This window comes from Panthera pardus, unplaced genomic scaffold, assembly GCF_024362965.1.
Source record: "Panthera pardus isolate Hobbes unplaced genomic scaffold, ASM2436296v1 HiC_scaffold_5, whole genome shotgun sequence".
In the NCBI taxonomy this organism is placed as follows: domain Eukaryota; kingdom Metazoa; phylum Chordata; class Mammalia; order Carnivora; family Felidae; genus Panthera; species Panthera pardus.
Window position 1 is genome coordinate 3,182,424 of NW_026526980.1, and position 68,681 is coordinate 3,251,104.

Consider the following 68,681-nt stretch of genomic DNA (forward strand, 5'->3'; position numbering starts at 1 on the left):
GGAATGTAAGCAAGGCCTCTGTTTTCTGTATCCTCCTTCCCTTCCCTCCCGTCCCCTTCTCTTCCATCCCCCCCACCCCCACACTTCTTCGAGGACTTGACTTTTAAGCTGTGCTTTGAAGCTAGGCAGAGAAGGAGCAGGAGAGCCCAAGAAGGGCTAGGGGGCGCAAGACCTGGACGGGGGCAGTGGGAAGAACAAGACGGGTTCTCAGAGGGTTGGTGGGATCAGACTGGGCCTCAGAGTATTGACTGGATTAGGTTTCTAACCTCAGGTCTGCTCCCACACCCAGCTCGACCCTGGGCCATCTTTCCTCCAAGAAGGAAACGTGTCCTTCTCTTCCTTACCAAGGTGATCCTCAGAAGCCTTCTGGGGATGCTCCCAGTCATATCTGGGATGTTCCCTTGTCTCTGCAGCCCAGGGTCCAAGTGCCATTGTCCCCCTCAGACCCCACTCTACTCCAATAGATCCCACAGACACACTTGTTCCCTCCTGTCTGCAGGGTGACATTAGGACTTCATCCAACAACTGGGAGTCTGTTTACTGAACCCCTACCAAATGCCGGGCCCTGTTTTGTGTGCTGGGGACACTGTGAACAGCAATGTCCTTGGCTTTGAGGAGCTTTCATTCTGGTAGGTGGAGAGAGAGAAGCAGAGAGGTGAGATACGTGGGGTCCCGGGGGGTGGTCTCTGGAGAGGAATACAGTTGAGGGGGACGCAGGCATAGAGGGCTGCGTGCAGGTCAGGTGGGCTGTGTGGTGGGGAATGAGGGTGTCGGGAGCCAGCAGACCGCCGGGACTCCTCATCGCTGCCGGCAGGGTGTCCAGGCTGGGGAGAGGTGGTCTTTCCCGGGGTGAATTAGGTCATGGTGTTCCCTGGCTTCAAACCCTCAAAGGCTTCTGTTACCCTTGGAACAAAGGCAAAACTTCCCAAGGGGCAGCCTGCGTGTGTGACCTGGCCTCTGTGGTCCTCCCGCCCCTGGCTCCTTCCATCTCCTCCATCCCGTCCTTGCCACAGAGGCCACAGGGCCTTTACACGAGCGGCTGCTTCCTCCACCCCAGAATATTCTTCCCTTCCCACCTCTGCTCAGGGACTCCTATTCCTGTCTCAGGTCCTGACTGTCACTTCCTCCAGGATGCTGTCCCCAGACTCCCGTGACCAGGGGGAGTCAGTTATCCCCCCGTCTCCAGGTACTTTCCTTCTCAGCACTTGTCTAGGTTGGAAATGTACATGCATGTACGTGAGTGTCTCATATCCGTCTCTTGCTGTCTGCTGAACACCAGCATCAGGGACAGGACCTGGCAACAGCAGGGGGACGGCTCATGGTTCTTGAAGGAAAGAACAGAAGGATGAATGGATTGGATGAGGGGGCCGCCGCGGGAGGGCCCAGTGGGTCTTTGCGCTCCCGACAGGGTCAAGCATGCTGGGGTACGAGGCAGACTGAGTTGTTCCCAGCTCCGTGAGCCTGGGCAAGCACAGGTGTCTCCGAGCCTCAGTTTCTCTCACTGGTAATGTGGGTGTGATCACAAATGCCCAGGGAAATGAGCAGGCATGTCTAGTTTCCCTGGCCCGCCTTATGCCCAGTGTGTGTGCGTATGTGGCAAAGTAGACATAACATTGTATTTATCATTTTAATCATTTCAAGAGCACAAGTCACTATTTGGTGGCGATGAGAACATTCACAGTGTTGTGCACCCATCATCGCTTTGGGTATTTCCAGAATTTATTGTTACTTTTTTTTTTTTTTAAGTGTTTATTTTTGAGAGAGAGACAGAGACAGAGAGACCGAGCACAAGTGAGGAAGGGGCAGAGAGAGGGAGACACAGAATCTGAAGCAGACTCCAGGCTCTGAGCTGTCAGAACAGAGCCCGACTCAGGGCCCAAACCCACAAACTGCGGGATCACCACCTGAGCCAAAGTCAGATGCTTAACCAACTATGCCATCCAGGCGCCCCAGGTTCAAGCCTCATTGGCTCAGAGCCCATTGGCTCAGGGCTTGAACCCACCAACTGCAAGATCGTGACCTGAGCTGAAATCAAGAGTCAGATGCTTAACCTTCTGAGCCACCCAGACGCCTGTGTGTGTGTGCGTGCGTGCGTGCGTGTGTGTGTAAGTAATCTCTATGCTCAAATTCACAACCTCTGAGATCAAGAGTCACATGCTCTATGGACTGACCCAGCTGGGTGCCCCCAGAAGCTATTAGGTATTTATGAAGGTTGTGTCATGTACGTAAAGTTTCCAGCACAGGCTCAGGGGTTCGAGAAGTGCTCTTTAAACACGCTTACTTTCTTCCAGTCCCTCTCCCCCGCTCGTGTGCGTGGTCTCTCCCTCTCAAAACAAACAAACAAACACCCTGAAAAAACAAAACAAAACAAAACAAAAACACATGCTTACTTATTATTAGCAGCACTGACAATGGTACTCAGAAACTAACCTCTCACTTGCTGAACCTCCGGCAGCAAGTGCTCTGGGCCCCTGACATATGTTCACGCTCATTTTTTTTTAAAAATTTTTTTTTTCAACATTTATTTATTTTTGGGACAGAAAGAGACAGAGCATGAACGGGGGAGGGGCAGAGAGAGAGGGAGACACAGAATCGGAAACAGGCTCCAGGCTCTGAGCCATCAGCCCAGAGCCCGACGCGGGGCTCGAACTCACGGACTGCGAGATCGTGACCTGGCTGAAGTCGGACGCCCAACCGACTGCGCCACCCAGGCGCCCCTGTTCACGCTCATTAACTCATTCAGTCCTCACCCCAACCCAGGGGGGTAGGGTCTATGATCCCCATTTTACAGAGGAAGAAAGCGAGGAAACAGAGCGGTTTGTTAACTTGCCCAACGTCACACAGCAGGGCCAGGGTTGATCCTGGCCCCGATATCCCCACTCTTGACCTCCATGCAATGCCAAGCTCAGGTGAAGCCAGGGCCACAGGTGTTTTCCCAGATGCAGGGAAGGGCAAGGAATTAAAGTTTCCTAAGTGAGAATGGGCGGTGGAGGGGGGGAGGGCAGTGTTTTCTGCTCACCCCAGGTGTCACCTCCAGGTGGCTCGAGGGAGAGCCAGGTAGATGCACAGAAAGCGTCCTCCTCCCTCCTTCTGCCCGCCTTCCCTTTGATGCCTGGCCTCTCATACCGCAGCTGTCACCTTGTTAGGCTGGTGACAGGTCCCAGGGCCTTTTCATCAGGGCCCCGAGGGGCCGGCTGTGACCCTGACAGGCTGACTGCCCGAGAGCGCAAGCTGGGAAGCACCCGGTTAGTCGTGCCGTGGGCAGGCGGGGAGCTCAGCGTCCTCCCTGCACGCCTGCCACCAGGGGGGCGCCAGGGAGCAGAGTCCCGAGGAAGGAAAAGGAGCAGGCGTGTCCAGCTTCCCCAGCCTACTTACGCCCAGCTGCTCATAACATCCCCAACAATGGGCTGTGACTTTCTTCCACCCACTGAGGTTCTCTATGAAGAGAGAGCAGTTTTTCTATTTACTAAGCATAAGAAAGTCTGGGCAATTTTGGGGTTTTCTGAAGAGGCTTTTAAGACCAGCCTAGTTTTTTTGTTTTTGTTTTTAGTTTATTTCTTTATTTGGAGAGAGAGAGAGAAAGCAGAGGAGGGGCAGAGAGAGAAGGAGAGAGAGAATCCCAAGCAGGCTCTGCCCTGTCAGCACAGAGCCCGACGTGGGGCTCGATCCCACGAACCATGGGATCATGAGCCAAAACAAGAGTCGGCTGCCCAACTGACTGAGCCACCCAGGCGGCCCTGGGAACTTTTTTTTCTTAATGCAGATTCCGAGGTCCCATGTTTGATCGGCCTGGGCTGAAGCCGGGACACCTCCAGTTTCTACCCGTCCCCACCACAGCCAGACACACACACACAGACTCTGATAGATGTGGTTTTTGGACCACTCCTAGGGAAACGTAGGAATACAACAGGGATTTTTATTTTATTATTATTATTTTTGGCATTTTTATTTTGAATAGGGATAACTAAACTAGCTATACATTTCCTCTCTCTTTATTCACGTTTATACCAGCTGATGGGATCACCTCGGTCTAGAAAATGCATGGGCTCTTACTGAGATAATAGTAAAAGCAAGAGCAAACATTTATTTAGGATCTACTAGGCAAATTTGCATGGTATTTGCATCCACATTTGCATTTTTACCCTCGCAACACTCCCGGGAGACGGTGCTATAATTATCATCTCCCTTTTTTGAGAGGAGGAAATAAAATAACCTAAGCAAAATCACCCCAGCGAGTAAGAGGCAGAGCACGGATTTGAACTCTGGGCTGTCTGAATGCCTAGTGGCCACGCCATGCTTCCTTCCCCCCTGAACAGGTGACAGGTTCCAGTGTGCACCACAGACAGGAAGTGTGGGCATCCCCAGGGAGATGTTTCTCAGGGCCCAGGGTTGGTGCCGAGAACCGTTTGTCTTATCCTCCAGTGGTGACAGAGACATCTCTCAGATGTCCCTCTAATCCCAGGGACACTGTCCACAGTAGGAAGGGAATTGGCTGCAAAGTCTCTGTGTGAGGCTGGGGTAGCCGGGGCCACAGTTTGGATCCAAAAAGCACTAGGTTTGTTTTCAGCACGGTGCTACCCAGAACAAGGTGGATTTTATTGCTGTAAATGTTCAGACACACAGATCTCGTTGCCTGAGTGGGAAGAGAGTGCAGATCCCAGGACGGCTGCCTGCTGGCCCCTGTCACCTCTGCAGAGGTCAAAGATGTCTCAGAGAGACGATGTCTCAGAGATGTCTCAGAGAGATGCTTGTTTTCATGACTTCCAGTTTGGGAAGGCCACATGCATTCTGTGTGCAGGGCAGCTCATGGCCACCAAAAGAGTCCGGTCTCTCTGACACTGACAGAAACGAGGACATCTGATGTGCTCCCAGCTAGTGACTTCCTCACAAGGGTGCTGTGGTGAGCAGGATCATGAACCCTCAAAGGGGTCCACATCCTTATCCACAGGACGGAACATGCAAATATGCTGCTTTACACGGGACGGGGAATTGAGGCTCCTAATCTGATGACTTTAAAATAGGGATGGGGGGCGGTGCCTGGGTGGCTCAGTTGGCTGAGCGTCCGACTCTGGCTCAGGTCATGATCTCACAGTCTGTGGGTTCGAGCCCCACGTCAGGCTCTGTGCTGACAGTCGGAGCCTGGAGCCTGCTTCCGATTCTGTGTCTCCCTCTCTATTTGCCCCTCCCCGGCTCACACTCTGTTTCTGTCTCTGTCTCTCTCTCAAAAATAAACAAACACTAAAAAAAAAATTTTTTAATTAGGGATTAGGGAGCACCTGGCTGACTCAGTCACCAAGCATGCTACTCTTGATCTCAAGGTCATGAGTTCCAGCCTCACTTTGGGTGTGGAGCCTAAGTGTAAAAAATAATGATAATAAAACAAAATAGGGATTAGAGACCCGAATGACCTGGGTGAGACCAATGCAGTCTCAGTTCTTAGAAGGAAGGTGAAGGCAGAGGACCAGACCCAAGATGGACGTGGTGGGAGCCACTTGGGAGCTGTGGCTGCCTTTGCCGAAGGGGGGGGGGCCGGGGGCCAAGGAATGTGGTAGCATCTCAGAGCAGCTGAAAAGGGCAAGAAAAGAGATTCTCCTCTGGAGCCTCTGCAAAGGCACACAGCCCTGCTGACGACTTCATTTTACCTTACGAGACCCACAGCAGACTTGTGACCTGCAGAGCTGTTCAATAATGATTTTGTTGTTTAAGCCATGACATTTTTGGTAATTTGTTACCGCAGCCACAGAAAACAGAAAGCATGGGGCGCCGGGTGGCTCAGCTGGTTAAGCATCTGACTCTTAGTCAGCTCAGGTCATGATCTCTAAGCTGTTGAGATCGAGTCTCATGTCTGGCTCTGCCCTGATAGCACGAAACCTGCTTGGGAATCTCTTTCTATCTGACGGTCTCCTGCTTGTGCCTGTGCTCTCTCTCTCTCTCAAAATAAATAAACTTTAAAAAATTATATATGTGTGTGTGTGTGTGTGTGTGTTTTGACTCCTTGAACTATATCAGTCAGGATAGGCTGAATTCCACTGCAGTAACAAATGACCTCCGGAGCCCAGTGACCCAGCAGCCCCAAATTATGTGTGTGTGTGTGTATGTGTGTGTGTGTGTGTTTTGACTCCTTGAACTATATCAGTCAGGATAGGCTGAGTTCCACTGCAGTAACAAATGACCTCCGGAGCCCAGTGACCCAGCAGCCCCAAATTGTGTGTGTGTGTGTGTGTGTGTGTGTGTGTGTGTGTGTGCGTGCACGTGTGTGTGTGTGTGTTTTGACTCCTTGAACTATATCAGTCAGGATAGGCTGAGTTCCACTGCAGTAACAAATGACCTCCGAAGCCCAGTGACCCAGCAGCCCCAAATTATGTGTGTGTGTGTGTGTGTGTGTGTGTGTGTGTTTTGACTCCTTGAACTATATCAGTCAGGATAGGCTGAGTTCCACTGCAGTAACAAATGACCTCCGGAGCCCAGTGACCCAGCAGCCCCAAATTATGTGTGTGTGTGTGTGTGTGTGTGTGTGTGTGTGTGTTTTGACTCCTTGAACTATATCAGTCAGGATAGGCTGAGTTCCACTGCAGTAACAAATGACCTCCGGAGCCCAGTGACCCAGCAGCCCCAAATTGTGTGTGTGTGTGTGTGTGTGTGTGTGTGTGCGTGCACGTGTGTGTGTGTGTGTTTTGACTCCTTGAACTATATCAGTCAGGATAGGCTGAGTTCCACTGCAGTAACAAATGACCTCCGAAGCCCAGTGACCCAGCAGCCCCAAATTATGTGTGTGTGTGTGTGTGTGTGTGTGTGTGTGTGTGTTTTGACTCCTTGAACTATATCAGTCAGGATAGGCTGAGTTCCACTGCAGTAACAAATGACCTCCGAAGCCCAGTAACCCAGCAGCCCCAAATTATGTGTGTGTGTGTGTGTGTGTGTGTGTGTGTGTGTGTGTGTGTTTTGACTCCTTGAACTATATCAGTCAGGATAGGCTGAGTTCCACTGCAGTAACAAATGACCTCCGGAGCCCAGTGACCCAGCAGCCCCAAATTATGTGTGTGTGTGTGTGTGTGTGTGTGTGTGTGTGTGTGTGCGTGCGTGCACGTGTGTGTGTGTGTGTTTTGACTCCTTGAACTATATCAGTCAGGATAGGCTGAGTTCCACTGCAGTAACAAATGACCTCCGAAGCCCAGTGACCCAGCAGCCCCAAATTATGTGTGTGTGTGTGTGTGTGTGTGTGTGTTTTGACTCCTTGAACTATATCAGTCAGGATAGGCTGAGTTCCACTGCAGTAACAAATGACCTCCGGAGCCCAGTGACCCAGCAGCCCCAAATTATGTGTGTGTGTGTGTGTGTGTGTGTGTGTGTGTGTGTGCGTGCACGTGTGTGTGTGTGTGTTTTGACTCCTTGAACTATATCAGTCAGGATAGGCTGAGTTCCACTGCAGTAACAAATGACCTCCGAAGCCCAGTGACCCAGCAGCCCCAAATTATGTGTGTGTGTGTGTGTGTGTGTGTGTGTGTGTGTTTTGACTCCTTGAACTATATCAGTCAGGATAGGCTGAGTTCCACTGCAGTAACAAATGACCTCCGGAGCCCAGTGACCCAGCAGCCCCAAATTGTGTGTGTGTGTGTGTGTGTGTGTGTGTGTGTGTGTGTGCGTGCACGTGTGTGTGTGTGTGTGTTTTGACTCCTTGAACTATATCAGTCAGGATAGGCTGAGTTCCACTGCAGTAACAAATGACCTCCGAAGCCCAGTGACCCAGCAGCCCCAAATTATGTGTGTGTGTGTGTGTGTGTGTGTGTGTTTTGACTCCTTGAACTATATCAGTCAGGATAGGCTGAGTTCCACTGCAGTAACAAATGACCTCCGGAGCCCAGTGACCCAGCAGCCCCAAATTATGTGTGTGTGTGTGTGTGTGTGTGTGTGTGTGTGTGTGTGTGCGTGCACGTGTGTGTGTGTGTGTTTTGACTCCTTGAACTATATCAGTCAGGATAGGCTGAGTTCCACTGCAGTAACAAATGACCTCCGAAGCCCAGTGACCCAGCAGCCCCAAATTATGTGTGTGTGTGTGTGTGTGTGTGTGTGTGTGTGTGTGTTTTGACTCCTTGAACTATATCAGTCAGGATAGGCTGAGTTCCACTGCAGTAACAAATGACCTCCGGAGCCCAGTGACCCAGCAGCCCCAAATTGTGTGTGTGTGTGTGTGTGTGTGTGTGTGTGTGTGTGTGCGTGCACGTGTGTGTGTGTGTGTGTTTTGACTCCTTGAACTATATCAGTCAGGATAGGCTGAGTTCCACTGCAGTAACAAATGACCTCCGAAGCCCAGTGACCCAGCAGCCCCAAATTATGTGTGTGTGTGTGTGTGTGTGTGTGTGTTTTGACTCCTTGAACTATATCAGTCAGGATAGGCTGAGTTCCACTGCAGTAACAAATGACCTCCGGAGCCCAGTGACCCAGCAGCCCCAAATTATGTGTGTGTGTGTGTGTGTGTGTGTGTGTGTGTGCGTGCACGTGTGTGTGTGTGTGTTTTGACTCCTTGAACTATATCAGTCAGGATAGGCTGAGTTCCACTGCAGTAACAAATGACCTCCGAAGCCCAGTGACCCAGCAGCCCCAAATTATGTGTGTGTGTGTGTGTGTGTGTGTGTGTGTGTGTGTGTTTTGACTCCTTGAACTATATCAGTCAGGATAGGCTGAGTTCTACTGCAGTAACAAATGACCTCCGGAGCCCAGTGACCCAGCAGCCCCAAATTATGTGTGTGTGTGTGTGTGTGTGTGTGTGTGTGTGTGCGTGCACATGTGTGTGTGTGTGTTTTGACTCCTTGAACTATATCAGTCAGGATAGGCTGAGTTCCACTGCAGTAACAAATGACCTCCGAAGCCCAGTGACCCAGCAGCCCCAAATTATGTGTGTGTGTGTGTGTGTGTGTGTGTGTGTGTGTGTTTTGACTCCTTGAACTATATCAGTCAGGATAGGCTGAGTTCCACTGCAGTAACAAATGACCTCCGGAGCCCAGTGACCCAGCAGCCCCAAACGACAAAGGTTTACTTCTCGTTCCTGCTACACATCCATTGTCCAGATGTCTGAGACTCTGTCCCGTGTGGTGACTCAGGACCCAGGCTAACGTGATGGGATGAGGTGCCAAAGAGAACGGGAGCCGCTAAATGTCTTCCATGGTCACTTGCACACATGGCTCGCTGGCCGGACTAATCACAGAGCCTCACGTACAGTGCAGCAAGGGCCCGGGAGTGCCGTCCCACCGTGCACTCAGGAAGAGGGAACTGGGCACGTCACTAGCAACTCATCACACAGCCCTCGTCACCCTCAGCCAGGAGTCTCTGGCAGCCACGTATGGATGGCATGCCTCCTGTACCACTTACTGGACTAGGGTTGTACAAAATGACAATAGTACCTACCTCACAGGGCTGTTGTAAAGAGTCTACACAAAGAGGCTTTGAACAGTGCCTGGCACATAGAAAGTGCTCAAATCTGTCTGTTGTTGTTGCTGGTATAAATTGTGGTTCTTTGGTTATAAGCAGGATACGACTTGACTGTGATTATCTTAAGCAAAAAAATAGGCATTTGTTGGAAGGAGAGAGGATAGATCAGACAATCAAAGAGAAAGATGAACAGCCCAGACCTCAGCCAGGGATAAGGGCAGCCGCGGGGATCCAGGAGGTAGGATCAGACAGCCTCTCCAGCCACCCCTGCTGGGCAAGGCTCCAAGATTCAGATTCCAAGACAGATCTAGCTCTGCACATCCTTACCCTTCGACACCTCGATCGACAATCCTAACCAAGCCGCAAGGAGCTGGGAGAGAGCAGCTCTTTGAAGGGGTCAAGGGCTGTGGCTGAAAGATGAGTCCACAGTTCACTCTGGGTGCCACTAACGCATCCAACAACTTCACTGAGCTAGAGGAAGACCTTCCCTGTGGGTGGATGTGCCCCTGAACCTGTGCACATGGCTTGACAAGCAGAGGAGGGTCTCCTAGCTCAGGGGACCTTGTACAGTGCAGAACCCGCTTAACCATCCATGGCCACCCTATATCTTTTACCAGTCCACAGAGAAAGAGAGATAGAGAAAGACACAATGTGGCCAGGACTGAGCTCTGGAGCTGCCACAGTCCTTGGAGTGGTCTAGGAGCAGAGAAACTCAGACTGGAGAGAGAAAGAAAAATAAATCCAACCTGCAGAAAGAAACAGAGCCAAGAGGCTCCCTGAAATGCAAATCCAGTCTGCATTTCTGATGGGTTTCCATTTCTGGACCCTCCTGGGGCCTTTACGTTCTGCAAGATGCTCCATATCTTTATAGTAAGCCCCCCCCTTTTGCTTCAGCTAGCTGCATTCCAGCCCCAGCAGACTTCTAACAAAGGAGGAAGCATTTGGTTACAGCTATCATTCTCCTGGGTTGACAGGGAGACTCTTTTGCCAAACACCCCCGGGAGGTGAGACTCAGACCATACCTGGGGTACAAAGGGGAGATGTATGGTGGAGCCAGTGTCCCTGGAGGTAGCGATAAAAAATGACGTCTGATTCTCTGCAGATGATGGATGAGAATTTAGCCACCTCCACCCCCTGAACTGTAGTTATTCTAGGAAAGCAGCTCTGGCAGCAGGGAGGGTAGCTTCCACAAGGAGAAGCCTCCATGGGTGTATTAAACAAAATGCTTTTGAGGAGCCCCCCAAGAGTCCCACTAGACAGTCTGACACCAGGCCCTTCCCATTTACTCTGGGTCACAAAGCCCAGGATGATGAGTCCCCATCAAGCATCAAGGGGAACATGGCACTTTCTCCCTCCCCCTGTAAAACATCCGAGTATGTGGGGGTGGGCTTATCTTATATCGGGTCCATGATTTCATAATACTGATTGATCAACTGTGCAAATACAGGGTTACCTTGGGTAAATCTAAATTTCCCTTCCTCCAAACTCCTCTCAGAGGACTTCATGTGATCCTGGGCTGTCCTCTCTTCTCTCCACGTGGCTCAGGCTGGCCAGAGTAGCCCTGGCCACTGGATTGGCTCACAGTGTAGGCATGTGACCCTTGCTGGGCCAATCAGAAACTTCTCTGGGATATTTTTTCCAGATTTTATTTATTTGTTTATATTTATATTTTTTAATGTTTCTTTATCTCTGAGAGAGAGACAGAGTACAAGCAGGGGAGGGGCAGAGAGAGAGGGAGACACAGAATCCCAAGGGGCTCCAGGCTCTGAGCTGTCAGCACAGAGTCTGACAGGCGGCTCAAACTCATGAACTGCGAGATCATGACCTGAGCGGAAGTTGGACGCTCAACCGACTGAGCCACCCAATCGCCCAATGTTTATCTATTCATTTTTAAAGTAAATGCTACATTCAGTGTGGAGCTCGAACTCATGACCCCGAGATCAAGAGTCACATGCTCCTCCAACTGAGCCAGCCAGGCGCCCCTATCCGTAGATACCGGGAAGCAAAAGTTCTCCTTCTGATTGGCTGCTAACCTGGGAGTCTGAAGCCACCACAGGTCATTGTTTCTGCTACGTGGAGAGAATATCCTCGCAATGAAGCCAGGCAGCAACTCACAGAACAGAGAGAGAAAGATAGAAAAAGCACGTAGCCATTGCTAAAATTCCCGGTGACTTTCACCCATCAGTTTACCATCTGGCTAAGCTCTTTGGGTTTGGGTTCACGCTCAAAGAAGAAAGTTACATTTTGTGGGGACTCCAGTTGATATGATTTTGGGGAGGTCCTGCTAAGAGAAAAACAGTTTAGGGACACCTGGATGGCTCAGTCAGTAGAATACTCGACTCTTGATCCCAGGTTGTGAGTTCAAGCCCCATGCTGAGTGTAGAAGTTATGAAAGAACAAAGAAGGAAGGAAGGAAGGAAGGAAGGAAGGAAGGAAGGAAGGAAGGAAGAAAAGAAAGGAGGAAGGAAGGAAGGAAGGAAGGAAGGAAGGAAGGAAGGAAGGAAAGAAGGAAGGAAGGAAGGAAGGGAGGAAAGAAGGAAGGAAGGAAGGAAGGAAGGAAGGAAGGAAGGAAGGAAGGAAGGAAAAGAAAAGAGGAGGGAAGGAAGGAAGGTAGGAAAGAAGGAAGGAAGGGGGAAGGGAGGGAGGAAAGAAGGAAGGAAGGAAGGAAAGAAGGAAGGAAGGAAGGAAGGAAGGAAGGAAGGAAGGAAGGAAAGGAGGAAAAGTAAAGAGGAGGGAAGGAAGGAAGGTAGGAAAGAAGGAAGGAAGGGGGAAGGGAGGGAGGAAAGAAGGAGGGAAGGAAGGAAGGAAGGAAGGAGGAAAAGAAAGGAGGAAGGAAGGAAGGAAGGAAAGAAAGAAGGAAGGAAGGAAGTGGGAAGGGAGGGAAGAAGGAAGGAAGGAAGGAAGGAAGGAAGGAAGGAAGGAAGGAAGGAAAGGAGGAAAAGAAAAGAGGAGGGAAGGAAGGAAGGTAGGAAAGAAGGAAGGAAGGGGGAAGGGAGGAAAGAAGGAGGGAAGGAAGGAAGGAAGGAGGAAAAGAAAGGAGGAAGGAAGGAAGGAAAGAAAGAAGGAAGGAAGGAAGTGGGAAGGGAGGGAAGAAAGAAGGAAGGAAGGAAGGAAGGAAGGAAGGAAGGAAGGAAGGAAGGAAGGAAGGGGGAAGGGAGGGAAGAAGGAAGGAAGGAAGGAAGGAAAGGAGGAAAAGAAAAGAGGAGGGAAGGAAGGTAGGAAAGAAGGAAGGAAGGGGGAAGGGAGGGAGGAAAGAAGGAAAACAACAGTTTAATTATGACTATAAAACGGCTAGCGGGGCGCCTGGGTGGCTCAGTCAGTTGAGCGAACAACTTCGGCTCAGGTCATGATCTCGCGGTTTGTGGGTTCGAGCCCCGCGTCGGGCTCTGTGCTGACAGCTCAGAGCCTGGAGCCTGCTTCGGATTCTGTGTCTCCCTCTCTCTCTGCCTCCCCCCACCCCCCACTCACACTCTGTCTCTCTCTCCTTCAAAAATAAACATTAAAAAAAAATTAAAAAAAAAAAAAACTGCTAGGAAATGAACAGCAGCCCAGACTTTCCCCAAGAGCTAGTTTGTTGACCCTTGATCTAATATATGACTTAGGAGCAAAACTTCTAAAATAAAATAATTACTAGGGCCCCTCCCAGGGCTTAGGAGGACATAAGCAAATACCCCAAAACTCACGTTTCATGACCCTCACATTAACTCACCTCTGTTTGTATCCACTTAGGATCAGTCCCTTAATTTGTTTGTACCTATCACTTCTTTCCCCGGTGTTATACCAGACTGCATGCGAGAGCTGCCTCATCACTGTGTTAGCCTCTGTCTGTCTACACCACACCTGAGAGCTGGCAAATAGCTAAGGATATTTATGCTCGTTCTCTTTCAACTATATATATGTAGTTATACACAGATTTAGATAAATTGATTGACTGATATACAGAGAGATTGATATATAAATATAGCAATCAATCCTGCCTGTACTCTCTCTTTTGGAAAACAATTTAGCAGTTCTGTGCACTCAACTCAGCTCCCACTGACAACATAGATAAGCTTAATAGTAAGTGTGAGGCACTGTGCTTAGTGCTTTAAAGACATTTTCTTATTTAATCTTCTTGATAAAGGGGGGAGGGGGGTCCGTTCCCTGCCTGTGATTGGTTCAGGAATCCAGGCCTAAGCCACTCAGCTTCAGGCACTTCCCAATGAATGGATTCTCAGTCCATGGGTAGGTATGAGACCAATTACACTGAAAAGAAGGAATTGTATTCCATCATCAGGAGGGAGGGGAGGGCTCTCCATTGCTCATTAGATATGAACAACAAGGCACATGCCCTCAACTCCCACAAGAAGCCAGAAGCCACCTAGTGACCACAAAAGAAACTCAACCTTAGTCTGAAGGCAAAGCCTGGATAGAGAAGGAAAGCTTGAGGGTTGGGTCAGATTCAGTTGCTGGATTAGCCACACCTCGAGGACACCCCACCACTGGGCTCTTTGCTATGTGAAATGATGCGCTTTCTTGTGGTCGACATAAATTTGTGTTCCTTCCAGCCACAAACATCTGGTTGATCTACGTTCATTGTACACATGAGAAAGCTGAACTCAAAGATACTATGTAACGCAAGTGAGTCAGTCAACGAGTAAGTAGCAGACCTGGGTCTGACTGCCATACTAACGCCTTTCGTCATACCAGTTTGAGGCTTAGCCTGAACATCCTGCCCCACTGCCCCCGTTTCTGCAGTGCAACCAATGACACATCAACAACAACTGTAATAATGGTAGCTAACACTTGATGAATGTCTGTGTCAGATACTGTTCGAAGTGATTCACTGTTACCAGTATCCCCATTTAACAGATGAGGAAACCGAAGCAGAGGATTTAAGCAACCTGTCCAAGTTCATAGGAGATTCCAATCATCCATGCTCTTACCCACTACGTTAAATAAAGTGACGCATTTTAGTACTGACTTCAGTTGGAGAAACTCGTTGCCACAGACCCCACCAACACCCTGTTGTTACACGCGGGCTGCTTCACTTATTTGCAAAACCAGCCTAGCTCCTGTAGGCATAGAATTTCCAAACCTTGGGGCACAGCAGGGCAGCAAAGACTAACGGCCATTACTTTGCTATATCCATTTATTTCCCGGTTTATTTTGCTTGTTGGCTAACTTTCTCCAGTTTGCTTTTCTATCTGCACTGCCACCCACTTCCTTATGTTACGACTTTAAATGAATTACATTCTTGGCACATTCACCTCCCTTCCTCCCTCTCCCGTCTGAAGCTCAGTAAACCCAGCTGGCGATAGGTTCGCCTCCAACTTGTTTCTTCTTGCACGTTATCGACTTAGGAGCTGAAAACAATTCCAAGTCTATAGCCAGTGTCCAAAGGATGCTTACCAAAGGCCCAGCACGTTCTGAGTGCTTAACATTAATGCTCCTTGAAACAACCTCTGAATTGTTCTATTGTTATCATCCACCCTTTGGGAACGGAAAAAAACCTGAGACACAGAGAAATTAAGTGATCTGCCAAGGTCACACAGCAATACAAACCAGAGCAAAAAGACTTGAATGTCGAAAGTCTGATTACGGCGGTCCTTGGCATTGTACTTACTAGGGGGGAAATGGCTACTTGTATGGTATCAGAGAACTTTTGAAATATTAAAGCGTGCCACCCCACCCCCCGCCAGGCCAATCCTGTGTTTGTTGAAGATTCCGTCAAGCAGAGAATTATATCAACTCAGACCCAATCTTTTCAACCTGACCCTTTGTCCTCAGCCTGATTTCCTCAGCTTAAAATGAACGCTCTTTGCAGGCTTTCTCATTGGCTCTCTCATCCTTCCGGAGCTGGGCGGTCCCACATGAAAGCTGTCAGCCACCTGTGGCTGCTAGAGAACCTTTAGAGGGGCTAGTCCAAATTGAGAGGTGCTGTGAACATTCAGTGCATGCTAGATTTCAAAAACTTCGTATCAGGAAGAAATACAATTTTGATAATTTTCGTATTGATTACAAGTTGAAAGGACAATATTTTGCACGTATGGAGTGAAGCAAAATGTATTGCTAAAATTATTTTCAACTGCTTCTTCTTACTCTGTTGCCTTTTTATTTTTTAAAATTTTTTAATGTTTATTATTTAGAGGGAGGGAGACAGAGCATAAGTGGGGGAGACACAGAGAGAGAGAGAGGGAGACGCAGAATCTGAAGCAGGCTCCAGGCTCCGAGCTGTCAGCACAGAGCCCGACGTGGGGCTTGAACCCACGAACCATGAGATCATCACCGGATCCAAAGCTGGATGCTTAACTGACTGAATTACCAAAATTCATCCTTTTTTACCTGCTCTGTGAAAGCAGGTAAAGTGCCCCATTTTTAACTTTTTTTTGTAAATTTTTGCTTCTTCTGCCTCTTCTTCTTTTTTTCTTTATGTTACCTTACAAATGTGGCTACTAGAAAATTATAAATTATATGGGGCGCCTGGGTGGCCCAAGCCCCATATCGGGCTCTGTCCTGACAGCTCAGAGCTTGGAGCCTGCTTCTGATTCTGTGTCTCCCTCTCACTCTGTGCCCCTCCCCCGCTTGTGCATGCTCTCTCTCTCTCTCTCTCTCTCTCTCTCTCAAAAATAAATAGAAACGTTAAAAAAATAAAATAAAATAATAAAAAAATGCAATCATGATAATAGTGTTTGAATTACAAGTAAAAAAACCACCTCTCTCATGACACTTGAGGCATAAGTCCGGACCCAGCCAGGACAGCAAAGCCATATGGCAATTAGCATAGCAAAAGTTTAATTTAAAGAATTATTAACTCCCATGGGCGATTGGTGTAGTGACGGATCGGATGCTAGGGATGAGACACAATGCCCAAAGAAGAGACTCTCTCTACTGCTCTTGGCAGCAGCCAGACCTTGTTAGTGAGGTGTTGCCTCTGGAACTTGCTGGAGATTTGCTACCTGGGATGCCGGGGAGTCTCCCCGGAGGCTCTCACCACAAAACCATCTGACGGGGCGGGGGGGTGGGAGGGATGTCAAGGGGAAGTTGGGTGCTGCTGACCACCGTGCACGGCAGGTGCCTGGAAAACTGCCCACACCAAAGGAGCTGGACTCTGGCTAAAGCTACATGCGTGGCTGGAGGCAAGCCGTGGAGGAGCCGGGGCCCTGGAGAGATGTCCAGACACACTCTAAGCGCCTGCCTGGTAAGCACAGGGCACCAGGAAGTAAAACCCTTTGCTCCTGAAACGTCTCTCTCTCTCTCTCTCTCTCTCTCTCTCTCTCTCTCTGGCGCCCTCTACTGACAAAGCTTCAGGGCCAGCTGGCGCAGGAAAAAAAGTTGTTTTTTTTTAATTTGTTTTAAATGTTTGTTTATTTTTGAGAGAGAGAGCTGGGCGGGGGCAGAGAGAGAGAGAGGGGGACAGAGGATCAGAAGCGGGCTCTGCACTGACAGCAGAGAGCCTGACGTGGGGCTCGAACTCATAAACTGCCAGATCATGACCTGAGCCGAAGTCGGATGTCGGACACTTAAGAGACTGACCCCCCCAGGCGCCACAGGAAGAAAAGTTTTAAAGGGCCCAGATCCATTTTCACAGAGCAGGTAAAAAAGGATGAATTTTGGTAGCGGGCATACACTATAATGATGAGGATTCTTCTGGATGCAAGGGACAGATATCCCATTCAAACCTGCTTTTTCAAAAGTTATGTGTATGTGTGTGTAGGAGTGGAGGTATATACAGTCTTAAAAGCATCGCCCCACAGATTACCTATCAAGTACAAATGACAGAAGGGGCCTCTATGGTGGATAAATCTAGAAGATGCTACGTTAAAACAATGATCAAATTTAACGCCACCAATGATAAGAAAAACCAACACCAAGTGTCCTGTGTTGGTGAGGAACTGAGGGACACAACATCACTTAGGAAGGACTCTCACCAAAAACATTTCATCAGGGGGTGCCTGGGTGGCTCGTTCCAATTTCAGCTTCGGTCATGATCTCACGGTTCGTGAGTTCAGGCCCCACGTTGGGCTCTGCGCTGACAGCTCAGAGCCTGGAGCCTACTTCAGAGTCTGTGTCTCTCTCTCTCTGATCCTCCCCTGCTCACACTCTGTCTATTTCTCTCAAAAATAAAAAACGTGATTAAAAAAAATATTTCATCAGAATGTAAACAGTGGAGGGGCACCTAGCCAGCTCAGTCTTGGTGGAGTGTGTGAGTGTTGATCTCAAGGTCACGAGTTCGAGTCTCGTGTTGGGGGTAGAGATTACTAAAAAAAAATAATAAAAAAAAAAAAAAAAAAAAAAAGAATCCGAGCAGTGGAAACCAATTTCACAAATCCAAACTGAGATATTCTACAAAATAACTGTCTGGACAGAAACGTCAATGTCATAAAAAGCAAAAATGGTTGGAGAACAGTTCTAGGTTGAAGGAGACCGGGGAACCGGCAACAGTGCAATGTGTGATCCTGAATTGTGAGACAAGGACATTATTGGAACCACTGGGGTAAACTGCACATGGGCCATATATCAGAAAAGTTTTTTCAAGTGAATTTATTTATTTTCAGTAATCTCTACACCCAACATGAGGCTCGAACTCAGCCCTGTGATCAAGAGTCTCATGCTCTTCTGACTGAGCCAGCCAGGTACCCCGGTGTTAAATTTCTTTCCTTTCCGTTCCTTTCCGTTCCTTTCCTTTCCTTTCCTTTTCTTTTCCTTTCTTTTCTTTTCCTTTCTTTTTTTTTAAGATTTCTTTCTTTCTTTCTTTCTTTCTTTCTTTCTTTCTTTCTTTTTTTCAGAGAGAGAGAGAGAGAGAGAGCAAATAAGGGGCAGAGAGAGAAAGAGAGAGAGCAGAGCCCAAAGTGGGGCTCAAATTCACGAACCATGAGATCATAACATGAGCCGAAGTCGGATGCTTAACTGACTGCAAAAACCCAGGTGTCCTCCCCAATGTTAAATTTCTCAAATATGATAATCGAATTGGAGTTGTATAGGATAAAGTCCTTGCTTTTAGGAGGTAAATATTGAAGGATTTAGGATGAAAGTGTGTGATAAGACTAAGTCATTGTCAGATGACAGGATTCAGTAATAAATACCCAGAGACAGATACTAGATAGATGATAGATAAATATAAAGAGATAGATAGCTAGATAGATAGATAGATAGCTAGATAGATAGATAGATGCTAGATAGATAGATGCTAGATAGATAGACATATAGATAGATGATAGATAGTAATAGATAAATATAACAGAGAGATCTAAGAAAAATGTAGAAAACATAATTTTTAAAGGAGGAGCTGAAGCACGGACCCACACAACCGGAGAGGAATCCACTAGCTTCAGGAGCGGTTGGATACATGTGCTCAAATAACGTGTCAGCAATCTGTCTTTCTCCATCTCCCAGCTCTGCTCTGCTCAAATTTGTTCTCCAAGTTCATACCCTATCAGCTAGCCTAGCCTAGCACACAGACAACACCTCTTTCCAGGGCTGATGCTCATTGGACACTCGGGTCACATGTTCATCCCTGAACCGTGAGGATAGGATGCCCTGATTGGTTACACTGGGTCATGTGCCCACCCTGGGAATCTAGGAATGGCAGAGCAGCCCCACATAAACCACATGAGCTAAGAATGAAGGACTGGTCATGCCCCGAAGAAAATTTGGGAGGGTATTAACAGAAGAAAGAAGACTCAATGCAGGACGGATAAAAAGAACATTTGTAGGACACATATATATACATTACATATATATTTAGCCATCCATACTTTACATCTTTTTTGGAGACTAACATTTTTCATTCACTAAGATACCACTGAGTTATATCTCAATAAAGGTAGACAAAAAATATATATCGTAGACAAAAACAAAATCAGACAGTAGAGAAACCTGAGAGACATTACCTCATCCAGGTCGTGGTCAAGGTCAACACCAAGGGCGAGAAGCTGTGTTGGTAATCTGCCTCCTTGATTTGGTGTGATGAGCATGGTACTTCCATCTGTATGGTCTTCCTCCCCAGCTGCATCATCTCAGGCTCGTCGTGTTCTGCACATATCTGACCAGTACTCCTCAAAACTGTCAAGGTCACCAAAGACAAGGAAAAGACCTGAGGGGAGAAAAGGAAAAATGACAAATCAACATAAAGCAGTGTTCTGGATGGGACCCCGGGGCAGAAAAAGGACATTAGGTAAAAAGTAAGAAAATTGTGAACAAAGTGTAGATTTTAGGTAATAATAATGGATCAGTATTGGTTCACTAACTGCAACAAATACATGATACTAATGTAAAATAGGGAGAGGAGAATTGGAGTGCAGGTGGATGGGAACGCTTTGTGACAGCTTTGCAATTTTTCTGCATATCTAAGTAAATTTTTAAATTTTTTTAAAGTTTATTTATTTTGAGAGAGAGTGGGGGAGGGGCAGAGAGAGGGGGAGAGAATCCCAAGCAGGCTCTACGCTGTCAGCTCAGAGTCCGACGCGGGGCTCAGTCTCCAGGGCTCAGTCTCACGAACCGTGAGTCATGACCGAGCCGAAATCAAGAGTCAGATGCTTCACCGGCTGAGCCACCCAGGTGCCCCATAAATTTTATTTTATTTATTTATTAATAAAAAATTTATTTATTTTTATTTATTTTTTTAAAATTTTTTGTTTTTAACGTTTATTTATTTTTGAGACAGAGAGAGACAGAGCATGAATGGGGGAGGGTCAGAGAGAGAGGGAGACACAGAATCTGAAACAGGCTCCAGGCTCTGAGCTGTCAGCACAGAGCCCGACGCGGGGCTCGAACTCACGGACCGCGAGATCCTGACCTGAGCCGAAGTCGGACGCCCAACCAACTGAGCCACCCAGGCGCCCCTAAAAAATTTTTTTAAATAGCAGCATGCAATTTAATGTTTATTTATTTTTGACAGAGAAAGAGAAAGACAGAGACAGAGCACGAGTTGGGGAGGGGCAGAGAGAGAGGGAGACACAGAATCCAAAACAGGCTCCAGGCTCTGAGCTGCCAGGACAGAGCCTGACGCGGGGCTTGAACTCACAGACCGCGAGATCATGAGGTGAGCCGAAGTCGGATGCTCAACCGACTGAGCCACCCAGGAGCCCCTATTTTGTTCAATACATTATGGTCTTGTACCACATCAGTTTTTAAATGACTGCATGGTACTCCTTCGTATGGCTGATTCATGATTTTTGCTGTTTTCAAAAGTTGTCACTGTCCTCCTAGGCGGACATGATTCTAGAAGGAAGCTGGTCTCCCTAAAAGTGGCCATAGCTTGACAGAATGATCTGAAAACATGCCACCCCTTTGTCAGATCCCACAGGGCTCCCCCTTTCCGGCGGGGGGGCTGGGAAGCAGCAATTGGTAGTGGACAAGCTCAGTTCTAGAACGCAAGACACTTAGTCCCCAGCCCCACTACTGACCGGAAGCTCTTTCCCTCCCTAGGTCAGTATCCACCTCTGTAAAAACAGGTCATTGGCCTTGATGGCCTTGGTTTGGATCAAGCGAAATCCAGTGTCTGTGTCTAGACCCTGGAGGATATGTGACCTGGGAGCACAGTAGGCCCAAGAAAGAATAATCAAAGAAGGGGCCAGAGCGCCCTGAGGTTAAATGACATGCCCAGCTTCCTCGCTGGCAGTATCAAGCAGGCCTGGGACCTGAACTCCGGTTTCCCTGAATCCCCAGCTAAGCCCTAGGAAGCCGAGCACTCTGGATGTACCAAGTGCCTGCCTGGTGCTTTGGACGGGACTATGTGCTTTGTTATGGTTGGAGTTTTGCCATGTGATCCACTTCTCTTCATTCATCAAAGGCCAGACACAGACACAAAATGAAGGATGCACCTCCTGTCCCTCCCCTCACCAGTTGACTGCTACTTGTAAATTTCTCAGCTCAGCTATCACCTCCTCCAGGAAGCCCTCCCTGACCACCACACACCGGGTGTGCCTCTGTGTAGTTCCACAGCCCCTCATCACGGTTCTCGCCATGGTGCTCTAACTGCTCGTTCAATATGCCGTCTGCCTCTGTGACTTCAGGAATGGAGTCTCTCTTGTCTGCTGCCACATGCCCTGGGACAGTCACACTATTAGGCCAGAGCATCAGTTCACTAAATGTTTGTCGAGAAACAGATGAGTTTCAGAATGAACTGTTCGTGGAAATATAGCCTGATTGCTACGCCTTGCCGCTTCAGAACTCCACTGTCGTGTTGCTACGACACATTTCCCCGAACTGGGTGGTTTAAAACAATAGGAATCTATTTCCCCAGGGTTGTGGGGCCAGCAGTCTGAAATCTAGCGGAGGTGTGTTCCCTCCAGGGGCTGTGGGGCAAGCTCTATTCCTTGCTTCTTCCAGTTTCTAGTGACTTCTGGCATGGCCTTCCTGGGCTTGTGCCTGTGCCAGTCCAAGCCCCCACCTCTGTCTGAACACGGCCTTCACCTCTTTGTGTCTGCCCTCTGTGCATCTCTGATTAGGATATGTGGCACTGGATTTAGGGCGCATCACATTCAAAGGCTCTGGAGATGTAGGTGTGAACATATCTTTTGGGAGACTACCATTCAACTCACTACACCCACCCCACTGTAACTGTTGCTTTTCTCTCTGTCTCCCCATTACAGCGTTGTGTCACTTAGGAATATATTAGCTGCAAGTGATAGAAAACCCCACCAGTGGGGCTCAAGTCACAAGGGCATTTATTGTTTAACAAGAAGTGCGGAGGGAGGCCACCCAGGGTTCATTTGGAAGCTGAGTGCTGTCGGCAAGGACCCTGGCTCCTGCCCTCCTTCTACTTCACCACCTTCAGTACTGTGGCTTTTCAACTTTGAGTTCATCTTCTCATGGTCACAAAATGGCTGCCACAGCTCCAACCATCAGACTCTTACATACCACTCACAGCAGGAAGGGAAAGAAGGCAGCAAATACAGCCACTCCTTCCTCATTGTCATTTTGTCCGGGCGAGAAAGTTTTCCCGGAATCCCCCCGGTGGACTTTCCATTATAATTCATTGACCAGAGTTGATTTTCATCCCCACTCCACACCCAAGCCAATTCTTATTAAAGAACAACAGAATTGCCATGACTGGCTTAGACCAGTCTCAGTCTTAGTAGCCTAATAAAATCACCTTAGTAGCTTTTAATAAATACTAATGCCCATGCAGGCTCAGAGCTGTCAGCCCAGAACCCCAAGCGGGGCTCAAACCCACAAACCAGGAGATCATGACCTGAACTAAAACCAAGAGACAGATGCCCAACCGACTGAGCCAACCAGATACCCTCCAGCATTTAAACAAATTTTTTTAAAGTTTATTTTATTTTTGATAGAGAGAGACACAGAGACAGACAGAGCATGAGCAGGGGAGGGGCAGAGAGAGAGGGAGACCCAGAATCTGAAGCAGGCTCCAGGCTCCCACCTGTCAGCACAGAGCCCGACGCGGGGCTCAAACTCATGAACGGTGAGATCATGACCTGAGCTGAAGTCAGACTCTCAACCAACTGACCCACCCAGGCGCCCCCTGGCATTTTTAAAAGGATAGTTTCCCCAAATGATTCTAATGTACAACTGGGGTTGAAAACCACTGACTTAAACCGAGGGTTAGCACATTTTTCTACATTGGGCCAGAGAATAAATTTCTTTGGCTTCGTAGGCCAGTTTTCCCTGCAACTATTCAATTCTGCTGTTACAGCACAAAAGCAGCCACAGACAGTACTGAATGAACTGCTGTGGCTGTGTTCCAATAAAACTTCATTTACAAAGGCAGGTGGCGGGCTGAACTTGACCTGTGAGCCATAGTTTTCTGCCCCTGGCCCAAACCAACGAGGCATCAGGAATGCTGTGAACCAGAAAAAAGAGAAATGGTTCTAGGGGGGCGGGGCGGGGGTGGGGGTGGGGGTGCTCAGTCATGATCTCACAGTTTGTGAGTTTGAGCCCCGCCTTGGGCTCTGTGCTGACAGCATGGAGCCTGGAGCCTGCTTCAGATTCTTTGTCTCCCTCTCTCTCTGCCCCTCCCCCATACGTGCTCTGTGTCTCTCTCTCTCTCTCTCAAAATAAATAAACATTAACAAAATTAAAAAAAAAAAAAAAAGACGGGGAAGGGGCCACAAAGCAAGGAATGTCGGTGGTCTCTAGAAGCTGGGAAAGCCAAGAAAAAGGATTCTCTCCTAGAGCCTCCAGAAAGGGAGGCTTCCGGGGCACAGTCCGAATTTAGCCCAGTGAGACCTATTTTGGACTTCGGACCTTCACGGCTGTAAGACGTTAAATGCGTGTTATTTTAAGCCGTTAACGTTCATGGGGACTTGTTAAGGCGGCCCTGGGACACGGATACACCAGACCCCACAGGGTCCAGACCCCACAGCGCTTCTCTGGGAGCCGCCCCTCTGGGTAGTTCCCTCCCACAGGGGGTCTGTGCTGCCTGGGGCTTACCAGTGGGCAATGACACATGAGAATTGCTGTCAGCTCCAGACCCAAGCCTCGAGAGGGCTGGCTTGCACTTTTGGGAGTCCCAGGATGCAATAGTTCAAGCTCTGGGGTCGTGTCAGAGAAGGCTGTGCGGAGAGGAGAGGCCAGAAGAGCTTAGAGGGGAGGGAGGCCCAGTCTTCTCGGGGGTCTCCGTTTAGCCTCCAGGTGACCCCAGCCCCTCCGGCAGCCACCACGTGAGAGAGCCCCCAGGCAAGATCAGCTATGGCACAGCCCAGCCAGCCCGGTCCACCCACAGAAATGGAGGGATAATAACACGGTTCCTTTAAGCCACTGTCTAATTTTAGCTGCCATGAGTTAAGTTGAGGCCCTTCTGTGGTGAGTGCTAGGAAGCCATCAGCTCCTAACACTGTCCTGAATATCACCCCCACTTTCAGGATGAAGAAACCGAGGCCCTGAGAGGGAAGGTAAGGAGAGTGGCTGGTAGATGGGAGAGCTGGGTTTAAACCCAAGTCCTTCCACCTCCAGAGCCCCAGGCCCTTAGCACCTGCCAGAGCCAGCTCTCCTCAGAGCTCTCTGGATTATACTTGGAGGCCTAGGTGGGCCCCAGTCACTGCTCTGGCCGCCATTGTCGGCCGCCATGTTGGTTCAGGCAAACTCATTGCTAACCTCCTGCCCTTTTCCTCCTCTTGCTCTCAAGTCTCATCGGAGGAGAAGCGGGATTACTTACAGTAAGTGAAAACCAAGACTTGTACAGGAAGCGCAGCCTGATCCATTACAGGGTTATTCTAGCCTGTAATGGACCTGCACGCTCTCAGACACAGCCAGACTGTCTGGAGAGGGGCTGGGAGGGTTTCGAGCTACCCCGTGGCTGCTGGGGGGGGGGGGGGGGGGGGGAGGGAGGGTCAAGGCTCAGGCATGCAGAGGGAGGGGACCACAGGCCCTCGGTGGCCGTTGCTCTGGGTCTCCTGAAACTGCCTCCCCAGACGGTCGTCAGCGTGGCTGGAACAGCGGCCAGCAGGTGCTCGGACGCGGAGTGTTTACCTGCAGTCCTGGGGCTTTCCAGAGACTGCTGTTCCTTCCCCCGGAGGGCAGGGAGGGCCTCCCGGGGCTGATCGCTCGCCCCGGGCCTCGACCCCAGCTGCCTGGGCAGCGTCAAGGTCTGGCACCCTCTAGTGGCCGTGGGGAGAAAAGAGCCGCTTCGGAAGCGGTGGGCGGAGACTGGGGAGCTAGGTTCCAGCTGACGTTGGAAAGTCAGACTCTCCTGTCTTCAGTAAATGCAGGTGTGCGTGGCCTTATCAGATAGGTGTGTTCCAGCCATATTAGCTACGAAAAAATCTTGCTTTCTCACTGTTTTTTTTTTTTAATTTTTTAATGTTTATTTTTAAGAGAGACAGACAGACACAGAGAGCACGAGCAGGAGACGGCAGAGAGAGAGGGAGACAGAGAATCTGAGGCAGGTTGCAGGTTCTGAGCTGTCAGCAAAGAGCCCGACGTGGGGCTCGAACCCACGAACCATGAAATCATGACCTGAGCCGAAGCCAGGTCCTTAACCGTCTGAGCCACCCAGGCACCCCTTTCACCGTTTTTTCTTAAGACTGTATTATTTAGTATTTTTAGAGCAGTTTAAGGGCCACGGAAAAATTGAGGAGAAGCTACAGAGATTTCTCCTACACCTGTGCCCCTATGCATGCACAGCCATTATCAATATCCCTGCCAGAGTGGGGCATCTGTCACAGTGGATGAACCTGCATGGACACATCATCACCCAGAGTCCGTAGTTTCCATCAGGGTTCACTCTACGTAGTGTACATTCCGTGGGTTTGGACAGATGTATAATGACAGGAGTCCATCACTATGGTATCATACAGACTAGTTTCGCTGCCCTAAATATCCCGTTCACCCCTCCCTCCTCCCCACCGTGGCAACTGGGATTGTTCTCACTGTCTCCATAGTCTTTGCCTTTTCTAGCTTGTCACAGAGTTAGAATCAGACGGTAATATAGCTTTTTTAGTCTGGCTTCTTTCTCTTAGTGATGTACATTTAAGGTTCCTCCGTGTCTTTTCATGGCTAGATACTTTCTTCTTATTCTTTTTTTTTTTTTAATTTTTTTAACGTTTATTTATTTTTGAGACAGAGAGAGACAGAGCATGAACAGGGGAGGGGCAGAGAGAGAGGGAGACACAGAATCTGAAACAGGCTCCGGGCTCTGAGCGGTCAGCACAGAGCCCGACGCGGGGCTCGAACTCACGGGCCGCCAGATCATGACCTGAGCCGAAGTCGGACGCTTAACCGACAGAGCCACCCAGGCGCCCCTCTTATTCTTTTTTTTTAATCCTTTTTTTTTTTTTTTTTTTTTGAGAGAGAGAGAGAGAGGGAGGGAGAAGCGAGAAGGGGCGGCAGAAAGAGAGAATTCCACAAGGGGAAGAGAGAGAAAGAGAGAGGAGAGAGAGAGAAGCGGGGCTCACCTGGGGCTCTTGTTCACCCGAAGTGGGGCTTGTACTCACCTGACGTGGGACTCAAACTCAGGAACTGTGAGATCCTGACCTGAGTCAAAGTCAGGTGCTTAACGACTGAGCCATCCAGGCACCCTCTTCTTTTTTTTTAATGTTTATTTATTTTTGAGAGAGAGAATGGGGAGAGGGGGCCGAGCGAGAGGGGGACAGGGGATCCGAGGTGGACTCTGAGCTGTCAGCACAGAGCCCAACTCAGGGCTCAAACTCACAAACCGTGAGATCAGCCCCTGAGCCAAAGTTGGACGCTTAACCGATTGAGCCACCTCGATGCTTTCTTTTCAGCGCTGAATAAACGTTCCCTCATCAGGTTGTACACAGTTTCTCCATTCGCCACCTGCTGAAGGACGAATCGGTTGCTTCCCAGTTTGGGCAACGATGAGAAAAGTGCTGCACACATCTGTGTGCAGGTCTTTGTGTGGACATGAGTTTTCAACTCATTTGAGCAAATACAAAGGAGTGCGATTACTGGGTTGTACGGTAGGAGTGTGTTTAGTGTTGTGGGGAACGACCATGCTGTCTTAAAAAACAAATTCAAAACCCTTAGTTGACTACTAGGAAAAGGTTCTCTAGGTACCTCTGACATGACTTTCCTTTTTAAAAGTGGCTCCCCCGGATGCCTGGGCGGCTCAGTCGGTTGGGCGTCCAGCTTCGGCTCAGGTCATGATCCTGCGGCTCGTGAACTCAAGCCCCACATTGGGCTCTCTGCTGTCAGCACAGAGCCTGCTTCAGATCCTCTCTCCCTCCTCTCTCTCTGCCCCTCCTCCACTCATTCTCTCTCTCCAAATAAATAAATAAACTTAAAAATAAATAAATAGTGGTTTCCCATCACCCAAAACATTTCTTAATCTGGAGCCCACGGAGCACCTGTGTATCCACAGATGGGCTTTGCAGAGAGAATCCTCTGAAATCATCTGTTAAATTGTTTGAGTGGATCTGGGGAAGAAGAGGGTCTGTAATCTTCATCAGCTGCTAGTGGTGGTGGGGGGGGGGGGGGGGGGGCGGCGGCGGTTGCCTGACTCCAAAAAGCTGAAGAAAATCGCTGAAAGTCCTGGTTTCCTAATGTGGCCTCTGCCTGTTCCTACCTCTGGTCACCTTCCTAAAACCAAAACAGAGAAACAGAAGTCACCCTCCTTTCTTGGCTGCTGTACTAGTGGGGAGAGGACAACTGTGTAAATCCACCCCTCCCCACCACCCCCATCTCAGGGCTTACCCAGAGAAATTTATTTCTGGCTCCTTGGCCAGTTGGGAGCCCCCTGGCTAGGGGCCACACCATCAGTCAGGGCCCCACGTTCTGTCCGTCCTCGGTGGCTCTGATCTCCTCAGTGTCCTCTCCATTTGGTTGGCCGACGGAGAAAGAGTAAGGAGGATCAGCACGTTGGAGGTTTTCATGGGCCAGGCTTGCAAATGGTGCCCCAGGCTTCCCTACACATTCCACCGACAAGACGACACTCGCAAGGGAAGCTGGGAATGTGGTCTGGCCCCAAAGGAAGAAGCAGGTTGGCAGAGCAACCACCGGGTCTCTGCCTCCCGTGGCTGCCTCCTACTCACACGTTCAGCTCACCTGTCATCTCCAGGCAGTGTGCTCAATGCCCGCCCCCCGTCCCCCATGCACACATCACGCCTCAGCCTGCCTTGCCCCTGATTCGGTTAGATTCATGCTCTTCAAACTTCGGTGTGCAGTCAAACCACTGTGGGACCTTGAGAAAATGCAGATTCTGAGTCAGTAAGTCTGGAGGGGCGCCTAGAATTCTGCACTTCTTTTTTATTTTAATGTTCATTTATTTCTTTTAGATAGAGAGCACCGGCGGGGGAGGGATGCGCGGTGGGGGGTGGGGAACGTGGACAGAGGGTCCGAAGGGGGCTCTGCGCTGACAGCAGGGAACCCCATGCGGTGTTCGCACTCAGGAACCACGAGATCATGACCTGAGCTGCAGTCGGATGCTCAACCTACGGGGTCACCCAGGCGCCCCTGGAATTCTGCATTTCTAACACTTGCCCCGGTGCCGCTGGTCCACAGACCAAAGTTGGTGGAGCAGAGAGGCAGATACCTCTCGTGTCGTCTCCTCCATCAAATCACCGTGTCGTTGGGGCACCTGGGTGGGCGTCTGACTCTCGGTTTGGGCTCAGGTCATGATCTTGCGGTTTGCGGGTTCGAGCCCTGCATTGGGCTCCACACTGGCAGTATGGAGCCTGCTTGGGATTCTCTCTCCCCCTGCCCCTCCCCTGCTCGTGCTCGCTCTCTCTTCCTCTCTCAAGATACGTAAAATAAAATAAAAAATCACTGTGTTGTAGACATGGCTCGTTTCTGGGGCTGTCCCCCAGGCGCCCCGAGACCAGGCGGCTGCATCCGCTGGTTGTTGGACGCCTCTGGTGCCGAGCACGGTACCTGGCCCAGAGCAGGACCCCAGTGACTGCTGCAGAGTGAAGGACCGGTGAGTCTCTTTGCTTGTAATCGAGGTTCCCCCTCCCAGCCCCCCTGACTGAGCCACACTGGACTGGGGGACAACTTGAAATTGCCAAATTGACCAGCAGCAGAGCCGGCCTCTTGAGGGAGGTTACCACGTCGGAGGAAGGAGGCAAAGCCCCTCGTCTCAGGATCCCAGGTGGGCTTTGCGGCACCCATCCCACCCCCCCGCAGTCCCAGTCTGGGCCTATGCTTGGCCCAGAGCATCCTCTGGCCTCGAGATGCTGTGTTTCTGATGGCTTTTTGTTGTTGTTGCTGTCTATTTATTTATTTTTTATTTATTTTTTAATTTTTTTTTCAACGTTTTTTATTTATTTTTGGGACAGAGAGAGACAGAGCATGAATGGGGGAGGGGCAGAGAGAGAGGGAGACACAGAATCTGAAACAGGCTCCAGGCTCCGAGCCATCAGCCCAGAGCCTGACGCGGGGCTCGAACTCACGGACCGCGAGATCGTGACCTGGCTGAAGTCGGACGCTTAACCGACTGCGCCACCCAGGTGCCCCTGTCTATTTATTTTTGAGAGAGAGACAGAGAGACAGAAGCAGGGGAGGGGCAGAGAGAGAGAGGGAGACACAGAATCAAAAGCAGGCCCCAGGCTCTGAGCTGTCAGCACAGAGCACAACACGGGGCTCGAACTCATGAACTGCAAGATCATGACCTGAGCCAAAGTTAGGTGCTTAACCAACTAAGCCACCCAGGCGCCCCTCCTGTGGCTTCTCCAAAGCCCCATAAAAACTAAGTTGTGGCATATGAAATTGCCTATATTCAGTTATTTTTGACCCGTGAAAAGTCTGTTTCATATGATTCAGCTTAAGAATCCAACAATTGACATATTTACTTATTTCCCCAAAGGTATCTACAGATACTCCTTCCTGAAATATTATGACCCAGAGAGGGCAAAGATGTCAAAATAAAGAAAAAAGAGTCACCTCTAACCTCTTAAAAGGAAGACAGGATCCGTGTACTGGGAGCCCAAGACAAGGTAATCAATGAATTTGATGGTCTCTGTACTTAAGTTCAGTTGTTTCCAGAAATCTGGGGTAAAAAGGAAAACTCAGAGTGTAGGCTTTTTTGCAGTCAGATAAAAGGAATTAAGTTCAGAAGGAGAGCCAGATGTCACCCTCAACCCAAATTCAGGAAGAAAATGGTCCTGTTAAACCCAAGTCTGGGTGAGCTGTCATTTTCTAAACTTTGGCTCCTAGAAAAATCTCATTTTCCTTTAAGCTAGAGGAAATAAGAGTGACTTTCGGTTCCAGCAGTGAGACATCACCACAGCAAAAGGCAATTATTAGATCAAAGGCACAGTTCGATGCATCTTAATTTTATTTTATTTTTTTAAATGCATCTTTAAAAGCCACTAATTCGATGCAGAGGCGACCATTCAACCCTGCTCCCACAACTGGTTTGCTTGACCTTAAACAAGGTCCTGTCATTTGTGTGCCTTGCTTTACATTTTCAAATATATGTCTCTTTTATTCTCACAGCATTAAAATATAAACAAACAGGGGCGCCTGGGTGGCTTGGTCGGTTGAGTGTCCGACTTCGGCTCAGGTCATGATCTCACAGTCCGTGAGTTCGAGCCCCGCGTCGGGCTCTGTGCTGACAGCTCGGAGCCTGGAGCCTGTTTCAAATTCTGTGTCTCCCTCTCTCTCTGCTTCTCCCTTGTTCATGCTCTGTCTCTCTCTGTCTCAAAAATAAATAAACGTCAAAAAAAAAATTAAAAAAAAATATAAACAAACAATAGCAAAGACCCAGAAATCTTCAGGGACTGAGAAGAAGGGGTTTCATCGCAGGGTTTCACAAAATCAGCACCAGGAATCTGATCTCCAGAGAAATCCAGATTCAGGATCCATATACTCCTTCTCCCACTATTCCTTTATCTCACAGGTAAAGGTTCTTCCTTTAGGCCAGTGGTTCTCAAATAGGGGTGGGGGAGAAGGAGGGATGATTCACACACACATCCATTCTGGCAATGCTTCAAGTGCATTTTGGGTAGCCACAACTAGTGTTTCTGTGTGCTGTTCGAATCTACTGAGTAGAGGAGGGGACTGAGGGGGGAGGAGAGGGAGGAAACGGGAGGAGACTGGGGATGGGGAAGAGAGGCTAGAAGAGATAAGAGACACAAAATGAGAACAGAGAGAAGAAGAGACAGATGTGGGGGGGCGCGGATGGGGGAAGTACCAAGCCTCGCATGAGTGCTGGATCCAGCCAGACCTGAAATCCCTCCCTTGGGCATTCCAGTTATGTGAATCAATCCCTTCCCTTTTTAGTTTAAGTCTGTCCGCCCTGGGCTGCCCTTCCCTTGAGTCACCCTGAAAGCTGGAGGAGCATTCTGGTCCAGACAATCATGTTGGGTTTACGGTGTCACATGGGAATGAAGCAGAGAGACAGGACCCCGAGTAGGTGAGAAGGGACAGCAGGTGCATGAGCCACCAGCTCCTGAAGAAGCGGACTGCAGCCTGTTACACTTTTTTTTTTTTTAAGTTTATTTATTTATTTATTTTGAGAGAGACAAAGCACGAGCAGGGAAGGGACAGAGAGAGAGGGAGAGAGAGAGAGAGTCCCAACCAGGCTAGGAGCCTGATGAGGGGCTCGATCCCACAACTGTGAGATCATGACCTGAGCCAAAAGCATCAAAAATCGGATGCTTAACAGACTGAGCCACCCAGGCATCCCTGCAGCCCTTGTTACACCTTTAATTGGAGGTGGGAGTCCCATATTGCCTGAATTGGGGGACATTTTCCTCCGGATGGCTCCAGAAAAGGAGAGTCCTTGGGGCCAGCTGCTTGGCTTCCTGGGATGCAGAATTCATGCTGTAGGCACAGCAGCCAGAGGGCTGGTTCGCAGGTTTTCCTTCCCGGCACTGGGCAGGCTGGGGGCCACCAGGCGGGCGGGCGGAGGAGGTGAGCTGGGTAGCACTCCATCTGCATAGCCTCCGCGGGGGGGGGGGGGGGGGTGAGTGGAAGTGGGGGTTGGACCACCGTGGGCATCGGGATTAGGAGCTGGCTCCAGGGAGGAGGCGGCCCCAGCAGATGCCTGCCTGCCCGCCCAGCCAAGCCCGACTCTGGTTTCTCACCTGGTGGGAGTCCTAGTGGAAGGAAAAAAAAAACAACAACAAAAAACCCAAAACAGAGGAGGGAAGATACTCTCAGCAACTTTTCTTGCAAAGGGATGCAAAGATGTGGGAATAAATCACCCAGGTCTCTGCTGCTGCGGCACAAGCCCGGGCTGTTCTGCTTCGGCCCCCCCGCGTTAGGCAGGGTTACTCTCAGAAGACAGAACAAATACTTGTTTCTTCCCCTTTATTTGGCAGTTTCCAAAATAATGAGTTGGTTTCTTAGCATCTGCCAAGGTGAGGCTTTTTTTTTTTTTTTGTCTGATTATGAGATTATAGATTTTTAAAAATTTATTTATTTTTGAGAGAGACCGAGGGAGCGAGCAGGGGAGGGGCAGAGAGAGGGAGGGCAAGACAGAATCCCAAGCAGGCTCCGAGCTGTCAGCAAGGACCCCGACGTGTGGCTTGAACTCATGAACCATGTTGACCTGAGCTGAAACCAAGAATCGGAAGCTTAACCGACTGAGCCACCCAGGCGCCCTTGAGTTTGTAGATTGCATTATTTATTATTATTTTTTAAAGGACAAAGGCATGTCTTGCCTTCTTTTTTTTTTTTTTTAAGTTTATTTATTTATTTTTGAGGGGAAGAACAGAGACAGAGAGAGACCCAGAATCTGAAGCAGGCTCCAGGCTCTGAGCTGTCAGCACAGAGCCTGATGCAGGGCTCCAACTCACAGACGGCGAGATCATGACCTGAGCCGAAGTCGGATGCTCAACTGAGCCACCCAGGTGCCCCTGAGTTTATAGATTTAAATATATTTGCTATCTTTCACCCTGTTTCAGTTCTCCTATTGGATACTCACATCATCCCCTCATCGGCCTATGGGAGACTTTTTTGTTTGTTTGTTTATTTGTTTTTGAGAGAGAGAGAGAGAGAGACAGAGCATGAGCAGGGGAGGGGCAGAGAGAGGGAGACAGAATCCGAGGCAGGCTCCAGGCTCTGAGCTGTCAGCAAAGAGCCCGACGCAGGGCTCGAACCCAAGAACTGTGAGATCATGACCTAAGCCGAAGTCGGACGCTCAACCGACTGAGCCACCCAGACGCCCCATGGGAGACTCGAACTTGGCACCGTTTGCCATGGCTCCTGTTGCCGTGCTCCCCAGGCACGCTTACTGCTCCAGACCTAAAATCAGCCGTTTCTCCAAGGAGCCGTTTGGCCACTAGGGTTACACAGCTTTCTTTTTTCTACACAAACTCTAGCAAACAAATGAAGCCATTCTGCAGTTTCACAACACGGTGCATCTTCGGTCCCCATAACTGACTTTGGAAAACAAAAGCTCTGAGGATTTCTTCTACTTTACCCCCTGCTATGCCCCACCCCCAACCCCCCTCAGGCAGTGAGCAACAGGCTGACTTCAGTGTGAATTCAGGGAAGAGGAAGGCGGGGAGACCCAGGGAAAAAACCCAGGGTATGTAAAGCTCATAGCACGTGAACTAGGTGATCAGATAAATGATTAATCCCATCCTTCTGATTTGTTCTTTCCTCCTGTCTACAAAAACATACCTTTGAATTCAATAATTCTTAGCAGCGTTAATACGACTACTTCTCATTGGAGAGGAGGAAAATGCAGAGAATCAACTAGTTACATTGTAATGCACGTCGCTGAGAAATGCCTCTTCTGGTGTTTGTGCAGCTCCTGCTCCCAGAGCCTCCGGGAGCTGGCTTTCCTGCCCCAACATGCGATTTTGTAGCAGCGATGCACATTTGAATCCTGGAAACTCCTCCGTGCTCTCCCTCCTCTCTCCACACCCCGCCCCTCCTCCTCATCTTGTCAGAATCTAAAGTTCAGAAAGACAAGTTCATGGAACTCAATGCCAGGAAGCCTTGAGTAATCTCGCTTTGCATAATACAGTTCTTAGGGTTACTTTTCAAATGCCAAAACGCCTTGTCATCTAAGTTTCTTTCTTGTTTTTGATAAAGAAGTGGGTACTAAGGAATATTGCTGTGTGGAAGGAAGAACAGTGATCCAGGTAAGGTCATTGATTTTTTTTTTTAATGTTTATTTATTTATTTTGAGAGAGAGACCACAAGCAGGGAAGGGGCACAGTGAGAAGGAGAGAGAGAATTCAGAGCAAGCTGTAGTCTCAGCGCGGAGCCTGACACAGGGCTCGATCTCCCGACCGTGAGATCATTACTTGAGCTGAAATCAAGAGTCAGATGCTCAACAGACTGAACCACCAAGGCACCTCCGGGTCAATGAGTCTTTGAATCGACCTTTTGTATATGGTGTGAAATAGGGATGCGCCTTCATTCTTTTGCATATGGATATCCAGTTGTCCCAACCTATTGGTTGCTTGTCTACCTATGTACCTGGTGGTTCCCCTCCCTGTATTACAGCGTCTAGGTGAACCTGTTAGATAAATGTCTCTGGGGTGCCTGCCTGGTTCGGTCGGAAGAGTGTGCGACTCTCGATCTTGGGGTTGTAGGTTCGAGCCCCACATTGGATGTAAAGGTTACTTAAAAAAACAAAATCTGTTCGGTGTCGTGTTCCTCGTGTGCAGTCAAGACTGAGATTCACTTTACTGGATCATTAATCAAAATTATTTCACAAATTATTCTTATGATTCCTTTTAAAAAAGATACAGCAGCAACAAGGGATGTATCTCCAGGTCCCGCATAATTCCCTTTCTACTTTGAAGTCCTCTGATGAGGATAAGGGACGTGGAGGCAACACAGTTATTGTTGCTCAGTAGCAAATGGAGCTTTAGTTTCACAAAATGTGAAAGCAACGCTCCTAACCCTTTAAAAAATAAATCTGGGGGCGCCTGGGTGGCTCGGTGGGTTAAGTGTCCAACTTTAGCTCAGGTCATGATCTAATGGTTCATGGGTTTGAGCCCCGTGTTGGGCTCTATGCTGACGGCTCAGAGCCTGGAGCCTGCTTCGGATTCTGTCTCCCTCTCTCTCTGCCCTTCCCCAGCTCATGCTCTCACAATGTCTCTGTCAAAAATAAATAAACTTAATAAAAAGAAATTTAAAAAAAAATTCTTAAAAAAATTTTAAAATAAATAAATAAATAAATAAAATATTTTAAAGAGACAGAGTCACGCATTTTATAGGGGAGAAGCAGTTCTGAACCCTGATTGTGGTGGTGGTTACACGAATCTGTGCACGCGTGATAGAATTCCATAGAATGGAGCACCCACACAGAATGTGTGCAAAAGCTGGAACGTGGACGAGGTTTGCAGTTCGCTGAAGAGCATCATATCAGGTGTTCATTTCCTGGTTTTGATAACAGACAACATTTATTTATGTGAGATGTTATCACTAGGGGAAACTGGGTGGAAGGTATTCGGGAAATCTCTGTACTATTTTTTTGCAACCTTTTGTGAGTCTAAAATTATTTCTAAATAAAGGCTTTATTGAAAATGGGGAGGAGGGGCACCCGGGTGGCTCAGTTGGTTGAGCGTCCAACTCTCAGCTTCCACTCAGGTCATGATCTCACGGTTCCTGGGATAGAGCCCCATGTTGGGCCTCGTGCTCACACGGTCTCCCTCTCTTTCTGCCCCTCCCGCCCCTCAAAATAAATAAACTTTTTTTAAAAAATGGGGAGGAATGCAGGCTCAGTTGGTGGAGCCTGCGACTCTTGATTTCAGGGTCGTGAGTTTGAGCCCCATACTGAGTGTAGAGATTACCTACAAAAATAAAAAATACATTTAAAAAAGTGGGGAAGGGGCGCCTGGGTGGCGCAGTCGGTTAAGTGTCCGACTTCAGCCAGGTCACGATCTCGCGGTCCGTGAGTTCGAGCCCCGCGTCAGGCTCTGGGCTGATGGCTCGGAGCCTGGAGCCTGTTTCCGATTCTGTGTCTCCCTCTCTCTCTGCCCCTCCCCCGTTCATGCTCTGTCTCTCTCTGTCCCAAAAATAAATAAAAAACGTTGAAAAAAAATTTTTTTAAATAAAAAAGTGGGGAAAAACTGAAGGACTACTTTGGGCATGGGGTTTTTGAAATAAACAAACAAGACAAAGAAAAAAAATAGCAACCTTTCAATGGCTTCGTGCTGCCTTCAGGATTCAGTTCAAAGCCCTCAGGATGGCATTCGAGGTCCCTCCTGACCTGGTCTGACTACTGTTCCCAGATCATTCAGGGTTTGGAACACACAATCAAAGTGTCCCATCAGTAGACACCCTAGAAACCCAGGTGGTGAAAGACAGTTAAGAGTCGTGTTCCTCGAGGCCAATCCGAGAGCTGGGCTGGGTCAGAACCCGGGTCATGGGGACAGCTCATCAGATCCACAGTTCCCTTTTAACACAACATTTTGTAACCTCACTTTACTGAAAGAAAATCTGTGAATAATGTAGACTTTCTCCACACACAATTTACAAAAACATTATAAGGCCCCAACTACATTCTAAAAAGGAAAAACTTAGGGCCATCTGGGTGGCTCAGTCGGTTAAGCGTCCGACTTCAGCTCAGGTCATGATCTCAGCTCATGGGTTCGAACCCAGAGCCTGGAGCCTGCTTCGATTTCTGTGTCTCCCTCTCTCTCTGCCCCTCCTCTGCTCACTCTCTGACTCAAAAATATAAACTTTAAAAAAAATTTAAAAAGAAAAATTAAAAGAAAGCCATTTTAAAAAATAAAGCCATTTATAATAAAAAGAACATGCATTTATTTAAGAGATGAGTTTTTTTTTTTAATGTTTATATATTTATTTTGAGAGAGATAGCACGCACGTGAAAATGTGAGCAGGGGAAGGGGAAAGAGAAGGGGAGACAGAGAATCCCAAGCAGCCTCCATGCTGAACCGAGCTGACAAGGGGCTCGATTCCATGAACCATGAAATCATGACCTGAGCCCAAATCAAAAGCTGGATGCTTAACTGACTGAGCCACCCAGGTGCCTCAAGAACATGCATTTTTAATTTTTTTTTGAGAGAAAGACAGAGACTTACAGAACATGAGCAGGGGAGGGGCAGAGAGAGAGGGAGACCCAGAATCTGAAGCAGGCTCCAGGCACTGAGCTGTCAGCACAGAGCCCGACGTGGGACTCAAACCCATGAATGTGAGATCATGACCTGAGCTGAAGTCGGACACTTAACCAACGGAGACACCCAGGTGCCCCAAGAACATGTATTTTTTTTAAGTAAACACTTAGAGTTTATCTATCTATTTTTTATTTTTTTTAAATTTTTTTAATATTTATTTATTTTTGAGACAGAGAGAGACAGAGCATGAACGGGGGAGGGGCAGAGAGAGAGGGAGACACAGAATTGGAAGCAGGCTCCAGGCTCTGAGCCATCAGCCCAGAGCCCGACGCGGGGCTCAAACTCATGGACCGCGAGATCGTGACCTGAGTTGAAGTCGGACCCTTAACCGACTGAGCCACTCAGGCGCCCCTCTATCTATTTATTTTAATAATCTCTATACTCAATGTGGGTCTCAAACACATGACACTAAGATCCAGAGTCACATGCTCTTCTGACTGAGTGAGCCAGGTGCCTGTATAAGTAAATGCTTAGCCACAACTGTTCTGAAAGACTTAAGAGAAGCAGTCAGATGCTCTAAGTGATAGGGATGTGTCTTGTAGCCACTCAAATATCACATTTGGGAAAGTATGTGTACATATACAATATAATATATTTTTTAATGTTATTATATATTTCTATATCTCATGTTTGGGGATATGAGTTTCCAAAATGGTGGATGACTCTTGGTAAAATTCCCCCCCAAAAAACAAAACAGAACATGATCTTTCCAGGATTTAACTTTCTGGAAAATTCCCGATATAATGAAACAGTACAGGGGCGCCTGGGTGGCTCAGTCCATTGAGCATCCGACTTCGACTCCGGTCATGATCTCATGGTTCATGAGCTCCTCCCCTGCATTGGGTTCTCTGCTGTGAGTGAGGAGCCTGCTTTGGATCTCTGTCCCCACCCCCTCTCTGCACCTACCTTGCTCTCTCTCAAAAATAAATAAACATTAAAAAAAAGAGGGGCGCCTGGGTGGCGCAGTCGGTTAAGCGTCCGACTTCAGCCAGGTCACGATCTCGCGGTCCGTGAGTTCGAGCCCCGCGTCAGGCTCTGGGCTGATGGCTCGGAGCCTGGAGCCTGTTTCCGATTCTGTGTCTCCCTCTCTCTCTGCCCCTCCCCCGTTCATGCTCTGTCTCTCTCTGTCCCAAAAATAAATAAAAAACGTTGAAAAAAAAATTTTTTTTAAAAAAGAAAGAAACAGTACAAAAGATACTTTGTGATTATGCATACAACAGAAGTAGGTTCAAAGCTTATAGGATTTTTTTGAGTTTTTTTTTTTTTTTTTTTTTTACCACCTTCATGAAGGGTCAGTGGGATGTTCAGAAGTCACATAGGGGACCCAGAACAACTCTTCATTTTGTGGCACTGTCTGATGCATTGCAAGACATTTCCCATCCCCAGCTGATGCCTACTGAATACTGGTGGTGCCCCAATAACTATGGAACCAAAAAGGGCTCCTCAAATTTCCCAAATGTTCCCTGGGAGGGGCAGCCACTTCTCATTGAAAATCAGTCTTTTAGAGCTGTGCTTACCCCGTATGGGAGCCAAGAACCAACCTAGCCCTTGAAATGTGGGGAGTCCCCTAAAGTGAGATGTGCTGATGGTATAAGAAACACACAGGATTTCACAACTCAGTATGAGAAAGAAGACAATGTTTGTGTCCTCCCCAAATTCGTATGCTGAAATCTTGCCCCATAATGTGATGGTGTTAGGAGGTGGGCCTTTGGGAGGTGATTGGTCACGAAGGGTGGAGACCCCGTGACTGGGATTAGTGTTCTCGTAAAGGGGACCCTGAGAGCTGTCTCTCCACCAGGTGTGGACACAGAGGGAAGACACCGTCTGGGGACCAGTAAGAGCCCCTCTCCAGACACTGGATGTGCCAGCGCCTTGATCCTGGACCCCCCAGCCTCCAGAACCGCAACAAGTAAATGCGTATAAGCCCCCCAGGCTGCGGTATTTTTGTCATAGTGGCACGAACGGACTAAGATAGCACATACGGCTCCAATTCTGTCTCACTTCTTTTTTTCTTAAGTTTTTTTTTTTTTAATGTTTATTCATTTTTGAGAGAGAGAAAGAGAGACAGAGCATGAGCAGAGAGAGAGGGAGACACAGAATCCGAAGCGGGCTCCAGGCTCTGAGCTGTCAGCACAGAGCCCGACGCGGGGCTCCAACCCACAAACGTTGAGATCATGACCTGAGCCAAAGTCGGATGCTTAAGCGACTCAGCCACCCAGGCACCCCCGTCCCACTTCTTGTTTTCTTGCTCGGGTAGGGAGAGGTCTGGCCTTTGCTTCTATGTACCTTGGGATCTGAGGCCTCTGAAGATTTGGTGTGTCTGTAGAGGCAGGTTAGGAGACACTTCTACAAGGTGGAGAAGAAAGGAAGAGCACAGGGGAGGCTGTGGTCATCAGAGTCTTGGGGCTCTCCCAGTTCACCCAGGGAAGGTGAAGGGTGTTTCAGGGCCTCCTGGAGAATGACTTGTAGCTCTGGGAGGGCACCAGCAGAGCAATGTCCTACTGCTATGGACGGGCATGGGAAAGATGACAAGAGGTGCCAGGTGAGATTAGCCGGGAGACCTGCCAGGAGCTGCAGAGAAAGCGTCCCCATCAGGAGACAGGCTAGCTGGACGCGGCTGACCGTGGTGGGGCACAGGAGCCCTCAGCAGCCTGGCATCCCCAAACTCTCAAGTGGGAGCAGAACAGGGATCTGGAGCGGTCGGCAGGCTCAGTGCACGAGGGGGGCCTGAACACCAAGCAGGGGGAAGGGGCAGGATGCTCTGAGTGCCCCCCTCCAAGTCTGGCAGGTGGCCTGAGGAGGGTCAGATAAGCATTTGCTTAAGAGCGATGATGCTGGGGCACCTGGGTGGCTCATTCGGTTGAACGTGTGACTCTGGCTCAGGTTATGATCCCACAGTTCCTGGGGTTCGAGCCCCGCATCGAGCTCTCAGACTCTGTGCTGACAGCTCAGAGCCTGGAGCCTACTTTGGAGATTCTGTGTCTCCCTCTCTCTCTGCTGCTCCCCTGCTCATGCTCTGTCACTCTGTCTCTTAAAAAATAAAAGAAAAAAACGAAGTTAAAAAAAAAAAAAAAAAATGATGCTGGCTGCAATACAGAAAGCAGACAGCAGGGGGCGAGAGGAGGCCAGCAGAGGTCATCCTGGGATGTCCTCGAGCAAACAGGCTGGACACCCTGAACAAGTGCGTCCTGCTCTGGATGCCTCCACACACAAATGCCGATGTAAGATGTGCTTGTGGCCCTCGAGGGTGTTACAGCCACGTCGCGCCACGAGACACGTGTTCATTGTCCCAGTGCTAAAAAAAGTAAAAGATGAGTGGGTTTCAGCAGAGTCTTGCTGCAGCATGAATAAACAGTCAGACAACAGGCGTATCTGTTGGGAGGATGTGGTTTAACCTCTGAGGCCAGTTGGCCCAGTGTCATACCTGGCCACAGGCACTGACCTCCCAGATACCGTGTCTCGAGATTTTCCTGGAAGGCAGCATGGTGTGTACTTGTAAGGTCACAACCTTTCGCTCCTGTTAATTCACCTTTCAGAGCTTCTGTTTCTTTGTCCATAAAATCAGATCGCCATTTCCACCATAGTGTGGGTATGAGGATTCGCTGAGGCAACGCATCAGAGTGCTTAGCCCAGTGCACTCAAGAAATGTTAATGATTCTCTTTATGGGCATTGTTTTCTTTTCTCGAGTAAGGATGTCATCCATATATATTATTTTTTAATTAAAAAATGTTTTTTAATCTTTATTTTTGAGAGAGAGAGAGAGACAGAGCGTGAGCAGGGGAGGAACAGAGAGAGGAGACACAGCATCCAAAGCAGGCTCCAGGCTCTGAGCTGTCAGCACGGAGCCCGATGCAGGGCTCAAACCCATGCTCTGCGAGATCATGACCTGAGCCGTAGTCGGACGCCCAACCGACTGAGCCACCTAGGAGCCCCTATATCATTGTTTTTTTTTTAAGCTTATTTTTATTTTTGAGAGAGAGAAAGAGAAAGCACAAGCTGGGGAGGGACAGAAAGAGAGGGAGAGAGAGAATCCCAAGCAGGCTCCGTGCTGTCAGTGTGGAGCCTGACGTGGGGCTTGATCTCATGAACCGTGAGATCGTGGCCTGAGCTGAAATCAAGATTCGGACACTTAACCAACTGAGACGCCCGGGCGCCCCTACATGTATTATTAACTTATTGTTCAAGAGTACCTGAGAGCAACGTCTACATCTCAGTCATCTGTGTCTGCCATAAACCTACTTCCGGGAGGGAGAGTGGAGGAGGGAGCCTGCCCCTGTCCACAGTGCTGAATCTTCCTGGTGTGGGTGTGGCCTGTGATGCCTCCTCTCGGACCCATTCACATCTCGCATGGCGTTCTCCGCCCAGATGCCCTCTGGAGTGATGCAACACGGTGTCCCTGATCTCCCAGACATGCTAACGTGTAGTGAAATAGCACACACGGGATGATCTCGCTGCGGAAAGACACACGTTGTGTGCACATTCATTTTTGTAGAACACACATTGGGCGCAACTCATCGAACAAGTTTATAGAAATAAATAGATATTTATTAGAATTTATAGAAATATATAGAAGCATGTATATCAAACTGTTAATGGTGTTTGTCACGTTACAGCGGGATTGGTGACGGCGAGAGCTTTGCTCTTAGTGACTCACGCTCTTTGGTGGTGTTTTTTTATTGTTTTAACGATAGCCTCTACATTATTTTTTTTTAAGATTTTATTCTTTCTTTAATTTTTAAATTTTTAAAAATTTATTCATTTTTCAGGGAGAGAGAGAGAGAGAGAGAGAGAGAGAGAGCACGAGCGGGGGAGGGGCAGAGAGAGAGGGAGACACAGAATCCGAAGCAGCTCCAGGCTCTGAGATGTCAGCATGGAGCCTGACGCGGGGCTCTGATTCACAAACCACAAGGTCGTGACCTGAGCTGAAGTCGGACACTTAACCGACTGAACCACTCAGGTGCCCACCAATAAATTCTAATTTTCACTGACCACTTGCTATATCACAGGCACAGTGCTAAGTACTATAAATACATTATTTTGCATGATTCTTTCTCTACACAGTAGATACCATTATTATCCCCATTTTACTGATGAGGAAACTGAGGCCATTGAGATAAATCAACTTGCCTGGTATCTCGTGCAGTCAGTGTGGCAGACTATAATTTCCAAAAATGGTCACAGCAATATCTCCGGTCCCATGTGCCTTTCCAGAACCTTCTGGCTCCCTGGCAAGAAGCAGAATCTATTTCCTCTCCATCTGACCTTAGGCAGAACCTTGTAACTGCCTCAATTAATACAATACGGGGGAAGTGATGTTAGTTAACTTCCAACACTAGGTCATGAACATGATACAACTTCCAGCTGACTCTCTCTCTCTCTCTCTCTCTCTCTCTCTCTCTCGGCATGTTTGGCCCTGCAACCCAGCCACGACGCTGTTTGAAGACCCAAACCAACCACGCAGAGAGACCCATGTGGAGAGAAACTGAGGACCAGCCTGCATGCAGCTTCGACCACCGAACGTGGGAGTGAGGGAGCCTTCAGGCGTCTTCTAGCGGAAGCCCTGGGTAAGGAGGAGCAGACACAAGTCCTCGTGGCTGACGCGCCTTCTGAACTCCTGAGCCACGGCACCTGGGAGCAAAGTACACAGTGTCCCAGTGGCAATAAGTTGGGGGGCACTGGGGAGCAGCTAACACGTCAGGGGTTGAAACCGGGAATCCCTGGCTCTTTCCGCTCTACTTCCGCCCTTTCCCAGCTCTTGCTACCTGCTGAACCACCAGCAGTGTTCTCAGCAAGTCGGCAGGCTCCCATCTCCCAGCCTGGGGACCTCCGACTAATCTCAAGAGCAGTCATTTATATTTGGAGAAGAAAAATCAGAATCCAAAGACAATTGTTCACAGAATGTGGAAGAGGCTCTCCTGTCTTTGGTGAGAGCTCTGGTTCTTTCCAGAAAGGAGAGGCTCCAGCCCACGGATGGTCCACCCCCATGCCAGAAAACCTGAGTCAAACAAAAAGTAATGAGAACGTCTGTTCATGCCTGCCGCCCTTGCCGTTTGCTCCGATCACAAAGGCTCCTTTTTTGTTGTTGTTGCCGTGTTTAATAAGTCTCTAAGCATCTGCCAAGGCAAGCATTCTCTTTTCTATGCCCACCTTACCTCCCTCCAAAACAGTGGGGCTTCTTCCTTCCATTTGGTGTAGCATTAAAAAAAAAAAAAAATTGCACTTAACTTTTCCTGGGCAGGCCTAGAAGCGCATCTGTGAGCCTTCAGGCTGGAGAGCCCAGTTTGGCTGAATGTGAATCTGTTTTCTTCCTTCTGGGCATGAAGATCCATTAGGATGCATTGCAAGATGGGAAATGAAAAAAGAAGGAAAGAAAGAAAGAAAGAAAGAAAGAAAGAAAGAAAGAAAGAAAGAAAGACCCAACCATCTCGTCCTAAGCTCTTTAAAAATAATGCTAATTAAAACAACAACAAAAAATAAGGATAATTGAAACAAAGAATGTATTCATTTATACACCACCAGGGAATTCAAGCGTAGTTTGTCTCTGGATGAGGCTGGACCCAGCAGCTCAGATAATACCATCCGGACTCAGAATCTCTGTATTCATCAGCTTTGCCTTCTCTGTGGGGTTTCATTTCCTGGCTCCTCTGGGTGTTACATGGCCACTTCACTGAATCAAATGTAGAGGAAGGCAGAGTTTCTCTGTCCAATAGCTTGAAAAGACATCAAGGAATGGGGACTTGTTTTCTCTGGCTGACCCTTCCTGGGTCATGAGCCCTGTCCTCAACCAATCAGCATGGCCCGGAGGAGTCCACCTGTTGGCTTCCTTTAGGTCAAAGGCTGTGAATCTGACTTTACAGGAGACTGATAAAACAGAACACAAGTGGCCACTACCGGATGGAATTAGGATGCTCTGAGAAAGACACGTTAAATATCCACAGACTCTCATAGAAGATTCTACTCACAGAAGATGATGCAGAAATGGTCCTTATGAACACTTGAAAAGATGCCTGAGCTCACTGGTAATCTGGGAAATGCAAAGTAAAACATCAAACAAGAAATAACATTCCCACCTCTCCCATCCAGGGGTGATAAGTGAAAGCTGTACCTAGCTAGCGTTGGTAAGAGTACAGGAACGGGGGGCGCCTGGGTGGCTCAGTCAGTTAAGTGTCTGCCTTCGGCTCAGGTCATGATCTTACAGTTCGTGGGTTCGAGCCCTGCATCAGGCTCTCTGCTGTCCATGCAGAGCCCGCTTCAGGTCATCTGTCCCTTTCTGTCCCTGCCTCTCCCCTCCCCACCCTCTGAAGTAAGTAAAAAAATAAGCAAGCAAGCAAGTAAGTAAGTACAATGTATCAAGTGCAAACAGCAACATGCAAAAAATGCAGGAGGTATGATCCCATTTGTGGAAAAGAGAAAATATTTAAGAGACGGTCTGGGTGGCTGGGTCAGTTAGGTGTCTGACTCATGGTTTCGACTCAGGTCATGATCTCAGGGTTTCGTGAGTTTGAGCAGTGAGTTCACAGGCAGCTCGGAGTCTGCTTGGGATTCTCTCTCTCGCTCTTTCTCTCTGCTCCTCCCCCACTTGTGCTGTCTCTCTTTCAAAATATATAAACTTAAAAAAAAAAAACTTTAAAAAATTTCTAAAAAGAGAGAGTAGAATGCAATGGTAATGTGTATAGAATTTGGGGCCGGGCTATCTGGGTTCGAATCCCAGCCCCCTGTCTCTGAAGCCGTGTGGCTTTGGGGAGTTTACCTCACCCCTCTGGGTTGGCATTTCCTCCTGTGTAAAAGAGAGATTATGGAATTCGTGGCATATGGTCATGTAGATTAAATCAGTTCACCTATGTAAACTGCTTTCAGCAGTGCCTGACATGTAGTCAGTGCCCAGTTGGCGTGAGCTGATAGCCCTGTGCACAAATCCACATAAATGCAGAGCAAAGAGGCTGTAAGGATGTGCTCCAAACTGTTGATGGCAGAAGCTGATAGCAAGGAACTTCGTACTTTGCTGTACATCGATTTGAATCGTTAGAGTCTTTCACAAAAATATGTTTGTGTATGACCAGAGTAATAGTTTTAACCCCCTGCCCTCAGATCCCCCACCGTGATGTCCCTTCACAGGCTTCCTTTTGTGGAATACTGTCATGTCATTCTGTGAGGGACAGGGCAGGGTCTAGCAGGGACCAGCCTCTAGTGGAGGCCCAACCCCCACTCTTGTGGGGATGGAGAAAGGAAAGCTGCCAGAGGTTAAACCACTTGTCCAGCCTCAAGCTTTGACTCACTGGCCAGACAGGGGCCCACGCCCAGAATCCTGTTACCTCCAACTACCCCCCCCCCCCCCCCCCCCCCGCCTCCCATTTCTGCCTTGGGCCTCAGGCCTCAGCAGTCCATGCTCTTTATGCCCTTAAGTCACATTTTCCTCCTTCTTTAGGCTGAACAAACTGGCTAAATGGCCCTCACTCCAAATGTTCTGTTGTAGCAGAGCCTGGGTGGCTCGGTTGGTTAAGCTTGATTTCAGCTCAGGTCATGGTCTCATGGTTCATGAGATTGAGCCCCACAGCGGGCTCTGTGCTGATGGTGCAGAGCCTGCTTGGGATTCTTTCTCTCCCTCCCTCTGCCCCTCCCCTACCTCTCAAAATAAATAAACTTAAAAAAAAAAAAAAAAAAAGAGGGGCGCCTGGGTGGCTCACACGGTTGAGTATCCGACTTTGGCTCAGGTCCTGATCTTGTGGTTCGTGATTTCGAGCCCCACGTCAGCCTCACTGCTGTCAGCGTGGAGCCCACTTTCTTTGGATCCTCTGTCCCTCTTTCTGCTTTGGATACTCTGTTCCCTGCCTCTGCCCCTCCCACTCTCTCTCTCTCTCCTCTCTCTCTCTCTCTCTCAAAAATACATAAACACATAAACATTTTTTTAAATGAAAAAAAAAAAAAGAAAGAAATGTCCTGTTCTGTCCTCTTGCCAAACCTGGGAAGCAGACAATATTTCCTCATTTTTCAAGTGAGGAAATTGGAGAACAGAATGGTCACGTAGCATGCCAAGGGCACACAGCTAATAAGCAGCAGAGCTGGGTTTCACAGCCATCTCTTTCTGATGTTAAGGCTGTGTTCTTTTTTAAAAAGTGACTTAATTAGTGGGGTTTTTTTTTTTACTATCCTTATTTTTATTTCCATGTTTTGCTAAATAAGTTTAAAAAATTTTTTTTAAATGTTTATTTATTTTTGAGGGAGAGAGACTGAGCAAGGAAGGAACAGAGAGAGAGGGAGACACAGAATCCGAAGCATGCTCCAGGCTCTGAGCTGTCAGCACAGAGCCCGATGCGGGGCTCCAACCCACAAACCTTGAGATCATGACCTGAGCTGAAATCGGATGCTTAAGCGACTGAGCCACCCAGGCACCCCAGGGTTTTTTTTGTTTTTTAGATTTAATTAGCGTTTTAAAATAAGTTACTCCCGGCACCATCCATCCAAGAAAACCTAAAAGCTGGACTGCTCTCTGAGGTTTTACCGCTGCCAGGGTTCAGACCTTACAGGGGCCTCGGATTCTTGCATCCGGGATCTACGTGTCTCTCTGGGCCCTGCTGGCCTGGACCGAATGTGTGGTTTTGCCTGGGTCAGACTGTCCCAGCCAAGAGGGCAGAGTCAAGATGAGAAAGGAACCTTGGACTATGTTGAGCCCCTGGCTTCACCCCAGGGAAGAGCCCGGCGAGGCCAAGAACCAGAGTATGAAAGAGTCAGCACACAGGGAAGCAGAAACGATGACTCAGCTCCGGGTCATGATTTCCCTCTTCCTTGCCTGAGACATGAGTCATGGCCTGTACGTCTTTAATTTTCTGACTTCTAACTCATCCCAGCAGGGAATGGGAAGCTGATGAAGGAAAGCTCCCTGCAGCATGGGCCGTGGCCCCAGATGGCCCGACTTCAAATTCTGTCTTCCACTTACTAATCGTGGGACCTTAGCAAATCACTGAGCCTGCATTTCCCCGTCTGTGAACTGCAGATGCTAACGCCTATCTTGCTAGGTTCCTCCACCTAATCAGGATTCACTGAGCACCTACTATGTGCCAGGCAAGGGGATGTGGTAGTAAATAAAACAGACAAAAGTCCTGCCCCCATGAAGCTTACATCCCAGGGAGAAAAAACAACAATGAACAAATTTGTGTATGTCACATTGTAATGTATACATTACATTGTAACATATAGGTCACATTGTAACATATGACATTGTACTATCAGCTGGAGACCAGCAGAGGTCTGCAAGGGTGAAGAATCCAACGGTGAGGCAGGACAGAGGGTCAAGAGGGTTGATGGAGACAGTTCTATAAACTAGCAGGGGAGGGGCAGAGAGAGAGGGAGAGAGCATCCCAGGCAGGCTCCACACTGTCAGCACAGTGCAGGGCTGGAACTCACAAACTGTGGGATCATGACCTGAGCCGAAGCCAAGAGTCACTTGCTCAACTCACTGAGCCATGCAGGCACCCCAGTGTTAATCGCTTTAAAGTGAACAATTCAGGGGCGCCTGGGTGGCTCAGCCGGTTAAGCATAGGACTTCGGCTCAGGCCATGATCTCGTGGTCCATGAGTTCGAGCCCCGTGTCGGGCTCTGTGCTGACAGCTCAGAGCCTGGAGTCTGTTTCTGATCCTGTGTGTCCCTCTCTCTGCTCCACCCCCGCTCATGCTCTGGCTCTCTCTCTCTCTCTCAAAAATAAATAAACATTAAAAAAATAAAGTGAACAGTTCAGTGATGTTTGGTGCATTCACACTCCTGTGCAACCATCACCTGCATCTGCTTCCAAACTATTTTATTTTTTCTTTTTTAAATTTTTAAAAAATGTTTATTTTTGAGAGAGAGACAGAGTGTGAATGGGGGAGGGGCAGAGAGTGAGGGAGACACAGATTCCGAAGCAGGCTCCAGGCTCTGAGTTGTCAGCACAGAGCCCGATGCGGGGCTTGAACTCAGGAGCTGTGAGATCATGACCTGAGCCGAAGCCGGATGCTCAACTGACTGAGCCACCCAGGCACCCCACCAAGGTGTCATCACCCCAAAAGGAAACCCTTAACCCACCAAGCAGTAACCCCTCATTTCCCTGTTCTCCAAACTCCCCCATCCCCTACAACCAAAAGTCTGCTTTCTGACTCCGTGTATTATGTATTTCTGGGTTTGAATCCTGAAATATTTTATATTTCATATAGGGGCACCTGGGTGGCTCAGTCGGTTAAGCGTCTGACTTCGGCTCAGGTCGTGATCTCACAGTCGGTGAGTTCGAGCCCCAAGTTGGGCTCTGTGCTGACAGCTCAGAGCCTGGAGCCCACTTGGAGTTCTGTGTCACTCCCTCTCTCTCTGCCCCTCCCCCGTCCCTGCTTACATTCTCTCTCTCTCTCAAAAGTAAATAAACATTTAAAATAAACAACTAAATATTTCACATAAATGGAAGTACAGAACCAGCGGACCTCTTGTGTCTGGCTTCCCTCACTTATGGTAATGTTCTGGAGCCTCAGTCTGCCTTGTAGCAAGTATAAGACCTTCTTTCCTTTTTACGGCTGAATGCTATTCCATCATAGGGATGGACCACATTGCTGATTCCTTCTTCCTCAGGTGAAGGGCCTCCACAAGTGTGACTCTCCAGAGGGGCATCTGGGTGGCTCAGTCGGTTAAGCATTCAACTCTTGATTTCGGCTCAGGTCAAAATCTCACATTTCGTGAGTTCGAGCCCCACATCAGGCTCTGCGTTGACAGTGTGGAGCCTGCATGGGATATTCTCTCTCTCTCTCTCTCTCTCTCTCTCTCTCTCTCTCTCTCTCTCTCCCTCTCCCTCTCTTTCCACCCTTCCCCTGCTCTTGATCTCTCTCTCTAAATAAATAAACTTAAAAAAAAATGTTTGACCCTCCAGACTCACGGAGTCTCATCACTGCCCCAGGAGGTGATTCCAGGAAGCTCTGTGAGGGCGTGAAATGAGACAGGGCTCAAAGAAGGACCAGCAGAGGGTTCTCTTGAGGAACCCAGCAGGTTTGTGCCGTGTGCCGCTGGCGGTCAGCTTAACCGGGGCTGGTGCAGTCACCTGAGGGACCATGCAGGGTACAGGTCAGGGGGCTGGGTGCAGGGCGGAGAGACTGAGGCCTCAACCCCCAACTGCTGTCCACACCTGATGGGTGTAACGTTGGAACTTCAGCTCCCTGGGGTTTCCAGGCTGAGCCAGAGCGCGCCCCCACGTGGACAGGAGGGATGCAGGTCCTGTAGGGCAGAAGCAGGGAGAGAACAGGAAACCATCTGGCTGCAGGACAGCCAGGGGAGCGAGGGGATGTGTCGCATCGACACCCTTACATGCACGGTGATGTGTGATCCGTGCAGGGCAAAGCTTTAAGTGCTTCACAAATATCCCTTCGCTGACTCTCCATGACAGCCCCACGAGACAAGTGTTGTCATCCCCGCTCTACAGATGGAGAAACTGAGGCGTGGAGGAATGGCGAACAACTCACACAAGATCCTCCCGTAAGTCAATGGCAGAGCAGGATTCAAACCCAGAAAGTCTATGCTGGTCGTGAGCGCTTCACCACCCTTGCCCGCCCATTGTGTCTTCCCTCCTGTCGGGTCTTCCATATAGATTCAGCCGCCTATTTCCTTCAGGTCTCAGCTTGCGGACCACCTCCTCCAAGAAGCGACCGTGATCACCTCTCCTACTAGTACTTTTGGCAGAGATCTGTTTGTTTTCCTCATAGCACTTAACAGTTTGTAATAATTTTCTCTGTTGCTTTACTTACTTACCATCTGCGACTATAAGCTTCATGAGGACAGGGGCCCATCTGTCTTGTTCACTTTGAATTCCTACTTCTTATCTCAGGGACTGGCTCCGTGTAGGAGCTTAATAAATAGTATGTGCCCCTGGAGAGTAGGTGAATAATTAAATAAATGAATCCAACATACAAAATATATTGACGTCATGTTTCTATAGGCCTGACATATACACATTGCATTGTTTTCCAAATATTAATTAATGGGGCCTTTGGAATTTCCCTGAGGGGTTGGCCGAGGGTGCTTCCATGTGGAAGATGCAGGACACAAATAGAGCGAAATAGAGCGAAATGATTTACTCTGGGTCACTGGTGACTCAATGTCTGGGAATAGAAACACACTCCAAAACCTTTGCTCTAATTAGTCAAGGTAATTATTAGGCACAATAATTAGGCATGAATGACCTCAGCCAGGCTGTTTTGTAACCTCTGGAATTTAAGACCTGTACTAATTTTGCTTTAATGGCAGGATTTGTTGTGGCTTGCCACCCACACCCCTTCTCTGCTTTTTCTGAGCAAACAAACATTTGTCTCAAAACACAATCTTTTGGGGGCATCTGGCTGGCCGAGTCGGTAGAGCATGTGACTCTTGATCTCAGTCTTGGGGTTTTGAGTTCGAGCCCCACATTGGGTGTGGAGCGTACTTGGAAATAAAACCTTTAGGGGCACCTGGGTGGCTCAGCCGGTTGAGTGAATAACTCTTGATTTAGGCTCAGGTCACGATCCCAGGGTCGTGTGACCGAACCCCATGTCAGGCTCCACGTGGAGCATGGAGTCTGGTTAGGATTCTCTCTCTCTCCCTCTGTCCTTCACCCACTCGTGCTCTCTCTCTCTCAAAATAAAAATAAAATAAAATAAAATAAAATAAAATAAAATAAAATAAAATAAAATAAAATAAAATCTTTAGAAAACACACACACGCACACACCCTTTTCAATAAGAGATGCTTGGCCTCACCCACCGTCACATTCTGGAGTCGTCCCTCAGATTACTGCCCTCTGACACAGCTTTTGCCTTTGTGGGATTCTTTTGGCTTGGGGTTATTGTAAGAGGTGGACTCTGGTCCCTGAGAAACTCCTCTCCTGGCTCCTTCGCTTATTGAAGCGATATTTACTGCGCCCCCTTCTGGGAGCAGAGGTCTATGCACCCCCAACAGAGCCAACAGGGAGCAAAACGATTCCCACCCTGGAAAAGAATTCTCAGGGCGTCCCTTGGCAGGGTGAGGAGGGTTTACGCATTTTGGTTTCCTCTTTATCTTACTCTTGGCTCGTCATCGCAGCTAGCATTTCCCATGATCTTCCTCTATATGATGCGTGGTGTTATGTGAGTTTACTAGAAACAGTCCTAGAAATAGTCCTATGAAGAAGGTTATTACTATTAGTGCTAGGATTACCGCCCCCGTTTTACAGATGTATGGGGGCTTAAGTGACTTGCCCGAATTCACACAGTTGTTAGGTAAGTGACAGTGGCAGGACCTGAACCCAGTCTTCAGAATGGGTGCTCTTACCCACTATACCAGGCTCACTATACCAATATTTTGGATTCTCCAGAAAGGTCTCCAAATTCTCTGACATTGTACACCCACTTCTTTTTCTGTTTTATTTATTTATTTAGAGGGAGGGGCAGAGAGAGAGGGAGACAGAGAATCCCAAGCAGGCTCCCCCACTGTCAGCACAGAGTCTGACACGGGCCTCGAACTCACAACCTTGAGATCATGACCTGAGCATTACTCAACTGACTGAGCCCCCCAGGTGCCCCTGCTCACCCACTTCTATACTCACAAGACAAACATTTCCGGGGGACCCTCTGGCTGATGGCAAGGCCCCAGTAAGGCAATGAGTAGGGATATGGAGATGAACCAAAGCCAATGCTTGCCTTAGAGTTGGGGCCATTTGGAGGAAGGACCAGGACTTTGGAGTGGGACCCTGGCCTCAAATCCTGGCTGGGTCAGTAATTAGGGTTGCCAGATTTAGCAAATCAAAGCATAGGTCACACAGTTACATCTGACTTTCAGATAAACAATGAATAACTTCTTAGTATAAGTATGTTCCATGCATGTGTTGCATTTCATCTGGCAACCTTACAGGTAATTAATTGCTGTGTGACCTTGGGTCCTTCACTCAATCTCTCTGATCTCAGATTCCCTGCTTTCCCAATGAGGAAACCAATTCCCATTGCACAGGGTTGCTTTCAGAAATAAGAAAGGGTGTGGGGAGCCTGTGTAGCTCAGTTGCATGAACGTCTGACTTTGGCTCAGGTCATGATCTCACGGTTTGTGAGTTTGAGCCCCACGTCGGGCTCTGTGCTGACAGCTCAGTGCCTGGAGTGTGCTTCAGATTTCAGACTCTTTCTGTACCTCTCCCGCTCGTGCTCTCTCTGTATCTCTCAAAAATAAATAAACTTAAAAAAAGAAAGAAGAAAGGGTGACTATATTAAGCACTAGGAATGCTGAGGTGCTTCCTAACTGGTCCATTTTCATAGGCAGCCCGCTCCAACTTGCCCCGTACAGGAGCTGGGGTAGAGGGGACTTTGAAAACCAGCTCAGTCCACGGCCTACTGAAAACCTTTTGAGGTACCCAGGGCACCTGGACTGAAGCCCAAAGGCATCTGGATGTACCTCAAGTCCCCTCGCAGCAGGTGGTGTCCAGGGCAGAGACCCTTCTCGGAAACCACCGCAGCGGCTAACCTAGGATTGTATTCTCTCTGCATCTCCCCAAGGGCCCAGCTCCAGGCTTGAAGCTCCCAGAGTGAAGGAGGAGCGAAATGCATGGGGATTTCAGGCCTGAGATGTGGAAACAGTCCAGTGGGCTACCACCAGATATCCCTCTGTTTCTCTCCAACCTCCTGAATCTTCCCCATCTCGGCCACCCCTCCCCAAACGGCTGTTTGCTGCCGAATTGCAATAACCTTCTTGCAGGTTTACCGGCTTCCAGATTAAAACTAACCGCAGCAGAATTTTTAATCTGAAAATTTTAGAGGGAATAAGGGCACCTGGCTGGCTTAGTCGGTCGAGCACGTGACTCTGGATCTCAGCATCTTGAGGCTGAGCCCCACGTTGGGTGTAGAGTTTACTTAAAGAAAAAAACGGGGGCACCTGGGTGGCTGAGTCAGTTGAGTCTGACTTGATTTCAGCTCAAGTCACGATCTCACAGCTGTGAGACCGACCCCCTCGTCGGGCTCTGTGCCGACAGTACAGAGCCTGCTTGGGATTCTCTCTCTTCCTCTCTCTCTCTCTGCCCCTCCCACTCCCTCCTCTCCTCTCTAAAATAAAATTTTAAAAATTTAAAAAAGAAAAAAAAACAAAACAAGTAGAAAGAATAGAAAAATGGACTAGCTCATCAGCTCACGGTGATGACATTAAAAAAAAAAAAGACATTAAGACATTAAAAAAAGAAGACATTAAAAAAAAAAGTCTCTTTTGTGAATCTTGCACATCAAAAGCCTTGGCTTTCAAGATTATCATCTCTGCCATGAGTTTCAAAAGCCCGTTTAGGAACTTGGTGAAAGCCAAGAATTTGGCTGTTTGGCCACTTTCTGCTTTCTTTGTTTGAATTGGTTTGGGTCAAGCCTGTCCAAGGGATGTGTAATGATTCAGGCCTCAACCTCAGGACTGGGTTTTGTGGGGAGAGGGGTCAGAGGGTTTCTTTTATAAAGGGAACAAACATAGCATTGCTGCGTGTGCAAAACATGCTAGTCATTGCTATTTTTGTTGTCAGAATAATTTTAGTGAATTTCAATGATTTCTCAGAACACTCACAGATGTGATGGCCACTCCTTTGTTCTTCTTTTGTATTATTATTTTTTAAATTTTATTTTAAGTGTATTTATTTTGAGTGAGAGAGAGAGAGAGAGAGAGAAATGAGTGCCAGAGAGGGGCAGAGAGAGAGGGAGACAGAGAATCCCAAGCAGGCTCCACACTGTTACCGCAGAGTCTGGTTCAAGGCTCAAACTCACACACAGCAAGAACATGACCTGAGCCTAAAGCAAGAGTTCGATGCTTAACTGACCACCCAGGCGCCCCTCCCCCCCGCCAACCCTCGTTTTTTTCCCTATGTTTTTAAGCTCTTCAACTACCATTTCTCCTAATTTAAACTCTCGCCAGATCCTAACTCCCAACTCTGGGGTAGTTATTCTCTGCACTGAATAAGTCAGTATCCTAGGTGTTTCTGCAAGAGCACCTTCTCAGGGCTGCACCCATCCAGGCTGGCAAACCAGTGGCTTGGCTGTCACCTGAAGCCCCGTGTCATCTGAAAATCTGATGCTCCTGCTTTGCGTTGCATCATCTGATTTCCGGTCATAAGCATTGGCATTAATGTTGAAGTCAGTCACCCGTTTAAAAAAAAAGCACAAAGTCCCTTTGCAGCCAAATCCACTGAAATTTCCCAATGTTTTCCAACACCAGAAGTCTCTGAGAATCAGGACTTAGCCAGACAGGATAATTCAGGCCCAGACATGATACACACTGAAGGGGAAGGAAGGATGGTTAGGGGTGAGAGCCACTTACTGAGAATAGAATCCCTGGTGTTTATCCTCAGCTCAGCCAACAACTTCCCTGGTGCCCCCACAGGCCACAGCCAGGCTCTGTTTCCAAACGGCAGTTTTCCTGATGACAAAATCGGAAGAGCCTTGTGTCCTTACAGCTAGAGGCAAGAACCCTTGTGTGTTTTTTTTTTTAAAGTGGACCAAATGATCACAATTGGTTGTGATTTTTTTTTTTTAATGTTTATTTACTTTTGAGAGAGAGAGAGAGCTTGCACAAGGGAGGGGCGAAGAGAGACAGAGAGAGAATCCCTAACAGTCCTGATGTGGACTTGATCCCACCAGCCGTGACATCATAACCTGAGCCAAAATCAAGAGCCAGATGCTCAATCAACTGATCCACCCAGGCACCCTGGGTGATTTTTTTTTTTTAATAATAAAGTTTTAGAACAGTTTTAAATTTACAGAAAAGTTGTGAAGATAGTGCCAGCAATTCTCCATATACCCCACACCGTCTGCGTTTCCCGCATGATTTTCCCATATTACAAACACCTTACATTATTATCATGTATTTGCACCAACTGACCAATGTTTTTATTTATTTTGTGGAATTCTTTTCAATGTTTACTTTTGAGGGAGAGAGCAAGAGACCGTGTGTGAGCAGGGAGAGGGGCAGAGAGAGGGAGACACAGAATCTGAAACAGGCACCAGGCTCTGAGCTGTCAGCACAGAGCCTGACATGGGGTCCGAACCCACCAACAGCGACACCAGATGCCATTGAACTGTAGGGTTGTCGATTTTAAAGCTAATTTCCTATTTGGGGCACTTAGGTTATTTTCAGTTTTGGGTCCTACAAATTTTGTAATAAGCTAGGTTGGGTTTTCTGCTAACCAAATCTTTGCATACAGATTTGTTTTCTTCACATAAACTTCTAAACATAGAATCGAAGGGTTAGGGTGACATATTTGAAATCTTTGGATGCGAACTGCCGAACGCCCTCCGCATTTCCACTCTCACCCCGGACAGCGTATGAAATGCCGATTTCTCTATATCCCCACCAACACCGCATATTAAATAGTTGTTTAAAAATCTGTGCAGATTGCTTTGGTGTGATTTAAAAAAAATTTTTTTTAAATGCTTTTATTTATTGGGGCGCCTGGGTGGCTCAGTTGGTTAAGAGTCCGACTTTGGCTCAGATCGTGATCTCGCAGTTTGTGAGTTCGAGCCCCGCATCAGGCTCTGTGCTGACAGCTCGGAGCCTGGATCCTGCTTCAGAATCTGTGTCTCCCTCTCCCTCTGCCCCTTGCCTACTCACACTCTGTTTCTGTCTCTGTCTCTCTCAAAAATACACAAACATTAAAAAAAATTTTTTAAAGAAATATCATAAACAAAAACAAGTGTTCTGTGGATAGGAACTTCATTGTGCCTCAATTCCTCTTTAAAATAGGAATAAAAATATCAACCTCCTTGAGGAATTATGGGGATCAAATAAGTTAATACAAAGGCGTTATGATAAATATCAACACATGTAGAATCAAAATTAACAACTCAGGAAACAACAGACATTGGTGAGAATGCAGAGGAAAGGGAACAGTTTTGTACTGCTGGTGGGAATGCAAACTGGTGTAGCTACTTGGGAAAACAGTGTGAGGTTCCTCAGAAAATTAAAAATAGAACTACCCTAGACCCAGCAATTGCACTACTAGGTATTTATCCAAAGGATACAAAAAAAATGCTGATTCGAAGGGGCACATGCACCCCAATGTTTACAGCCAATAGCCAAAGTATCAAAAGAGCCCACATGCCCATCGACTGATGAATGGATAAAGAAGATGTGGTACAATGGAGTATTACTCGGCAATGAAAAAGAATGAAACCTTGCCATTTGTAAAACGTGGATGGAACTAGAGTATATTATGGTGAGCGAAATAAGTCAGAGAAAGACAAATATATGATTTCACTCATATGTGGAATTTAAGAAACACAACAGATGAACACAGAGGAAGGGAAGGAAAAATAAGGTTAAAAACAGAGAGGGAGGCAAACCATAAGAGACTCTTAAATACAGAGAACAAACTGAGGGTTGCTGGCAGGGTGTTGGGTGGGGGAATGGGCTAAATGGGTGATGGGCATGAAGGAGGTGCTTGTTGGAATAAGCCCCAGGTGTTTTATTGTCGATGAATCACTAATTTCTATTCCTGAAATCATGACTACACTATACGTTAACTAACTTGGATTTAAATAAAATAGGGGAGCCTGGGTGGCTCCGTCAGCTGAGCATCCGACTCTTGGTTTCACAGGCCATGATCTCACGCTTTCGTGGGTTTGAAACCCACATGGGGCTCTGCACTGAGCATGAAGCTGCTTGGGATTCTCTCTCCGCACCCCTCCCCCGCTCACACTGTCTCTGTCTCTCTCAAAATAAATAAATTTAAAAAAACCTAAATAAAATAAAAAAAAAAACCACATGTGAAATCGTATGTGTGGCTGGGCGACCTTCTATGAAAATGTTATTAAGGATTGCCGCAATATCCAGGTCTTTGTTCTTGGGTGTCAGGAGATAGTGTTAGGCAGGGTCATATGACTGGCTCTGGCCAACAGATTATGATCAGAAGTGATGTGTCACTTCCTATCTGAGGGAGCAAAAAGCCACCGTAAGTAAGACTCTCCAGGCTTCGTCTTCCCCTTCGCGGAGGGTGGAGTCACAAGACAGAAGCTGCCTGCATCCCTGAGTCACTGTGCATCATCCCGTGGAGGGCAGCAGCTGTGATGGATTGTTGCCTGGACCCAGAGCAGGCTCTGCCTGAGCAAGGAATTCACTTCCGTGAGGTTTAGCTGATTCGATCTTCTTTCTTGTCATTGTGGTCCAGTCACTGGCAGTAGCCTGACTACTAGAACAGATGTTTGAATGCTCCCAGACAATAACCCACACAGTGCATTTGGAGGATGCAGCGTACCGCCCCTCGAATCCTTCACCCCACCCTGAGCCTGGGCCTCTCCTATTCTCTTACAAAAGGCTGTTGCTTCAGCTGCTGGGAGAATTCACAGAAACACAGTCTGCCAAACATATTGGTACCATCAGCTCTTAGCACCCCTGGGGTACAGGGGACATGATTCTAATTTTTTTTTTCAGTTGAGATCTAACTGGCAATTGACATGTAACACTGTATTAGTTCTAGGTATGCAACATAACGATTCAATATTTGTATATATTGTTAAATGATCACCACAGTAAATTTAGTTAACATCCATCACCGCACAGCTTTACAGACCCTTTCTCCTTGTGAATAGAACTTGTAAGATTTACTGTTTCAACAACTTTCCAATGTACGACACGGTATCATTAACTCTAGTCTCCATGCTATACAAGTGCTGTATTTTTTAAGAAGGAAAGAAAATGTCCCTGTGATTTTGGGATTGTGGTCTGCCAGCGCCATGGTTAACGCACCCCTGTTTGGGAAGAGCTAGGGAAGATGCACATATTTGCACCTGTTCCTTGTGCTGGGCAGCCTCTGAGGGGGTCCCCAAAGATCCACACCTCCTGGTATTCATGCCCTTGTGTAATTCCCTTCCCCATGGTGGGGGCTGAACTCACTGACTTGCCTCCAATGAATAGAATACAGCCGAAGTGATGGACGTCACCTCCAAGGGTAGGTTATAAAAAACTGTCATTTCTGTCTTGGGCACCTCCTTTCTTTTCCTCTGCTGAAAAGAATCCAGCTGCCAGGTCCTGAGCTGCCCCATAGAGGCTTAATTAACATAACTATCACCCAAACTCTTTCCTTTTCCAAAGGAGATTACAATAGAATCTTCTTGTAATCCCTCCTTCTGGTCCTTCCCTGTCCTCCCTGACATCCCCAGGCAACCTTTCATCTGTTTTCTGTGGCTATAGATTAGTTTGCTTTTTCTGTAAAGGGAATGAATCATAAGGCACACACTTTTTTTTGGGGGGGGGGGTGGTCTGGCTTCCTCTACTTAGCATAGTTATTCGGAGATTCACCCGTGTTGTACCGTGGACCGAGAGTTCATTTCTTCTCACTGCTGCATAGCAGTCCCCTGTATGGATGCACCATGGTCTGTTTATCTTTCCACCTGTTGGACATTCGGGTTGCTTCCAGTTTCTGCCTATTGCGGAGAAACACAGGGGGGTGCCTGGGTGGCTCTGTTGGTTAAGCATCTGATTTCAGATCAGGTCATGATCTCACACTTCATGAGTTCAAGCCCCGCTTCCAGCTTGCTGCCTTCAGTACAGAGCCTGCTTCAGATCCTGTGTCTCTGGCTCTCTCTGGCCCTCCCTCACCCAAATAAATAAATACTAAACAAAAAAAAAAAATATTTAAAAAAAGAGCATGTAACTATAAGGGCGGATATAGGCTTTCTTTTCTCTTTGGTAAATACCTAGGAGTATTGGTGGAAATGGTATTGGAAATGGTAGAGTATTATCGTGAGTGTATGTTGAATTTTATTTTATTTTGTGAAGTTTATTTTTATTATTTTTTATGTTTATTTTTATTTTTGAGAGACAGAGTACCAGCGGGGGAGGGGCAGAGAGAGAGGGAGACACAGAATTGGAAACAGGCTCTGGGCTCTGAGCTGTCAGCAAAGACCCCAACATTGGGGCTCGAACTCACGGAGTGTGAGATCATGATCTGAACTGAAGTCGGACTCTTAACTGACTGAGCCACCCAGGTTCCCCTATGTTTTTATTTTTAAAGTAATCTCCACACAGTTGGATATTACCTAAGTCTCTAAACTCACAATCCCAAGATCAAGAGTAAGGTTCCCTACCAACTGAGGCAGCCAGGCATCCTGTATACTGAATTAACATTTTTTTTTAAAGTTTATTCACTTATTTTGAGAGAGAGAGAGAGCCTACGGGAGGGGCAGGGATAGAGGAAGAGAGGATCCCAAGCAGGCTCTGCACCATCAGCATGGATCCTGATGGGCTCAAACTCATCAACCATGAGATCATGACCTAAGCCTAAACTAAGTGTCAGGTTCTTAATGGGCTGAGTCATCCAGGCACCCCCTGTATGTTGAATTTTAAAAGAAACTCTTGGCTTATTTTTCAAAGTGATTGTACCACTCTACAGTCCCACAAACTACTCTGTAAGATGTTTAACCATTCTGGAACTAACCAGTAAACACCAGAAGTCCCAGTGTCTGTGACAGCCATCTCCCACCACCCCCCATTCCAAATGCTTCCCAGAATGGGGCGATACCCCCACCTCTGCTAGACCAGAGGCATTCTTGTTCCAGTGGTAGGAACCCCCATTTATGAACCATGGGAGAAAGCTTGTGAACCCATATTTCTTTTTTTTACTTCTTCTTTTTTTTATTTTTTATTTTAAGAAAGAGAGCGCGCATGAGCAAGGGAGAAGGGGTAGAGGGAGAGAGAGAGAGAGAGAGAGAATCCTAAGCAGCTTCCATGCTGCGCGGTGCAGATGAATCCTGACATGGGGCTTGATCCCACGGCCCTGGGATCATGACCTGAGCTGAAATCTAGAACCGGAGGCTCAACCAACGGAGCCACCCAGGTGCCCCTGTGAACCCATATTTCCGAACTGAGTTCATGGTGGCCAATGTACAAGACGGTAAGAAGAGCAGGAGGTAGCTACTAGTTGGCTACTACATCTTGGCTTGGCTTTGCATTTTGTGGTTCTTTGGTTTCTGAAAAGACCAAACTGCTCTTTATTTAGAAAACCACGGTTTACATGTAGTGGAGAAACACCCCGTGGTGGTTGGAACTTACAGTCAGGACCCGTTTGCTTTCTATTCTTAACTTTGCCTCTGGCCCTGGAGCCTCCCAGAGCCTCCCTGGGGTAAAAATAAGTGGTGTTTGGTAATCTTGGGCTGAAAGGTGGTACTTAAGTCAAAATTACACCTGAACTCAGCTAATTTTCTCTAATCACCTGTACCAGCCAAGGATCAGCGGGTGCGGGGGGGCTTGGGAGGGGGGACATGATTATGATGCAACCACAACCACGCACTGCAGGACGGCATGGAACAGTGTTGTGATTCTGAAAACCTTCATCCCTGGACCTTATGAAGCTGGAGTGTGCATCAGAATCCCCAGGAGAGACTGCCTGGTCCCACCCCAGAGATTCTGATTTCAGGTGTCTGGAGAGGTGCCTGAGAATTGTCATTTCTTTCTTTCTTCCCTTCCTTCCTTCCTTTCAGTATGTTCCACGTGGAGCCCAAAGTGGGGCTTGAACTCACAACCCTGAGATCAAAACCTGAGCTGAGATCAAGAGTCAGATGCTTAACTGATTCCTCCACCCCCCCCCTCCTTTTTAAAAAATTAAAAAAGATTTTTTAGGGGCGCCTGCGTGGCTCAGTCAGTTAAGTGTCCAACTTTGGCTCAGGTCATGACCTCGTAGTTCGTGAGTTTGAGCCCCACATCTGGCTCTCTGCTGTCACTGCCCACTTGGGATCCTCTGTCTCCCTTTCTCTCTGCCCTTCCCCAGCTCTCATGCACACTCTTTCTCAAAAATGAAAACAAATTTTAAAAATTTTTATTTTTTATTAAAACTTTTTATATTAATTAATTAATTAATTAATTATAGTTTTTATTTCAGAGAATCTTCGTTTCTAGTAAGTTCCCAGTTGGCACATCTGCTACTGATCATGGGGCCACTCTCTGAGACGCGCTTCCTTCCTGGAGGTCTTTGCTAAGGTCAAGTCCAGCTGAGTCAGTGACCTTCAGCTGGGGTGATTTTCACCACCAGGGGGCGAGACTTGGAGACATTTCTGGTTGCCACAGCTGGTGCGCAGTGGGCATTGCTACTGGCATCTAGTGGGTAAAAACCACGTCTCAAAGCATGAGACAGCCCCCCACACGAGTTATTCGGCCCAGAATATCAACAGTGCTGAGGCTGAGAAACTCTGAACTGCCGAGGAAAGCATGAATACATCAGAAGATTATTATCACAAGGAGTAAATAATACGCACCCATTAGGAAGAATGCCCTTTAGACCTTTTATTTCTTTTTTCTTAGGCATTTTAAAAAATGTTTATTTATGTATTTTTAAGAGAGAGAGAGAGGGAGTATGAGCAGGGGAGGACAAAGAGAGGGGGGCAGAGAATCCCAAGCAGGCTCCACTCTGTCAGCACAGAGCTCGACTTGGGGCTTGAACTCATGGACCAGTGAGTCGGATGCTTAACTGACTGAGCAAGCCAGGTGTCCCATTTTCTTAGACCTTTTTGAAACTTGAGGAATTGTTTGTGATGGGGGGCAGGGGAGAAAAGGAATACGTTCAACATTATCAGTGGTTTCATTAATTTTCTTTATACTTTATCACTTCCTAGAAGTTTCTTGTTTCTGTGTTTATTTATATGGCATCCGTCTCCATTTAAAAGGACCTAACACTTTAGGAGAGTGTTAACTAGTCGGTGGATACGTGGCTGGGGAAACCCAATGTCTTATAAGTCAGATCAATGGCGAGTTGACAGGTTCTTAACAACTGACTCCCTGAAAAGAAAAGCTCTGGTTTGCGGTATTTGCTGATTTTCATGCTGTAAACATCCCCCCCCACCCCCCGTGGCTGATTTCAAGCCACCTCATGATGTCACCGGAGAAGGAGTTGGGTAGATGAGCACAACTGGCTGGCCAAGCCCATAGGAGCCAGGGGCCCTGCTGTTAATTATGGAAATAATTATGTTAATATAAAAGACTTGAAAAATATATACATTTTTTAATGTTTATTTTTGAGAGAGAAAGAGAGAACGAGTGGGGGAGGGACAAAGAGAGAGGGAGATACAAATCTGAAGCAGGCTCCAGGCTCCGAGCTGTCAGCACACAGCCCAACCAATGCAGGGCTCGAACCCACGAACCGTGAGATCATGACCTGAGCTGAAGTGGCAGAATGCTCAACTGACTGAGCCATCCAAGAGCCCCAAGACTGAAAAAAAGTATTAAAAGACTGGAAGGAAAAATGCCAAAAGACTAATAGTAGTACACTGGGATTATGCAAACATTAGAAACTATGAAGCTCCAGCTTAATACGAAATGAATTTGAGAGCGGGGGGGGGGGGGGGGGGTAGGGAAACAGAGGTGGCTCCTAGGCTGGGTTATGTCCTGGGTTATGGAGGAACAGAATCACCTAGCCATTCAATCAATGGAATGGGAAAAGATATTTGCAAATGACCTATCGGATAAAGGGCTAGCATCCAAAATCTATAAAGAACTCACAAACTCCACACTCCCAAAATAAATAATCCAGTCAAAAAATGGGCAGAAGACATGAACAGACACTTCTCCAAAGAAGACATCCAGATGGCCAACAGGCACATGAAAAGATGCTCAATGTCACTCCTCGTCAGGGAAACACAAGTCAAAACCACACTCAGACACCACCTCACACCAGCCAGAGTGGCTAAAATGAACAAATCAGGAGACTATAGGTGTTGGCAAGGATGCGAAGAAATGGGAACCCTCTTGCAGTGCTGGTGGGAATGCAAACTGGTGCAGCCGCTCTGGAAAACAGTGTGGAGGTTCCTCAAAAAATTAAGAATACAATTATCCTACGACCGAGCAATAGTGCTACCAGGCATTTACCCAAGGGATATAGGAGTGCTGATGCATAGCGGCACATGTACCCCAATGCTTATAGCAGCACTTTCAACAATAGGCAAATTATGCAAAGATCCTAAAGGTCCATCAACTGACAAACGGATAAAGAAGATGTGGTTTATATATACAATGGAATAGTACTTGGCAATGAGAAAGAATGAAATCTGGCCTTTTGCAGCAACATGGATGGAACCGGAGGGTATTATGCTGAGTGAAATAAGCCAGGCAGAGAAAGACAGATACCATGTTTTTACTCATAGGTGGATCCTGAGAAACTTAACAGAAGACCATGGGGGAGGGGAAGGGGAAAAAAAGTTACAGAGAGGGAGGGAGGCAAACCATAAGAGACTCTTGGATACTGAGAACAAACTGAGGGTTGATAGGGGGGTGGGGGAGAGGGGAAAGTGGGTGATGGGCATTGACGAGGACGCCTGTTGGGATGAGCACTGGGTGTTGTATGGAAACCAATCTGACAATAAATTAAAAAAAAAAAAAGAAAAAGAATCACCTAGCCATTAATGTTACTTAGCTCCCAATTTCTGGTCTCCACCCAAATTCTAAATTTGTGACTGAGAGAATCAGTTGACATGATCCTATGTCAATTGTAGTGGAGGTTGGGGGCGGGGGGAAGATGCATATAAACATACGGTGCATGGAGGGGGGGGGCATGTGCTGCAGGTGAAATGTGGGTGAGGTAGAAGTGATGGGGGCTGGGAGACTCTGCTGTGGAACGCCCGGTCAAGGAGGACTGCTCAGAGGAAGTGACATGTGAACTGAGACCTAAATGACAAGAAGGTGCCTGACAGCCTGGGACTGTGTTTTGAGAACAGCCAGCAAATGCCTTCCCACTCAAGATGCTGTCTGCGCATTGGGGCACGGGCATCGCTGGGGGCTTATTGGACGGGCACCCACCGAGGGCGCACCCCAGCTGTGAGGAACTGGACTGTGCATTTGAATGAGATCGACCGGGGGGGATTCAGGTGAGAATCACAGAGCTGGGGATTGAATTCGAGAGCCTGCATTACTGTTTCAGGATGCTGGTTTCGGTCAGATACTGTGACTCCACTGCATAGACATCTCGCCTCAATGAGAAGCTGTTTCTCTAGTGAGACCCAGGCTGGCAAACGGAACTGAGCCTTTGTTTTTCAGAGCTGTGCCATTTTATTACTTTATTTTATTTTATTTTTTAAATGTTTATTTTTGAGAGAGAGAGGAGAGCACACATACAAGTAGAGGACGGGTAGAGAGAGGGAAAGGGAGACACAGAATCTGAAGCGGCTCCAGGCTCTGAGTTGTCATCACAGAGCCTGACATGGGGCACGAACTCATGAACTGCAAGATCATGGGCTGAGCTGAAGTTGGATGCTGAACCGAATGAGCCACCCCAGCGCCCGAGAGCTGTGCCATTTTAAAACTGGTTTTGGGGGGACCTGAGTGTCTCAGTCTGTTAGGCATCTGACTCTTGGTTTCAGCTCAGGTCATGATCTCATGGTTCGTGAGTTTGGGTCCTATGTTGGGCTGTGCGTGGACAGCATAGAGCCTTCTTGGGATTCTCTGTCTCCCTCTCTCTCTCTGCCCCTCCCTGGCTCGTGTTCTCTTTCCCTCTCTCTCAAAAACAAACTTTTAAAAAACCCCCACAGATTTTGGGAAAGTGAAGGAATCACTTAGCAGGCAGAAGCTGGAGGCCTGAGAAACAGCGTTATCATGAGACTTTTCACAGTGACATCACCACTGGGCTGAAGCGTACCTTCAGCCCAAGCCCTGGGCACCACAGGCAGAGTTCTCACAAGTCGGAAAGGCCACGGGCTGTCTTTCTGAATGCACTTAATTGCCTGTGATTCACCCCTCAGAGAGGAGCCAGAAAGAGAGATCGTTCCTAACCGGAGTACTGATAACTGGCAGCAACTTGCAGCTACAGTTCCAGGCTGAACACCAGCCCTGGAAGGAACACGCTGTTGTAATGGGGCAAAGTTGCATAAAAGGTGGGTAAAAGCAAAGAGGAAGCACAACCAGCAACCTCAAATTTCCCCAAGCTACAGGAGATTGCATTTATTTAGCACTGCACAGATTACTACGTCCTTTACATATAACGAGCAATGGATTGCGTTTAGCTGTTGGTGCAGAGACCCAGCCACAGCTGCTCATATAAACTAGAGGGCTTTTCTTTTACTTAAATAGTGGTCTGAGGACATCTACAAATTCATCAGACTTCCTCCTTTCTGCTCCACTATTCTCGGCATATGGCTTCCTTCCTCAAGGTTACCTCATGGTCAAAGATGGCTGCTGCAGCCCTGGCTACCTTGTTTGAGTTCCAGGCAACAGGAAGGAGGAAGTAGCAAGAGACCAAGCTAAGTCACTTCCTTTTAAATAGCTTTCCTGGAAGCCCCACCCAATGACTTCCTCTTATGATTTCATCATCCTCCCTTCCTTGCAAAGGAGGCTGGGAAATGTAGTCCTTAAGCTGGGCACACTGCCCACTTGAATACAATTTAGGCTCTGTTTGCAAAAAATAACTGTGGAATGGATATTGGGAGAGAAGCATGCAGTCTCCAACATGCTTACATTATCCCATTCTGTGCTCAGTTTTGAGAGACCTTTGGGAGAATCTATAATTTCCCCCACAAGGTCTGAGATTCTCTGACACTTTTTTCTGTGTTATAAACAGACTAGCAGTATTTTTTCTTTCTTTTTCTCTGGGTGGGGAGGGGAGAGAGAGAGAGAGAGACAGAGAGAGAGACAGAAAGAGAGAGAATCTTAAGCTGGCTATATCCCATTGACCCCGGGTTCATGATCTGAGCTGAAATCAAGAGTCGGATGCTCAATCAACTGAGTCACCCAGGCACCCCAAGACTAGCAGTATTTTCTCTTTTTCTTAAGAAAGGTAGAATTATTTGCCCAAGGTAAGCTGCATTTCATAGCAAGGGGAGGAGAACATATAAGGTTTCAAATCTGTCAAAAATCTTCTTTCACAATTTGTTTTCTGTGTTTCTACAGAAAACAAGAGTTTAGGGAGAAACACGTCCCTTTAATTTACCAAGTGAGGTGAGTTGTGAGCACATTTGATCACAGGAAAGGCACGAGAAGGAATCAGAACACATCCCTCCCACACTCCTTCCCTCACCTCCCAGAAGAGCAGATCATTGTTCCCATACACGGTGACTGAAATGTGAGTGGGGGAGTCACCCGCATCTCCAACAAGCCACCCCACCTTTGGAGTCCAGGACTGCACGGTCAAAGAATCTCACCCTCAGTAGGAAGCTGAGTGCAGCACGGGTACAATCGAGATGTGGTGTTTTAAAGTGTATCCCCATTTCTATGGCATGCCTCCCTTCAAAGGTGGAGCCAATCCCCCTGGCCTTGAACGCGACCCAGAGTTAGTGGCTTGCTTCCATGGAAGAGGCTGTACACATGCTGTATGACTTCTGAGGCTAGGTCATACAAAGGAGAACTTCCTCCTGGCATTCTCCCTCAGCTCACCCCCTCTGGGGGAACCGGATGCCATGTCTCGTAGCAAAAGTGAAATTCAGAAACCAGCTCAAGAGTGTACTTAATAACGCCAACACTGGTGCTAAACTTGAGCAGGCAACGTATTAAAACCCAAAAAGGACTGCCTTTATTTAAATGTATGTGCGGTGAAATGTTAAGTAAAAGATGTTTGATTTTATCTTATTTTTATTGACCTCTTGTGCTCACAATGTTATTTGACTTTTCTCATGTCTTTTGACTCATGCCCTTCATTCTAACTTTGAGCTTTCCTGGCAGAAATTGATCTATGAGGCCACGTGTATGGCCTACTGTGATGAATGCGCGCATCACGTATCATGAGAAGCTGTCGGTATCACCCATTCTCTTGACGTTGCTGTGTGGTAGTCCAGGAGAGAGGGAAAAAGATGGGCTTCCATTTCAGTTTTAATTCAATCACGTGGGGGCGCCTGGGTGGCTCAGTCAGTTGAGCGTCCGACTTTGGCTCAGGTCACAATCTCGTGGTTCATGAGTTTGAGCCCCGCGTCGGGCTCTGTGCTGACAGCTCAGAGCCCGGAGCCTGCTTCAGATTCTGTGTCCCCCACTCTCTCTGCCCCACCCCTGCTTGTGCTCTGTCTCTCTGTGTCTTTCAAAAATGAATAAGCATAAAAAAATTTTAATTCAATCATGTGAACAAATAATCTTGGGAGTGTGGAAAGCCTTTCTAAGCCTGATGCAAAACTCAGGAGCTATAAATTCAAAGACTGAACTCTTTAAAAAAATTTTCAAAGCAAGAAAAATGGAAAAGGATAAACGAAACAGAAAGCCAATGACAACCTGGGAAACTAGACTAGTCAAAGTACAGCCATAAGGAGATAACCTTTTTTCATTTCTTTGATCAGCGAAGTACAGAGTTTTTGGTTTTTTTTTTAATACCATTAGTAAGACTACGGAAAAATGGCACGCATGTATTTATGGGAGCCAGTGCCAATTGCTCTGCCTTTCTGAAGCACATTTTCTTTTTCTTTTTTTGTATTTTTTTTTATGTGTATTTATTTTTGAGAGAGACAGAGCCTGACATGGGGCTTGATCCCATGAACCATGAGATCATGACCTGAGCCAAAGTCAGGAGTCGGCTGCTCAACCGAGTGAGCCACCCAGGAGTCCCTTTCAGAATATTTTAAAAGGCTTTATGTACTGACAAGGAATGGTGTCAAACTATGTTAAGAGAAAGAAGAGTGCGATAGTACTCATAAAATGGTCGCGTGTTTTTCCTTAAAGGGGGGACATACATGTGTATAGTTACATACACACATACACACGGACACCATTTCCAAAGGTTACATGTTAGCTCTTGAGTATAGGATTGAGACACATGCCAGACAAGGTAGGTGGAATAACTTTTCACTTCTTACTTTCTGTTCTGTGCAATTGCAATTCTTCTGTTGAAACAAGAAGGAGTACTTGTTAGAACCAGTGAATACAGAATACGGTGCTCTTACAGGGGATTCTACCTCATGGAATGTATAGGAAAGGAGGAATTAAAGGATGGCCAAGATGAGTTAGTTGTACAGAGACCCTGAGTACGTGTTCCTATAGTACTAAAACACTGAAAACAGCCAAAATGCTTTGTGGTGATGAACTGATACATTATGATGGGCCTATACCATGGGGTACTATGTGACTGTTAATAAGAAGTAAGCAGGTGACTGCTGTTGACCTTTAAGAAACATGGGTTTGAACTGCGTTGGTCCACTTATATGCAAATTTTTTTCAGTACAGTACAGTTCTGTGAATGTATTTATTCTTCCTTGTAATGTTCTTAGTCACATTTTCTTCTCTCTAGCTTCCTTTATTGTAAGAACACAGTATATAATACATACATAGCATAAAACCTACATGTTAATCAACTGTATATGTTATGATGGATGAGGCTTCCAATCAATAGAAAGCTATCAGGGGGCGCCTGGGTGGCTCAGTCGGTTAGGGGACCGACTTCGGTTCAGGTCATGATCTCACGGTCCGTGAGTTCGAGCCCCGCGTCGGGCTCTGTGCTGACAGCTCAGAGCCTGGAGCCCGTTTCGGATTCTGTGTCTCCCTCTCTCTGACCCTCCCCCATTCATGCTCTGTCTCTCTCTGTCTCAAAAATAAATAAACATTAAAAAAAAAAATTAAAAAAAAAAAAAGCTATCAGTAGTTAAGTTTCAGGGGTGTACAAAGTCACATGGATTTTCGACTGTGTGTGGGGTCATACCCTTAACCTACACATCATTCAAGGGTCAACTGTATATTGTTGGCACGGGAAAGATGTCCAAGATATATTACAAAATGGAAAATAAAAGGTCAGTTTCATAACAAGCTGTGTAATATATCTTTTGTGTTTAAAAGCGTTTACATATAGGGGTGCCTGGGTGGCTCAGTCAGTTAAGCATCCGACTTTGGTTCAGGTCATGATCTCAAGGTTTGTTCGAGCCCTGCATTGATTGGGCTGTGTGCTGACAGGTCAGAGCATGGAG

General features: G+C 47.7%; 1 long non-coding RNA gene across 2 annotated transcripts; it reads right to left on the reverse strand.

Annotated features, from left to right (window-relative positions):
* Nucleotides 1-43,347: 43,347 nt before the first annotated feature.
* On the reverse strand, nucleotides 43,348-54,135 carry LOC109278304 (uncharacterized). 2 transcript variants are annotated; one of them, XR_008419378.1, is made up of 3 exons: nucleotides 53,831-54,127; nucleotides 48,761-49,095; nucleotides 43,348-43,897 (listed from the first exon to the last, which is right to left on the reverse strand). It is a non-coding gene; the product is annotated as an uncharacterized LOC109278304 (long non-coding RNA). The 2 variants fall into 2 exon arrangements; XR_008419377.1 differs by lacking the exons at nucleotides 43,348-43,897; nucleotides 48,761-49,095 and adding an exon at nucleotides 49,935-50,484 and having other exon boundaries at nucleotides 53,831-54,135.
* Between the last annotated feature and the right edge of the window lie 14,546 nt (nucleotides 54,136-68,681).